Source organism: Panicum hallii, chromosome 7 (genome assembly GCF_002211085.1).
Source record: "Panicum hallii strain FIL2 chromosome 7, PHallii_v3.1, whole genome shotgun sequence".
Taxonomy (NCBI): Eukaryota; Viridiplantae; Streptophyta; class Magnoliopsida; order Poales; family Poaceae; genus Panicum; species Panicum hallii.
This window is the reverse complement of record NC_038048.1, coordinates 13,618,667-13,690,755: the sequence shown is the minus strand read 5'-3', so window position 1 is coordinate 13,690,755 and position 72,089 is coordinate 13,618,667. Positions and strand designations below refer to the sequence as shown.

Sequence of the window (72,089 nt, the reverse complement as noted above, 5' to 3'; positions counted from 1 at the left end):
AGCTGTTTTTGGAATATCACCGGGTCGGATCTTAATTTGGTGATAGCCGGAATGAAGATCAATCTTAGAGAATACCTTAGCTCCGGCTAGCTGATCGAAAAGAATGTCAATGCGGGGTAGGGGATACTTATTTTTGATAGTCACCGCATTGAGAGGACGGTAATCAACACACAGCCTTAAGCTATTGTCTTTCTTTTTCACAAACAAGGCTGGACAACCCTAGGGTGATGCACTTGGACGAATAAACCCTTTGTCTAAGAGATCCTGGAGTTGGATTTTCAATTCAGCCAACTCGTTAGGAGGCATGCGATAGGATTTCTTAGAGATAGGGGCTGTGCCAGGTTGGAGTTCTATGATGAACTCGATATCTCTATCCGGGGGCATTCCAGGTAAATACTCTGGAAAGACATCTGTATATTCACAGACAACTGGAATATCCTTTAGCTTGATCCCGGTAGCAGCATAGGTACAGGAATTGGTGCACCCCTGTTGTGGGAGATACAGGATAGTAGGTTCTTGTTCAGGAAAATTTATTTCCACTATTCGGGAGGGGATATCTAAACATACATGATTTTGGGTCATCCAATTCACACCTAAGAGAACATCCATTCCCTTTAGGTCTATTGCTAACAGATCTATTTTGATTAGGTGACTACCCAGCTGAATGGGTACCATTCTACAGATTTGATTGGATAAAACCTTACCACCAGGAGTTATAATTCTATAAGCTTCATTTATAGAATAGATATCCAAACCTATTTTAGTCCCACAATCCTTACTGATAAAACTATGGGTGGCACCAGAATCAAACAGAACAATAACTGGGTGATGGTTGATAGAAAATGTACCCATCATTATCGGTGTTCCTTCGGGAAGCTTGGAGAGTGTGGTGAGGTTCACCCTCCCTTGACGGACCTGGACCACTTGTCTCTTGCCCTTACCCTTGTTGATCGGATTAGATGTCTGCCCTTGGAACGATTTCCTAGGTTGGGGGCTGTCCTTGATGAAGTGGGACGGGCTTCCGCAATTGAAACAACGATAGTTGCTGTTTCCTGGAGTGGCTGGCGGAAAGTTCGGCCGTGGACCTTGTCGCAGTTGCTGTTGAATTTGTGGCGGCAGTGGTGGGTTGAATTGTGCCTGTTGGGGTGGTCGGGCTACCCATCTGCTAGGCAAATTGCCTCGGGGCGGGGCTCGAGGGGTGTTACTCGGGACCAACCGATATCTTGATGGTGGAGTTGCAGGCCCTGTAGGTGCTTTCTGTTTCTTTTCTACTCTGTGGGCTAAAATGCAGTCTTCCTGAGTAATGGCCATGTTGACCAACTCATTAAAATTGTCGGCCTTTACCAAATTCAGCCATTCTTTAAGTTTGGGGTTTAGGCCTCGGCGAAAGCGATCACGTTTGCGGGCATCAGTGTCCGCATGAGATCCCGCATACTGGCACAAGTGATTGAAGACTTGTGCATACTACGTAATGGTGCGGGTACCTTGGGTCAAATTTAAAAATTCATTGAGCTTTCGCTCAATGAGTCCTTCCGGTATGTGATGCGCTTGAAACGCAGTCTGAAACTCGTCCCAAGTGACAACATGTTCGGCAGGTTGCATAGCATGAAACTGATCCCACCATAGACGGGCAGTGCCTCGGAGTTGCTGGGCTGCAAAGAGCACCTTATTCTCTTCTGAATATGGAGCTGATAATAAGGTGAACTTGGACTCGATGGTTCGAAGCCAAGCATCTGCGTCCAAAGGTTCATCCGCCTTATGGAATAATGGAGGTTGAGTGCTGAGGAAGTTCTGGTAACTGGCTGACAGGGGTTCCTCTCGGCCTCGGGGTTGCTGATGGAAGTGGCCCATTTGAGCTTGCACAAGTTGGTTAAGAAGCTCTGTTTGCCGGGCCATAACCTCGGCCAAATTTGGAGGTGGCGGTGGCGGTTGCTGAGAAGCACCGGGCTGACCTGCCCAGAATCCTTCCGGGGTTCCGCGAGTAGCTCCAACCATCTGAAATAAAGGAGATATTCATTATTAACCATATTCTTGCTCCCATTTCAGATGATATGCAATTACCAAACGAAATGCAATTAATATGTTCCATTCGCTCCACTCAAAACAGATGCAAGAACATTGAGTACGATAACAAAACACAGGATTTAGATTGCTATGTAAACACTGATAATCCTTACATCTTATATCAACACACTCAAACCACTACAAACCTTTGTCTACAAGCACATGCCACATATACAACAAGTGGCTCTACCTCTAGATAAACTACACACTACCTATGTCACATCTTTTTACACTAGTTACAACTAGACTATCACTCACTCAACTATAACTAAAAGTCATCAAAGTTTCCCACTGATGACTGACTACCCGAGGAGGAATGATGGGGGCTGATGACAGGGTCTCCGTGCTCAGAGTCAATCTCGGAGACTCCCTCTATTTCCTCGGGATCTTCCTCTTCTTCTTCAGGCACCGGTACTGCAGGAGGTACAGGCTGCTATTGAAGCTCATTTATGTGTGCATTGGCATCATCCACTTTGAGGATAAGATCATGAATCTGCTCTTGAAGAAATTCAATGATTGTGTTGCGTTGGGTGATCGTCGCATCACTTTCATTGATTTGATCTTCCCTGAGATGAATAGTCTCATTTTGGGTAGCAATGATTCCATCTTTCTCAATCACCAAAGCTCGAAGTTGATCCACTTGGGTGATATGTCTGGTAGCTTCCCTATGGAGACTTCGCGCAGCATTAACCAATTGGCCCATCTCACGACGTAGCAACGATTGGTAATGATACTGCACATTCATGAAGCGCATCATCCCTCGAAGTGCTTCTTCCGGTGAACCTTCCAATCTGTGACTCTCAGGAATTACCCTGAGATTCCATTCTGACTCACTAGGATCTGTTGTAGCAAACAAACCAATGGGTTGTCCTGCGACTTCCCTGGGATGTTGACTACAGAAGACATAGATAGCTTCTAGTGCTGCCCCTTCAATGGTATCCACAATCCGGAAACCCATCACTTCAATTTCAATGGGTTGCCATTGCGAGCGAAAAGGATGCTGAGGAATGGTCATCCTGACTTGAGCTCTGTGAACTCCTTCTTCCAAATACTCAATAGCATCATATTGGGGAGGTTCCGTATAGTGGAAAAACTGTAAGGATTCCCAAAGTAAACGAGGGAAACCCTCCCAATGAAGGGCATTTGTTTGGAGATGCCCTTCCGGATCCCAAAAGACATTAGAAGGGGCTCCCATCTGCAACAAGAATGCAAATGGCGAGACTTTTTACCTTGCTAAGAAAGTACAAGATAAATAGAACGGGATAATCAATTCTGATAACAGTAGGGACTAAAAATCAGATGAAAACCTAAGATACTTTAAGATACTTAACTTAAAACTACCCTCAAAACTTTATCAGCCTATTCCAAAGACAAACAACACATCATTCATCTTTAGCAACGTCAAACATATATTACATTCGTTTGGTTAATAACAGATTATGCATGCACGTACTACTCGTCCTCACAACCAAAACAACTGCCGAATATGTTCGGACTTACGTAGTTAATTCCGGTGGCATACCCATACGGCTCTCACTATATAACTAATCGATAAATCCTACTTGTCCTAACCTCTTAATCGTGGTTAGTATACCTGCAGAAGAACACATATATATGTATATCATGAACCTTTCATGGCAGCACGACATGAAAGCGTCCTCAAATAGTACTGTTCACTATAGAAACAGCATCTGTACAATTACCGCCGTACAGACAACGTTAGCATACGTTATCGAAATAACGTATTCACGGGGGTACCGCAAAATGCAGGGGTATGAATAGCGATCGCCATACCCTGCGCCGAGCCATATACTCCCAATATGATCAACCTAAGTTGGTACATTGGCAGCATCTCAAGTAAGCCACTGCTTGAGAAACAGCGTTCGGTTCGCATCACCGACGGAAAGGCTAACTCCCCAGTTAGCTGAGGATCCTTACCTTCTTACCTCACGATCGTAGGTGTCATTATGAAAAGTAAGGTTGAATTGTGCAGGAATTTAAATTTTGACAGAAAGTAGTGCTGCAACTCAGAACTATCTATACATATATAGATACTAATAGCCACCTGATATTTCCCATATAAGTCTCTAGGGCTTTACATTCTAAGTATCAACCTTAACGGATCCAACGTACCTTGTAAACTCATTTGTTGGCAAATTTTTATCCCAAAAACACTTTTTACGAGCTTCTTCAGATGTAAAAGTAAACCTACAGCTCTGATACCAGCTGTGGTAGAACCGCCTGAATTATTCCGGCTCAAGTGCGCTAATGATTGCTATATAGCTGGCATTAACTCAACGCACTTCAAACGGAACAATTCATTGGTCTGTCGGGTCTCTGCCTGATACAACCATGGTTCAACAGGATCGAAGCAGGTTTACCTCGCACGAAGGCGAGTTTACAATCACAGAATAGCTCATCAACTTTTAATTTACAGTCATTCAAACATTATTACAAACCAGGTTCAAATATAAGTAAACTTATACAAACAGTGTTCAAACTGACAAGCAGAACGGCTTGTCCAAACTCACAGCGGAAAGAAAAGATTACGCGACTACACACATCGCGAAAGTGGACACCATGCTCAGCCCAAGGCCTGGTGTCATTCAGGAGGGTCACTGCCAGCCGGGGACGGGTCCCACTCCACGGACCAGCCAAAAGGAACGGACGTTGGCCATACAGGGTTGTCCGTGGGATTCTCGAAGGTTATACCTAAAACAGATACTAGCAAGGCTGAGTATTCTAATACTCAGCAAGGCTTACCCGAGTTTGGGTATACTTTAGCCCGTAACTAGACTCATGAAGGTATTGCGAGGGTTCTGGGTTATTTTTAGCTGAAAAGCAACTAAGAGTATAACTTACTTTCAAGTTTTAGCTTCCAGATTCTAGTTTGATTAGACATCTAGGTAAGCACTTATACTAAGCAAGCAAGGTAGATATTATCATCCATCAAAATCATTCCATAGATAATCACACTTTTTACTTGATGTGGCAGAAGGAATAAGCAGTCTCAATCCTCGTGAGAGGCGGACGATTCTGAATCGAATTTAACCTTGCAAGGTGAACCTAACACACACGCTTGGAACATCCACAAGTTGTTCCGAAGCAACCGTTTGCCTTTCATTCCGAATCGTGGGCAGGCCACCACAAGCAACTTGCAGGACCGTACGCACACCAATTGTGCAGGACATACGTCTATAGCGTGACTACAAAACACATATTCCTGTCTGCCACGCAGAACGTACTCCCACAGGTCGGTGCGTGAGAAAAACCAAATTAATCGAGTGGTGGGAGGTATGCCCACTTGCCGGGCCGATTGGTTACTAGGTTTACCGCTTACCATATTTCGCGGTATGTGGTTAGTACTTTCAAATGCTTAGCCACCGCTACCACACATTTCGACCTTAAAGCTTTTATCAAAATAGACAGGGTAATCTTCAGGTCATGATGCAGCACATGACCCTGTCCATCATCCTTATAGTGGTTGCAGAATTATAAACAAGCAACTCCTATATCGCGCGAGTGATAGAAAATCACCCGACTTTTACCGATCCTATTTAGCAGAGCATTTAAGCGATAAGGACTCGGGTACAATACATTGGTTTCCTGAGATATCATGCAACTAGGGTGTCATTGCAACTCCTAGACATAATGCAAGATATATAATACATAAGTGAAATGGCAATAATTTGAAATACTAGGATATGCATCGGGGCTTGCCTTCTTGAGTGGGATTGGGGACAGGAGTGTCAGAGATTTCCGAACTTTGGTTCAGAGCTTCAATTAGTTCCTCGACGGCTTGTGTTGGGTCTTCAGAAAACCCTTGGTCTTGTTCTAAGACCAATTCGTAATCTCCGTCGTCGAGCGTCGTTGATTCTATATGAGATGCAATAATTTAAGTAAGGTGAGATTCAAATTTAAGATCTTATATCGCAAAAGTTGCAATTCACCAAGTCAACACATAAGAGTTCATGAAATAAAAAGGGTTTAGGTTTGAATCACCATTTATAAAGGAGTCATGAGGATATCACTGAATCTATTGCAAGCAGGAACTAGAACATTTGAATTTGAATTTGAATTCCAAATTCAAACTCAAAACTTTAAGTTAAAAGGATCATAAAGTTTTGGAAATTTAATTATACACTAAACATTAATACATTAGAGAATGATAAAGGATTTTAACTAAATAGGTTTATAGAACATGCTTAGCTAACATTTCAAATTTGAAATGCCCAATTCAAAAGAGGTCAAGTTACCAAACAAAGCTAGGTTTGAAATTTTAATACAAGGTTACACATAGCTTATAGAAGTTACATGTTAAAATTTCATAAGCAACAAAGCAAAAATGTAGAAGTTATGTACCAATTACCCTTTAACCTTAGATTTAAAATAGATGCAAAAATATTTAGTTTCATATCAAACTTCATAAACAAAAGTTGTAGGGTTTGGAATCTAGTTTCCAACAAAACTAATTTTGCAATTTTTGGATTTTTCTGTGATTTTCTAAGAATTTTGCAAGACAGCAACATCAATCACATAAAATAACAACACATATAGGGGGGTCTCGGTAAGTTTGCGCTGGGGCCCTTGGAATAGAATTTCTATTTGCACAAAAGCCCCTACCAGGCCCCGACGATGGCCGGCCACTCGGCCCCGACGCGTTCTTGTCGATGGCGAGGTCGCCGGCGGGGGAGAGCTGGCCTTGGCATGATCTACGGAACCCAAGGGATAGTTTGGGAGGGGTGGTGCTCAACGGGCAACAGTGGGACATGGTCGGCGACGGAGAGGTGCGGCGGCCGTGGCGGCGCAACGCCGTTCCCGGTGAAGGCCCGGCGAACATGGGGGTCTAGCACGCGCATGAGCACCAGTGGGAGGTGGGGAGTCATGCTGAGCACCTGGATGAGCCGGAGATCAAGTGGAGGGAGCTGCCGACGGTGAGATCGAGCGCGGGCGGCTCCGGCGAGAGGCGGCTTGGGGTGGACGCGATTCCGGCGAAAGGCGGCTCGGGACTGGACCGGATCAGGCTGAGGAGCTAGAGGAGGAGGTGAGGAAGCAAAAGGCTAAAGGGATTTGATCGGGATGGGGGGATTGTGGTGGACGCCGGTGAGGAGTGCGGGCGGATTCCGGCGACGCAAGGAAGAAGAGAGGAGGGAGCGGGCCGAGGATAGGGGTTTAAGGTAGCCTTATGGCAGTGCATCACTTCAAGTAAGGAAGGAAGAAGGGAATTGGCTACGGATATGGACGCAAGATGGTGAGCGGCACCGGCGAACTTCCTTGGTCTCGTGGCAGACGCTCGGCTCCGGTGGCCCTACGTGGCAAAGTGTGGAGGGGACAGCAAGGTTAGCACGGGCAGCGGGGAAAGGGGTGGAGCGACGCGTGTATCGGGGCGCAGAGCTACAGATGCCCAGGGGCGGCCGGCGGCAGGGTCACGCACGCGCGGCAGGGAAAACAGAGGAGCTCGGGGACTCGAGGAGGAAGACAGAGGACCCAGTTGCGAAAAGCAAAAAACTCAGGGGCCTTTCTGTAAAGCATGGACAACTTTCACACCACTGCTCAAATGAAGATGGACCCAAAAGAAAAAGTGTGTAGTTTTTCATAATGCACAACTTTGCTTTAAGATTCATTCAGTAAAGAGCTAAGGTTTTGCAATCAAATTGAAATTTAACAAGATCTCTAAACTTTGCATAAATCCTATGTTAAAATTACACCACATTTACATCCAAAAGGTAGTTTCACCTATTTTTGCGTTTTAAACATAAGTTTTTAACTTTTACAAAACAACCCTCATACTTTCAAAATCTACCCTCCATGCTCACCCATTTAGCACAAAAGGACCCTGATTTAAATACAACTATACAAACAATCACCTTTGCTTATCATTAACATTTTTAAACACACTTTTGCTACATTTTGTACATAACCACACACTAAAGATCTAGGGTGTGACCATACTATTTACCTGAGTGTCACACCATGATAGAGGAAAAGAGAGACAATAAGCGTAAGTTCCTGGAAACCAAGGCTCGCCAGCAGGACCGTTTCTAGAAGCCGAGGCACTTCGGCCCTCTGGTGCCTAGGTCCCAAGCCCCTATGCAGTACAGGACCCAGTCACAAGCTACCGGCTCTCAGGCCCCCAACACCCAGTTCAGGCAGTTCAAGAGCCAGAACACCATGAAGGCCCGATAGAGCAATACAAGCTAAGTTACTGCCAGCAACAATGCCAGAGCATGCTTCAACTGCCGTGAGACAGGGCACTTCATTGCCAACTGTCCATATGCCAACAACAAGCCGGCAGCATCAGCCTTCTCCAACTCGGTGAATGGACCAAGGCCAGCTCTATCAGTAGCCAATCGTGTACCCATCCGCAGCAACAACACCGGCAACAACAACCAGCAGTCCTTCGGACGAGCCCGCGTCAACCACATCAACACGCAAGAGGCTCAGGATGCTCAGGGCGTAGTGCTCGATGAGTTTCTAGTCAGCTCAGTTTTGGCAACAATATTATTTAATTCTAGAGCATCACATTCATTCATATCCTCAAGTTTGTTGGAAAAGCACAATATACCTACAGTACTACTAAAAATACCCCTATTAAACCGAACGCCTAGAGGTGGCATTAAGTGTCAACTGGGTTGTTCTCGGGTAAGGATCATTTTAAATAGGGTAGAGTTCCTAGCAGACCTAGTAGTACTTAAGTCTAAAGGTATAGACGTGATCCTTGGAATGGATTGGCTAAGCCTACACAATGGCCTTATAAGTTGTGCTAACAAGGTGGTACACCTAACCAACCCAGAAGGAGTATAAGTAACCTGCCATACTCGGGGAAGTGGACCGGATCCAATGGTTTTTAGTATGAAAGCTAAATCCTTGGAAGAAGTTCCAGTAGTAAATGAATACCTAGATGTTTTCCCTGAAGAACTCCTGGGAATGCCGCCAGATAGGGATATAGAGTTTGTCATTGACCTTGTCCCTGAAATCTCCCCTATAGCTAAGAGACCCTATAGGATGGCAGCCTTTGAATTGGCAGAACTAAAGAAACAACTGGAGGAGTTACAACAAAGTGGTTTCATTAGACCGAGCTCAAAATCACGGGGAGCCCCAGTCTTGTTCGTCAAGAAGAAGGACGGAAGCATGAGGATGAGCGTGGATTACTGTGCACTAAATGAAGTCACCGTTAAGAACAAATACCCTCTTCCTAGAATTGATGACCTCTTTGATCAGCTGAAGGGAGCCAAGTACTTCTCCAAGATAGACTTAAGGTTAGGATATCATCAGCTCAAGATTAAGGCAAGTGACATTCTGAAGACGGCCTTCGTCACCCGCTATGGGCAATATGAGTTTACGGTGATGTCCTTTGGACTCACCAATGCACCTGCATATTTCATGAATCTCATGAATAAGGTGTTTATGGAAGAGTTAGATAAGTTTGTCGTAGTTTTCATTGACAATATACTTATTTACTCTAAGACTGTCGAAGAACATGAGCAGCACCTACGAGTGGTTTTGGAAAAGTTGAGAGCGCACAAGCTCTACGCCAAGTTCAGCAAGTGTGAATTTTGGCTTGAGAAAGTAGCATTCCTTGGTCATATCTTGACTGCAGAAGGAGTAGAAGTGGACCCTGAAAAAGTTGAAGCAGTCTCCAATTGGCAGCAACCAACCAATGTCAGTGAAATCAGGAGCTTTCTCGGTTTAGCCGGATATTACCGGAGATTTATTGAAGGATTCTCCAAGATAGCCCGACCCATGATAGAACTACTCAAGAAAGAGAAGAAGTTCACATAGATCGAGTCATGTGAGAAAAGCTTCCAGGAGTTAAAGAGAAGACTGACAACCGCCCCAGTATTAACCTTGCCGGATATTTAACGAGACTTTGTCATTTATTGTGATGCATCCCTTCAAGGATTAGGATGTGTCCTTATGCAAGATTGGAAAGTAGTGGCATATGCTTCCCAACAACTCAAGCCTCATGAACAGAATTACCCAACCCATGATTTGGAGTTTGCAGCCGTAGTGCATACCCTCAAGATTTGGCGATACTATCTGATTGGGTATAAGTATGAGATCTACACAGACCATAAGAGCTTGAAGTACATCTTCACCCAGCCAGATTTGAACTTAAGGCAAAGAAGGTGGTTAGAACTAGTTAAGGATTATAAAGTGGAAATTCATTACCACCCTGGTAAAGCAAACGTGGTAGCAGATGCCTTAAGCCGGAAACCTTATGGACCTAAGGATGCCCACCTGCAAGAAGAAATGGCACGATTAAATGTGCACATCACCCCCCATGGTTCCAGTCGCAAGTTGAGTGTTCAACCTACTCTGGAGGATAAGATCAGAAAGGCCCAAGGTTCAGACAAGGACCTGATGAAAATCCGCATGCATACTGGAGAAAACAAGGCATCGGATTTTAGAGTGGATGACAAAGGAACCTTATGGTACGAAGATAGAATTTGCGTACCCAAGGAAGGAGACCTCCGGCAGACTATTATGGATGAGGCCCACAACTCGGCATATTCCATCCACCTAGGATCCACCAAGATGTACGTGGATATAAGATAAAAGTATTGGTGGAGTGGAATGAAAGCGGACATTGCACGGTTCATCGCCCATTGTGATACTTGCCAAAGAATCAAGGCCGAACATCAGAAGCCAGCAGGATTACTGCAACCCTTACCAATCCTGGTTTGGAAATGGGATGAGGTAGGAATGGATTTTGTAGTGGGTTTACCCAAGACACCGAAAGGACATGACTCCATATGGGTGATAGTGGACCGGCTCACAAAAGTCGCTCACCTCCTACCCATACGGACCAATTATGGTGGAGAAAAGCTAGCCTGGCTCTATGTGGACAACATAGTGAAGCTGCATGGTGTGCCTAGCAGAATTGTTTCGGATAGAGGAACCCAATTCACCTCTAGGTTTTGGAAAAGTTTGCATAAGGCCATGGGCACCAAGTTGGATTTTAGTTCGGCTTATCACTCGCAAACCGATGGTCAATCAGAAAGGGTGAACCAGATTGTAGAAGATATGCTAAGAGCATATGTCCTTACTTATGGCAAGGATTGGGAACAAAGTTTACCCTATGCTGAGTTTTCGTACAACAACGGTTATCAAGCAAGCTTGGGCATGTCACCATTTGAAGCTCTCTATGGGAGAAAGTGCAGAACCCCTCTGATGTGGTCAGAAGTTGGTGAGCATGCCCTAGTTGGACCCACACTCATAAAGGAAGCGGAAGAAAGAGTGGCTGAAATTAGAGAAAAATTGAAGGCCGCCCAATCTCGACAGAAGAGTTACTCAGACAAGAAGAGATGAGAAATAAGCTTCAATCCAGGAGACTTCGTCTATCTCAAGGTTTCATCTATTCAAGGGACTCGAAGATTTCGGGTACATGGGAAACTAGCCCCTCGGTACATTGGACCGTACCGAGTACAGAAGAAAATTGGAGCTGTAGCATACCGTCTGGAGCTACCAGAAGGAATGGATGACATACACCCAGTATTCCATGTATCCCAACTGAGAAGATGTCTGAGGGTACCCGAGAAAGAGCGTGTGCCGGAAGAAGAAATAGATTTATAGACAGATCTTTGGTACCAGGAAGTACCTGTCAAGATTTTGGACACTGTCACAAAAAGGACAAGAAACTCCAAAGTACGGATTTGCAGAGTTCAGGGGAGCAGATACAGAGTGGAAGAAGCTACACGGGAACGTGAAGATGCCCTAAAGAAAGAGTTTCCCCATATATTTAGGAGCCAGCCAAATCTGGAGGACGAGATTCATTTTAAGTGGGGTAGGTTTGTAACGCCCGCATTTTTTTATCTTATTTAATTTGCATTACCAATCACTTGCTTAAAATTTTTTTTAAACCTTTTATGCCGCTCGAGCTCCCGAATCCCACCCCCCGATTTTCCACCATCCAGACATCGCGCAGTCCTCTTTTTCCGTGGAGCCGCTCGTCCCTCTTCCTTTTCCACCGGCCCCGCCGTCCCGTCGCATCACCATCGTGTCGCGGTCGGCCGCGTGCACCTGCCCGGCCGCGATCGTCAATGCCGCATGTGTGTCCCCTCTTTTCTTTTCTCATATTTTGTTCAAATCCATTTTATTTATCTCTTCTAATTTTTTCCCAAACTCTTTTTTTTGGCGCTGGCTTCCTCTTTCTTTTTCTCCCCTGTGCTACCTGCTGCCTGCTCGAGCTGTAGCCCACTCCTTGCACGCACGCGCAGGCCAGCGCATGACCTGCCGCTGCCCCCGTTGCTGGCTGTGCACGCGCGCTCGCATCACGCCGCCCGCGTCACGCCACGGCTGCCGCGGCCGCTGCTACTTGCTGTGCTGCTGCGTGCTTGCTGTCCATGCATGCCAAGCTAGCGTGCGACCCGCTGCTGCGCTGGCCCGTCTCCGTCCCGTCCCCTCGCCCTCGCAGCTTGCGCCTTGTCCCCGAGCATCTCGGCCGCCATTAATGACGAGGTTCCTATACTGCCCATGACCCTCCCATGCCGGCCATCTCCCCTCTCCCTCCTGGCCTATAAATCAGCCCCCGAGCCGCTCCTTACTCCGCCCACACTGCCCTAGCACCTCCCCTCCTCTACCTCATGCTGCAGCTCGCTGCCACCGCTCACCATTGCCGGCCACCACCCATCTCCGTGGATAGCCCTCCGTAGACCGTCTCCGCACAAGGTGAGGGCCGGAATCGGACCTCCTTGGCCTCCTTTCCGTTTTCCCCTCCTCCCCGGGCGTTGCCATGCACCAGGGGGGTGGTGCCCATGGCCTGGCCGCCCCCCCTCCTACCGTTCCCCTCCCCCTCCTGTTCTGTCTCGAGGAAGAAGAAAGGCAGACTTGTGCATAACCCCCTCCACTTTTCCTCCTTATGCAGTCCGCAGCCCTCCACCTCCCTCTCCCAAATATTTAACCAGAGCTCCTTCTATCTCTTTATTTCATTACAAATAGGTCCTCGCCCTTTTAAACTACTCCCTAAATGACCTTTAACTCATCAGTTCATGCGATATTTTGTTCCGAATCGATTCCAAACTCCACCACGCATCAAATATTCTCTCCAAGTCTTAGGATCCACATCTGACAAATATAATAGTCTTCTCTATTTTTTAAACGAAGCTCTCTATTTCCCTCTCTTTTTTTAAGTTCATCGGCGAACTTTGTTTTTATTGTGTGATTATTTGTGTGTCGTAGCCGACGGTATGACCGAGGAGGAGCAGGACCGCGAGCCGGAGCCCAAAGACCCGTACCTCGAGGAGGAGCTTCCGGAAGGCTTTGAGGACGGCAAGTCCAATCCCATCCTTTGATGCATATTTATCCCAGTTTTATAAACACAACCTATTAGCCTATTTTATAAAATGCATTGTTGCAAGACATGGTTGGATAGCCACCCCTTGATTGCTATGACGATTCCATGATGACCTAGATTAATGTCTATATAGGGTTTGCTCTGCTGGATGTTAACTACTGCTAGAGATGCTTAGGACCTTTTATTCCCTTTATTATATTTTAATCATGACCACAACGCGCTTTATCGAAAATAAAGGTGTGAGTGTTTTAAAAGATAAAATGGGATTTCAGGAAAATAAAAGAATGATATAATCTGATGAGATGGACGGTGTTTCCTGTGTGAAATGCCACTGGTGAGCTTGTACCTTTGTGGTTGAGCATGGTTGGGAGATGTCCATCTTATCAATATAAGGATGAACTGAGGTGTCATCTTGCCTAACCCACTTATCGTACAACCACTCGACCGTTGTGTGGGCAATGGCTTAGCATAAACCCCACTAGTTGTTCTGCTAGCCAAAAGGAGAGCTGGTGAGCAACGGGAGATCATGGAGAAGGAATACAATTTGTGTGAGTTATGTCCTGGTTATGACTTTGTTGATAGGTCATTAACCCCATGGTTGCTTTCGTGTTGGCTAGTTAGATTCAGCTAAGGTGGGTAATGGCTTTGTTAGAATCCGCAGCGACACTAAGGTGTTCGTAGTGCGGTACCCTACTTGTGGGTAAAGTGTGCAACCTCTGCAGAGTGTAAAATCTATTCGAATAGCCGTGTCCATGGTATTGGACGAGTTACGGCATGGTCACTTCAATAGATATTTTGGGATGGTTGGTTTTGTGGCGTGAGTTTTTTTGAAAGTATCCGGCAGTTGTGCCATGTGCTACTGTGGATGTGGAGTCCGGTAGCATTAAAACTTAGATCCTTTGTGTAGAATCAACCCCACTTATTATTCGAATACTACAGAAATGTTTTGAGAAAACTCTTTTATTAAATGAACCCTTGCATTTGTAAAACCTCGCTTTATCGCAAACGAACCCTAGCCTTACCCTTGATATATTCTATGCATGATCTTTATTATCCCCCTCCGTGGGTGTGGTTGGACGTGTTGAGTATGTATGTACTCACTCTTGCCTAGTTTTTACAGAGGAGGATCCGAACTTTGTTTCTGAAGACGTCGAGTAGGTCACCGTCCTGCACCCGACCTTGCGTGTGGTTTAGGGTTTCTACAGGAAGCTTACCATGGTGCAAGACTCTGATGTTATCTTAGATTTCATTAGCACTTTAGTTTGGCTTGTAGTCTTTATGTTGTCCCTCTTGGTAGTGGCGCTTCAGTGCCTGCTACCTTGACGGTTTGTACGGTAATAAACCATTTGATATAATAAATGTGTTATCAGCCTCCTGGGACTGATATTTGTATCACATTTAGTCACCTCGGATGAGGGGACGCTTCAAGTAGGAAGTCAACAGCCAAGCCCAATGTAGTCGAACCCCCAGTGGAAGACCAAGGCAACGGGGGGAGGGCAACCAAGGTCCACCACCCCCTCCAGACAGCCAGGGACCACCATGGCCATGCCCCATAGCTAGTCGCAGCCGCCAAGGATCGCATGAAAACGCCCCTTCGGGAGGCTGAGGCCACCAAAGGGACCTCTGCAACCTCACCTAAGGTGACCTGAGGGAGACTATCAACAAGGGGCTGACAGTGAGTGCTAGTCCTATCACCAAATAGATTCATTCCATTGGTACTCAACAAAAACCAAACAATCCTCGGGTACATTACAAATTCCAGATAATACAGCTCACCGATCCTCTTCCACTAGCGAGCATCAGCTGGATGTCGAAGCTTTCCATCGCCCTTCTTGTGCTTATCTGTATCCCACCATCGCATTAGTTTAGCATCCTTTGGTTTGGAGAAGAAATGGCTTAGGCGATCGGCAACTGGAAGGTACTACATAACCATGGCAGGAATTCTGATCGCTTCTAAGAAATGCCTAAAGTAGTGTCTGCTGGCTCAACAGAGGCAACACTATTCCTTGCATCCTTCCTCTTCCTTTTATTCCCATTGGCTGGACCTTGATTGTCGCCACCACAATAACCGGTATTGTTTTTTATCGACTTGCAGAACGAATAGGGCATTTCTCCAAGTCTTTGAAAGAATCCCGATGATACAAAATACAATGATTTGGATATGCATGAATTCTTTCCACACCCATCGCGAACAGACTGGCAAGCTTATTTGCTTGATAGGTGTTGGTGGGCACCTTATTTGGCTTTGGAAGCAACCAAGCCAACATATGTAGGAGATGATTGAAACTACTGTCTGACCAACTATGCTTAGCCTTTAGAGTCAACAGCTCAAGTATGAAATGAAGTACAGTCCTGTGTTCGAACATCCCTTTGCTCGCTCATATATATTTTCCTCCACTGGTTTTTTCACCGTCTCGAAGTTTGCTAACCCCTTTGCACTACCAACCAATAGCTCTGCTTCAGTGTGGCACAACAACTAGCTTAGGAAATCACCGTCATTAAGTTCGTCATCATTACTATCATCACTACCACCATCGATGGGCCCCTCGCCGACACCATCACCATAGCATCCATCAACAACACCATCATCGCCGCCACCCTCACAAAAATCATCATAAGCATCAAACAATCTATCAAACTCGGCATCTTCTATGATTTCATCGAGTGGATTCCCCATCGGAGGGGGTGCTTTCTTGCCATGATACGTCCAGATCATGTAATTGTCAAAAAAACCACCCACCAACACATGCAATCTGATAGTAATTGTGTCGCTGAATACTCTCATTTTCTTACTATTTTTACATGGGCAAGCTATCCTTTGTGTCTAATCATTTTTTGCGTGGTTTTCCACAGCTTGAATGAATTTATTAAGTTCTCCAATGAAAGGATCTAGATGTCAACTTGGGGGGGGGGGGTGGACAGTCAAAAATAAAAAATTACAACACTTAAAACAATTCTGTCACTAACTTTTGGAGTATCCGGATATTTATCCGCAATCTCCGTAACATGCAAAGATTCTTGAGAAATGTCAGAGACTCCAGAGAATTTGCTGAAAGCACAAACGACTACTCAAACATCAACCAAAGGTAGGTTGAATGAATTTCCAGTTTTATGGACTTGTTTTCACCTCTTTGCATCAATTACCTGCAGTGAAAACCTTTCCAACAAGTAGATCGAGAGCAAACCCTAGAATTCTAGCAAGCAACAAGAACTTCAACAAATCACAAAGTAAATGCACGTGAACACAAGAATTTGTTTTCCGAAGTTCAGTTCCTCAAGAGGAACCTACAACTCCATTAAGGCACCCAAGAAGACCACTTTCTTCTTGAGCTATGAAGCCTCCCCTTAATGACCCCGAGGTCTAGCTAAGGTCTCTTACTAGAATTGTCGAGGTCGTACAAACATCCCGGGGCACACCACAAGCTTGGGTGCCCAATGGGCAACGCCTAGCTAGCTAGGAGCTTGAAGCTCCAAGATTAACAAACACAAAATCCACCGGCTTGACGAAGAAGGAGGTGCACAAGAGATGGGAAATAAGCTCACTAGCCCTCTCACTTGCTCTCCCTTCAATTTCCGTTCAATCCCCTCACAAAATCCCACTTGGAAGTCAAAGGGAGAGTAGAGAAGGCTCTTGAATGCTTAGGAATAGAGGTAGGTGTGTTCTAGTCGGAGAGGGTAAATGTGAAGGGGGTGAGGGGGTATTTGCACCCTTTCACCCAAAACTAGCCGTTAACTGGTCAAGTTTTGGAGACTCCAAAAAATTCTTCAGAGACTCCAGACAACTCCTCTGAAGACTCCACACATGACCGGACTCCGGACAAAACTCCGTAGAATCCGCAATGTTCAGAGACTTTGGAGAAATCTCTGAAAACTCCGGACTTTCTGCAGAAAAACACTCCAAAGTTATCCCAAGTGTTGTGTGAGTGCAATGGTGTCTCACATAGGTTTGTTAGATCATCTTGAGCACCTTATTCTAAGCAAAGCTAGCAAATATCATGTCCCTCTTGATAGTGCAGCATTCCTAAACTCAAATTAGAAAGATAAAATATTTAAATCCTCATGAGTTTTCGCCTTGCAACGCTTTGCAACTTTCATTTCATTTTTTGTAGACATGTCCATGACTTTAGCTCATCTATCACCTGTGATACTTTCTCATCATACTCCATAATAGCATTAATCTCACAAGCGTGCGTCATTCCCCCTTTTTGGTGATTGAAGATAACACACTTGTGGCTCACAAGAGATGGATCATTTATGAATTAAACAAATGAAATGAAGCCTCCCCCTCAATGTGTGCCTCTTCCCTTGAATACAATCTCAAAGACTTTGACAAAAGTCAAATATCGCACACCTTAAGGAAAATTCATCTCAAAGCTAAAGTGGGGTGCCTATGTGTGTGCAACATGACAGTTCATGCACTAAAAAATTTCAAAAAAGGTGAAGTGGCAATATCTCTGGAGACTCCACAACTTGTTGAGATTCCGGACTTTTCAACAAACTGTACGTAGGTTTTGCTAGTACACAGAAATAACAAGTCATCAAACAACATTTTCATCACACTAGCATAGGTCATTGATAAGATAAAAGTTCAAACAAGGTCCTAGCACACATAAGCACATGTTACAAGTTCTCATGCCACATAGTCTTACACAAATGAGTCTCGGAATGGAAAGAAAGTGCGATACAAGATGAAAGATACATAAATGATCACTTCCACTCCCCCTTTGGCAACAAGTCACCAAAAGGAAATGAAAGCAGCTAAGTCTACTCATCATCATCATCATCATCGTCATCGTCATCGTCGTCCTCCTCCTCATCATCGTCGTCATCATCGTACTTGCGGTAGTTGATGAGCACGTCCTCCTTGGTCTCATCCTCCTCATCACGAGCACGACGAACATGGCGAGAGGTAGTCCTAGTCGATGGGGGTAGGTGCTTCATCCTCTTCTTCCTTTCTAGCAACCTGAGCATCTTGTGCACCCCACTCCGCAAAAGAGTCATCAAACTCTGGAAGCTCATGGTAAGGATCACAAGGCAGTCCCATAGCTCCATTCATCTCAATGATGTCCTGGTGGTTCTCGCTCACTTCTTTAACCATGGTCTTGCACACACAAAAGATGCTGCGAAGAACTCTCTTGACCATGGATCCACTCCCACGAAGGCGTGAAGATCTAGGACCAAATGATGGAGCATGTAGTGGGGGATCATCAACACGAGGAGCTAAGCTAGAGGACCCATGGTGTCTAGAAGCAGCGGCGGGAACCTCACTATGGGGCCGAAGATGAACTGGCTCATGAGCAACATCCTTGGGAAAGGTGATCTTGGTGACCCTCTCAATCATGTACATGATATATGGAGTGTAACGAAAATGTTTCCTTGAGTCATCGATGACATGCCTTAGCTCATTCCACATGAAATCAAATGCATTGAAGGGTCTTCCACCGGGTGCCATGCATTTCAAGAGATTTACCGCATAGAAGTTTAGGGATGTGTAGTCATTTTTCTTGGGGTCAATAGTCCAATGCATTATGAAGTTTGCATAGTTGTAGTACGGCTGCAAATGTATGGACTTTCCTTTGTGTGCCAAGATAGGATTGAAGAACATATATGTAGCATCAGCCATCTTAATCCTTTTCTCCACATGAATGGGATCATGCTTCTCTTGCTTAGAACTGAGTCCAAGGATCCAAGAAAATGTCATGTAATCCACCACATAATGTTCCCCCTTAGTGGTCCAATGCATAGTATTGTCCCTCTCATTGTAGTAAAGGGAGCAATAGAATTGACAGATGATCTCACTGTTCCAGTTATACTTGAAGGACATGAGCTCTCCAAGTCCAAACTCCTCAAATTTAGCAATCACTTCATTCACTGCGGGATCATTCATCTTTTCAAAGTACTCCCAGTCAACATACTTCATTGGCACAATGGGTTGAATCTTATTCCTCAAGATCATGGACACACAGAAGTCTCTATGGAAATCGCACCAAAAAATGCCGCTCAAGCCCTTCACTCTTGCCATAGTGGTAAGGATCATTGGCTCGTTGATTCTTAACTGTGATGGCTTGCTTAAAGTCATCATGAGGTGCTGAAACTGCAAAACCTTCAATAATTGTTAGCCTCTTTACTCTAGGACAAATAGGATTATTCACTTGGCACCCCCCAAACTCCACAACAAGATGGTCTGGAGTTCTTGGACAGATTTCATAAGCAGCACCCCTTGCCCTTGGGTTAGGTCTAGCTGGGTCTCTAGGAATGGGCATATATCTCATCATGTATGGAGCTTCCCTAGGAGCTTGTTGAGGATGTGGTGCATATTGGGGTTGAACAGGTTCTTTTCCACTTCCCCACCCCTCCTTGCCCTGGGCAGCTCAGGAATCTTCTCAATCTCTTCCTCTTCCTCACTCTCAAAGTAATAAGTTAGGTTAGGATCATGCCTAGCCTTGGTCCTCTGAGAGGACTCACCTCCGCAGCTAGGGCACCTCTCTTTGCCCATCCTGAACAGAATGTGAAAGATATGGGGTCAAAGGGATGAACAATGAATCAAAGGCATGACATTCACTTTAGGTTTTATGCACAAGCTTCGGAGTCTCCGGCCAATTTCTTCGGAGTCTCCGCACATTGTTCGGAGATTCTGGAGATTTGTGCGGAGATTCTAGAACTCGTAGCATAAACCCTAAAAGTTGTCAAGCACAACAATCCACCATGGGAATCTAATGAAACTTGAGATCCTAGTTCCAGAAGCCCTATAGATCATTTCTATCCAAAAGAATCTATCTAGAACAACCTACATTGAGAGATCAGGCGAAGACAAGATTAGGGTACCTTGGAATTCAAAAATAATGAATGTGAATCCAAATCCAAAGCCCCCATGTGGTTTCCATATGATGGAGGAGCCTTCCTTGAAGATCTTGATCAAATTTGATGTTGGAAGGCAAGAACCGGCCGGTGGGTGAGTTTCTAGAAAGAGGAACTAGAGAGAGAGAGGGCGTGGGTGAAATAAATTGAAGTAATCGTTCATTTTTACCCTAGGTAGGGTAAATACCCTGGAATCTTCAGAGTCTTTGGAAAAGTTCCGGAGTCTCCGCTTCCCCTGATACTTAGCTGGGTCTTGAAGTTTTGGAGCAGAATTTTGAGATCTTGTGAAAGGAAATACTTTCTCTGAGAATTCTATATGGCATGAGATAATCACTTACTTGAGACTAGTCAACAATCAATCAATGGGAACTGTAGTCTCAAGTTAGCAACTTGAAAGATTCGACATTTTCTTCAAATCACACTTCTAGTATCTAGAAAAAGACTTTTCAAAAGAAGTCTATCCTAATATGAAACAACCATGTGCATGATGTCAAACTAAGTTACGAGAATCCAAGATATTTAATTCACTCCTCAAAGTACAAAACCTTTGCTCATCAAGTGGTTTGGTGAAGATATCGGCTAATTGTTTATCAGTGCTCAATGACTTAGAGCGATATCTCCTTTGGCCTCGTGGTCTCTCAAGAAATTTTGGCTTATGTCAATGTGCTTGGTTCTAGAGTGGTTCACAGGATTGTTAGCTAGCTTTATAGCACTCTCATTATCACACAAGAGTGGAATCTTACTAAACTTAAAACATAAGTCACTTAAAGTGAACCTCATCCAAAGTAGTTGCGCACAACAAGCACTGAGAGCAACATACTCGGCCTCGGCGGTGGATAGGGCAATAAAATTTTGTTTCTTAGAACTCCAAGACATTAGAGACTGTCCAAGGAATTGATAAGTCCCCGAAGTGCTCTTTCGATCTTCCTTGCAATCGGCATAATCCGAATTGGAATAGCCAAGTAAATCAAAAGTGGAGCCCTTGGGATACTACAAGCCAAGGCATGGAGTGTAGGCCAAATATCTTAGAATTCTCTTAACAGCCATAAGACGACATTCCTCAGGATTAGCTTGAAATCTTGCACATATGCACACACTAAGCATGATATCAGACCTAGATGCACAAAGGTAAAGCAAAGAGCCAATTATGGAGCGATATACCTTTTGATCCACAACCTTAACATCTTCATTTAGCTAAGTGCCATGAGACTGCGCACATGGTGTACATATTCTAGAATAAGGTATGGGACATGGTCCACATCCTACACCAATTGTAACTACTCGTACAGGAGTAGAACTAGTCGGGACAGAAGGAAACTACCCGAGTAGTACTCGGGTAGGACTCCTAAGCTAGTATCAGGCTAGGACTTTCATGTAACCCTATCTCCCCAGACTATATAAAGGAGGGCAGGTGTCACACCTAGTTTTAGAAAGGAACCGAATGCATCTCATATGTGCGTTAGGATCAAGTTCACACACATATGATAGACAATACAAGTGTATATCCGAAATAATATCATAACGAGAGAGAGTATTAGAGTACTTTATTACGTGACTGAAAGTCTTAATCTTAAGCAAACAAATAAACGCTTTTAACTAGCGGCGAAATTCATCTTCACAGGTAGATGACTAGGAGACATACGCCTAGAACTCCTCAAAATCTTCAGGGAACTCCGGACAGTTATCTTGTTCTGAGCAGCATTGGTTTTAATAAAGCAAGCGTGAGTACACTTTATGGTTGGTACTCAGCAAGTGGAGTAAATTATATGATATGCAAGGCCAATTTCAAAGAGTAGCTAACATGGTTTGACTGCGATAAGCAATTTTAGTTGGTCAAATTCTATTTAGCAAGTATTAACTAAGTGTAAGTATATACACAAACCTCTTATATAAGTAAAAGAGATAGGTAACAACAACATAAATAAAGAACATCAATTTAGATTATCTTGAAGTTCAATTATCATATGAGGATCCAAGCCGCTCTTAACTATGAGCACGACCAATATATCAGTTTTCACTCTGCAGAGGTTGTACACTTTACCCACAACTCGTGTTTCTCTTGATGCCCAAGTTTGCAAGGCCCTTAAACACTTTCAAAGTGAGTGCAGGGATTCACTACAAGGCCTTTACAAAGATTCTCTAACTTGCAACGGTCCGCTAAGGTTTTAGGCCGTAGCGGTCATAACCCTCCCCAATGAGGAAGATGCCTTAACCAGGATCATATCTAAGCCTCAAGAGGACCGAGCTATACCCCATCAACACACTCCCCTCTTGCTCTTTCGGTAAGACCATTACTAAAGTTTCTAATTAATTAGCCAAGACCAGATCCATATAGTATTGTGGTTGTACTATTTTCCTAGGTGGTTCTCCATGTTCCAATTAATGCAGTGATCTTAAAGTTATCACCATAAAGGTATTTCAGAACATGAAGTAAAACAAGTGTAGTATAGTTTCCAAGTTAACCAACCATAGTCTAAGTGGATGAGCAACTAGCATAGCTACAACATAAAGTAAACAATTCAGGTTTAATCAAGGAAGTTCAAAAGAAAACTAGGCATATCCTTAGTTTAGGATCCATCATATTATAGACACATGCATGCATATAAAGTATGATCAAGGACCAAAGTATCATCAAGGACCACTTGCCTTCCTCAAAGCACTGCTGTTACTCAGGGCGTCTTCAAAGCCTTGCTATTGTGGACCCTCGAATTGCGCACCGTCTATCACATCACACAAGTACATACATGCAAGCAAGTGCAATAAATAAGAAATAGTATACCAAACAATATAAACAGAGCAAAACGATGTTATAAAGCTACCGTACCCATCACAAGGATCGCGTGAGCGCAAGAATCGATGAAAATGGAATTTAAACGGCTAAAACATGGTTCTAGGGTTTTATTTGTAAAAGATTTGAAAATAAAAGGATGGCGGGTTCTATTTTAGGAAAGATCAAGGGCTAAAACAGAAGAAAAAGGGTCTATTTGTAAATATTTTTAAACTGCGGTGGAGCGCGGGTTGATTCCGGTAAAACTTAGGGGCTCTTTTGCAAAACATACTAGGGTTGGCCGATATGGGTCTGGGGTTTTGCTTAGAATCAATCTGTCATCGAACAGTGTCGCCGTTCATTGGTTTGTGAGACTCCACCTCGTAATCAAGTCTGTTTGATTGCAGCTCCTGTTCTTGCTTGTGTTCTTGATTGCGCTTGCAGGGATTAGCCTTCATGGTGAGGTCATTCGTGTGACACGGGTAATTACCAATGGAGCAGTGGTGTAGTGATTGCGGGGTTCTGTTTGTTCGGAGCCTTGGATCATCAACGTCGAGTTCTCCACCAATCAAGTTTACCGTACCTCTCGGAAGATCGGGACTCAACCTTCTATCAAGTGGTATCAGTTATTGTGGTAGAACCGCCTGAATTATTCCGGCTCAAGTGTGCTAATGATCGTATACAGCCGACACTAACTCCACGCACTTCAAATGGAACAATCCTTTGGTCTGTCGGGTCTCCGCCCGATACAACCACGGTTCAACAGGATCGAAGCAGGTTTACCTCGCATGAAGGCGAGTTTACAATCACAGTACAGCTCATCAACTTTTAATTTATAGATATTCAAATATTATTACAAACCTTGTTCAAACTCAAAGTAAAACTTATACAAACAGTATTTATACCGACAAGCTAAACAGCTTGTCCATACTCACAGTGGAAGGAAAATAAACACGCGACTACATACGTCGCAAAGGTTGACACCATGCTCAGCCCAAGGCCTGGTGTCATTCAGGAGGGTCACTGCCAGCCGGGGACGGATCCCACTCCACGGACCAGCTACGTTGAACAGAAGTTGGCCACGCAGAACTCTCCGTGGGGCTCTCGAAAGTTATACCTGAAAATGATACTAGCAAGATTGAGTATTCTAATACTCAGCAAGGCTTACCCGGGATTGGGTATACTTTAGCCCGTAACTAGACTCATGAAGGCATTGTAAAGGTTCTGGGTTTATTTTTAGCTGAAAAGCAACAAAGAGTATGGTCTACTTTCAAAATTTTAGCTTTCATATTCTAGTTGATTATCCATTCTAGATTAGCACCTACACTAAGCAAGCAAGGTAGAGATAATCATTTATCATGATTAATCCATTAATGGTTACGCTTCTTACTCTATGTGGCAGAAGGAATAAGCAGTCTCAATCTTCATGAGAAACGGACGATTCTGAATCGAATTCAACCTTGCAAGGGTAAACCTAACTCACACGCTTGGAACACCAACAAGTCGTTCTGAAGCAACCGTTTGCCTTTCATTCCGAGTCGTGGAACAGGGCCACCACAAGCGACTATAGGACCATACGCACACCAATTGTGCAGGACATACGTCTGTAGCGCGACTACAAGACCGTACTCCTGTCCGCAGTGCGGAACGTACTCCCGCACATCGGTGCGTGAGAAAAATCAAATTATGAGTGGTGGGAGGTATGTCCACTTGCCGGGCCGATTGGTTACTAGGCTTACCGCTTTACCATATTTCGCGGCATGTGGCTAGTACTTTCAAACGCTTAGCCACCACTACCATACGCTGCGACCCTAACAACTTTTATCAAAATAGATAGGGTAAATCTCCAGGTCATGATACCATACATGACCCTGTCCATCATCCTTATAGTGATTGCAGAATAGTAAACATGCAACTCCTGTATCGCGCGAGTGATAGGAAATCACTCGACTTTTACCGGTCCTACTAAGCAGAGCGTCTACGCGATAAGGACTCGGGTACAATACATCGGATCCCTAAGATTTTATGTAACTAGGGTTTCATTTCAACTCGTAGACGTAATGCAAGATATATAATATAATAATGAAATTGTAATAAATTAAAATACTGGGGTATGCATCGGGGCTTGCCTTCTTGAGTGGGGTTGGGGGCAGGAGTGTCAGAGACTTCCGAACTTTGGTTTGGGGCTTCAGTTAGATCCTCGACGACATTGATCGGGTCTTCAGAAAACCCTTGGTCTTGTCCCAAGACCAACTCGTAGTCTCCATCGTCGAGCGTCGTCAATTCTACATGATATGCAATGATTTAATCAAGATGGTGTTTGAATTTAAGAATTTTATTTCACAATAAAGTTGCAATCCAATAACTTAATCAAAACACACTCATGAAGCAAGGGGTTTAAGTTACTACTTATATTTAAGTTAGGGTCATAATACTGGAATTATTGAAAATAGAAATTACAACCCTGAATTTGAATTCAAATCTCAAGTTTAAATTTAAACCTTAGGTAAATAAAAGTATAAAGCCTTGAAAATTTAATTATAAACAAATTATCAACATATTAGATGGTGATAAAAAGATCTAATTAAATAAACCTAAGGAACATGCTTAATTAATTTCAAATCATTTCAAACTTGAATTGCCCAATTTCAAAAGAACTTAAACTACAAAACAAAACTAAGTTTAAAACTTTTACACAAGGTCACACATGACCTATAGAAGCTATTTACCAAAAATTACAAGAAACAAAGTTAGTATGTAAAAGTTATGTATCCTATACCTTTTTATTTTGAATTTAAAATAGATTCAAAAATATTTAGTTTCAAACCAGACTTCATTAATAAAAGTTGTAGGGTTTGAAATCTAGTTTCCAACAAAACTAGTTTGACAATTTTTGGAATTTCCTACAATTTCCTATTGATTTTACAAGCCAGCAGCTGTACACACATAAAATAACAAAGGGTTTGCACTGGGGTCCCTAGGTTTTAGCACTTAGGCCCCTAGAACCGACAAAACCATCACAGATATGCCCTTGCCGGCTCTCGACGGCGCCCGGCGTTCCTGTCTCTAGCGTTCTCGCCGGCGGCGAGGTTCGGGGTGGGGAGGGATCGGTGCCACATGACCTACAGAGGCTACTGAACATGATGCGGGGTGATGTGCTAGAAGGGCAGTAGCGGAGCACGGCCGGCGACGAGCAATGGCGGCGGCCGCGTCGGGGCGTCGTCGTTCCCGGCGAGGGGCCGGCGAACATGGGAGAACGAGGCGCGCGTAAGCACCAGGGGAGTGCAGGGATGCTTTCCCCCAACTCGATTTGGACAGAGACAGGTCGGAGAGGGGTGATCGACGGCGGGATGGAGCTCTGGTTCTCACCGGCGGTAATGGCGGCCGGCGTTCTGCAGGCTAGAGCGATGGAGGGCGGTGAAGGAGGGGCGGGATCGCTTCAGGGGGTTGATGTGGTGCTGATGGTGCTATTGATCGGGGTGGAGAGGCCCTGTATCGATGGGTCGACGGGAGGCCGAGCGGCTGCGGAGGAAGAAGGCTCGCCGGCGCTGCGGTCTGGCGATTCGGGTGGAGGAAATTGGGATTGGATCACATGGTGAGCTGCGGTGGGTCGTGGGGGTGCTGATCGCACTTCGGATCGAGGATGGGGAGCGGTGATGGGGGCTGCCGAAGGTGAGCCGGGGTCGCGGCGGATGTCCGGTGAGCAATGGCGATTGGGGCAGAGAAAATTGAGGGGAAAAACAATGTGCAACAGCTAGGGCGTGTACTAGGGAAGCTAAAGGAAGAGCTCAGGGTCCAGAAGAGGAGGTGCCCGTGCGCAAACAGGAGCTGACGTCGGCGGCGCGCGTGGCAGCCGCGGTGGAGCTCAGGCAGGAGCAATGCGACGTGGAGGACGCGGAGCAAGACAGCACAAGGTCGGTAGGGTGGCGGCGAGGTAGTGAGTGGCACGTGGGCTCGTCGGGAGGCAGGAGGTTGTGGCAGAACCAACCTGAATTATACCGGCTCAAGTACGCGAGTCCACTTCCGAGGGCTCCAACGTGCTTCAAACGGTATAATCCCTTGGCCTGTCGGGTAACGTCCCGATAAACCACCGATACACAGGATCAAATAAGGTTACCTCACACGAAGGTGAGTCCAGAGATACAATCACCAGCACATTTTTACATCACAGGGATTTACACGAATATGAATGTTGGAGAGCTGGCTGGCGTGGTCTGTTACTGTTGGGGAATTTATACCCCTCTGGTTCCAACGGTACATTAAGTGCACCACTGCCGCATCAAGGTGCGGCACTGCCGCACCCATCAAAACAACTCTGCTGGATGTGAAATTTTGCTGGCTGTTTTGGTTGAGTATGAGGATGTGGTTTTCAGGATTTGAGCATTTGGTTCAACAGTTGGACAGTTGTTCTTGGATCCCTCTTTATAGTACGGCTTTTCTTAAACTCAATATTCAAAATATAAAATAAATTAAGCCTTCATGAGTCAAGATAGCCATCATATCGATTTGGGGGATCCTCCAACCGGTACATCCTCCTCCTTTTTAAATTCCCTGCATATCATCTTGATAAATCTCATTAGTTCCCTAATTAGGTGGTCATCAACGCCAAAACCCACAAAGAGCTTGATTGCACTTACAACTTCGGCCGTCGCTGCAAGATAAAGAAACAGAGTCTCACCTAGGTCTGGTGCGACCAGGACCGGCAAGGAGGTGAGATACTGCTTCATCTCCTGGAAGGCACGCTCTGCCTCTTCAGTCCATGCAAATGGACCGGACCCCCTCATCAACTTGAAAAAGGGAAGTGCCCTCTCCGCCAGCCTCGAGATGAAGCGGCTGAGGGTTGCAAGGGACCCCGTCAACCTGTGGACATCCTTGAGGTGCGCAGGGGGTCTCATTGCCTCGATCGCCCGGACCTTATCCGGGTTACCCTCGATCCCCCGGTGGGAGACCAGGAAACCAAGGAGCTTTCCCGCCGACACGCCGAAGATGCATTTTTCGGGGTTAAGCTTGGTGGAGATTGCTCGCAGCTTGTCGAAGACTTGAGCTAAATTTTCTAGGAGGGAATTTGATTCTTTAGTCTTGACAACGATGTCATCAACATACACCTCAACTATTTCTCTAACCAAATCACCTAAAGTGATGTTCATTGCACGAGCAAAGGTGGGTAGAGCATTAAGCAATCCGTAAGGCATTACTATATAACAATAAAGACCATCCACTGTTACAAAAGATGTATGCTTCCTATCATCCTCTGCCATTTTGATCTGATGAAAACTAGAATAGGCATCTATGAAGGACAGCAAATCACACCCGGAGGTGGAGTCTACAATTTGGTCTATACGTGGGAGTGGATAAGGGTCTTTTGGACATGCCTTATTAAGATTGGTGTAGTCGATGCACATCCGAAGCTTCCCGTTTGCCTTCGGGACCACGACTGGGTTGGCCAACCACACTGGGTGGTAGACCTCCTCAATGAAGCCAGCCTGTAGCAGCTTGCAGACCTCTTCACGGATGAAGTTTTGCCGCTCGATGGACTGCTTGCGTGGCTTCTGCCGGACCGGCCTGGCGTCTGGGTGGATCTTCAGATGGTGCTCAATCACCTCCCTAGGGATCCCGGGCATCTGTGACGGTTCCAAGGCGAACACGTCGACATTTGCCCGGAGGAAGGCGATGAGCGCGCTTTTCTATTTCTCTCCCAGATTCCCACCAATGCGGGTGGTCTGGGAGCTCTCCGCTCCGACCTGGACGGTCTTTACGGGTACATCGTCCGTGTCAGATGGACGGACCTTGGGTGCCTTGGCCAGGGCCTTGGCGCGCGAGGTGGAGGGGTCGGACCCCTGGGCGCCAGCTGCAGGGGCGAGCCCTGTTGCCAGCGCATGGAACTTCTCGACCGCTATGACGGCAGCGGCCCGGTCGCTCTGAACGGTGAGGGCGCCTACCGAAGAAGGCATCTTCAGGACCAAATACCCGTAATAGGCAATGGCCATGAACCGGTACAGGGCCGGTCTGCCAATGATGGCGTTGAATGGGAGGTTAACCTCCGCAACCTCGAACTGTACGTTCTTGGTGTGGAAGTTGTCCTCCGTCCCAAATGTAACCGGTAGGGTGATGGTCCCTACCGGGTACACCGGGTCCGGGCCAACTCCGGAGAATGGGCGCGAGGGAGTCAGCTTGGACTCCGGGATCTGCAGGTGCTTGAACGCTGCATAGCTGATGACACTGAGGCCTGCGCCTCCGTCAATCAGCACGTGGTGGAGGCGGACGTTGGAGATGGTGGGTGCCGTGACAAGCGGCAGCACACCAGCGCCCGCCATATTCTCGGGGCAGTCCGACGGCCTGAAGAAGATGGTGGTATTCTTCCATCGTTGGTGCGACGCCGCCTTCGGCGTCGCCGGCTTCACCGAGAGGACCTCTCGGCGGAGGGTCTTGACGTCCCGCCGAGAGACGAGCTCCGAGCTGCCGCCGTACATCACGTACAGCTTCTTGCAGCGCTCGTCTCCACCAGACTCGGAGTCAGACTGGTGGAAGAGACCCTTGAGGTATTTGTTGAGGGTTTGGTACCCCAACTCCCTCTCTGCGGCGGCCGCATCAGCGTCGGAGACCTTCTCCTTGCCGGACCGCCACGGAGGGGAGGTGCCTTCCCTTGAGGCTTGGTCATGCCTCTTACTGAGGCGCTCCGTGAGCTTCTGGATCTCGTGGCACTCGGTGGCGCTGTGGCGAGCCCCAGGGTGAACAGGGCAAGACCCGGGGTCAGTGCGCTGTTGCCGCGGGCGCTTGCCACGGGGGTTTTGGCCCCCGGTCGTTGCCGCAGCAACGGCCGGTCCCCCGATCCGTGACTTGTCAAAGCCACGGGTCTTCTTGTTCTTTTTCTTGCCGCTGCCAGGGGCAGCGACACTGGACCCACTTGTCTGAGCGGGACCTGACAGGGTTGCGGAGTGCCATGCACGGCCCTCCGCTGCCCTGGCGCATTTGTCCGCCAAGGCGAACAAGGTGGTGATGGTTTCCACCTGGTGGGTCGCCAGCTTCTCCAGCATCTTCTCATCACGGACCCCCTATCGGAAAGCCGTGATAATGGACGCGTCGGAGATACGCGGAATCATTCCACGTACCTTGGTGAAACGGGAGATGAAGGCCTGGAGGGTTTCTCCGGGTTGCTGCCTCACTGCATGGAGGTGGGCCTCCATGCCGTGCTGCTGGTACGCACTGGCAAAGTTTGCCGTGAACTATGCGCACAGCTCCCCCCAGGATCGGATAGATCCCGGAGTAAGGTTCATGAGCCAGGTTCGGGCTGGCCTGGTCAAGGCTACGTGGAAGTAACTCGCCATGACGGCGTCGTTACCTCCAGCCGCTGTGATGGCGGTGATGTAGACCTGCAAGAATTCCGACGGGTTGGAAGACCCGTCGTACTTCTCCGGCAGGTGTGGCCAAAACTTAGACGGCCAGGCAACCGCATGAAGGTGGTCTGCGAGCGCGGCGCAGCCCACCCCGGACACCGGTGCCTGGACAGGTCCCTGCGGGGCCAGAACCACCGCAGCGAGTTCGGCATCGAGGTTGCGACCCTCGATACTGAGCCGGCGACCACGCGCCCGCTCGATGGAGACACGGGCATCCTCTCCCGCACGTCTGCGGTTGAGCTCCATCCGGAGGTCTTCGGTTCGTGCACTCCTCACTGACGGCGAGTGCACAGATCCGTTTGCGCCGCCCTGACGACGGCGTTGCCTAGAGGCAGACCCCCCCGCTGAACATGGGGAAGCCTGTGCCAGGTTGAGGAGGCGGTCGACGTCGTCACGCCATTCGCTCTGGGCGTCGGGCGAGGCCGCCTCACTAGGGGGATTGCGGAGCAACTCCCTGGCTGCCATGAGCGGCCCATTCGATGCGGGCACCGATTGGGCCACTGAGGCCCGCGCCGCAGCGTGTTGCGGACCTGCTCGCGCCACCCTGGATGTTGGACGATGGGAAACATGAGGCGTCGTGGACGCCACCTCCTCGCCCAACAGGAGGTCGTTGTGACCATCTTCCTGCGCAATTGAGGTCGTGAAGGTCGACCGAGCGCAAACCAAACCTAAGTCCCCTACCTGGCGTGCCAAATGTCGGAGGAATTCTCCAGCCGGGTGGCGGAAAGCACCCGCCTAATCCTAGTTAAGGATGGGTTTGGAGGAGACTTAGGAGCGCTCGATCGGTGGATAGATGAACGCAGGAAGAACACGAAGATTTAGAGTGGTTCGGGCCGCCGGAGCGTAATACCCTACGTCCACTTTGGTGTTGTATTGGGTGCGTGAGCCTGAATGGAAAGCAGCATAAGCTTGTGTGTGTGCAACCTGGAACTTCTCTGAATCTTTCTAACGAGTACACTCTCCCTTTTATAGTTCAAGGGAGGTGCTCACACTATGCGGGACCCCGACAGGTGGGTCCGGCGAACAGGGACCTACTCTATGTGATATGGAGATCTCCTTCTCCAGCCCCTTGTCGCAGCCTTCTCAGTTGGGAAGATTTCGTGCGTATCCACAACCCGGATACTGTCGTGTGCCGCCCTGCAGACACAGTGACCACTGTTAGTGTTACCCAACAGTGGTGCTGTGCTGCCACTGTTGGGTGAGAACCTATCAGGCGAAGGAGTAGCGCTGACCCGCCGCGCCGTTGCCTCCGCACGCACTGTTGCAGCGCACGCCTCGGCTCTCCTATCACAGCCCATCATTATACCGCGCGCGGCGCTGTGACGGGACTGCACGCCGCTGGTGCACTGTAACGGTGATACGACGCGCCGCCTTGGAAACGGGCGGGCTTACCGTGGTGTCAGCCTACCTGCCCGCGTGTCAGGGGCAGGCCACACTTTTTGACTTGGGCGCGCCCGGCCCAGCTACTGCATTAAATGCTGGTAGGTGGGCTAGAGACCCGGGAAGGGCCTCCTGCCACACGCACGTGGCAGGGCCAGCCCCGCTAGAGACCCGGGAAGGGCCTCCTGCCACACGCACGTGGCAGGGCCAGCCCCGCTCCCTCCGCAGGGGCGGCACGTGGCGGCACCGGACCCTTCCTTGGAGGGAGGGGGGTCCGGGCCCCCAAGGCCGGTTGGAGCGGTCAGGCCCGTGATGGTCCGGCCATCACACGTGGCGGCCCCGGACCTCTCTGGGGAGTCCGGGTCCGCGGGGGCTACCCGAGAGCTCCCTTGCCTTCCATGGCACGCGGAGGTCCTGGTCCTCAGAGAGCTCAGGGAGGGTCCGGGGACCATGGTCCCAGCTGTCAGGCCTGAGACGTATGCCACGTCACCCAGGAGACGTGGGAGAGGTCACGCATGGTGATACGCTAAGAGTCTGGACACCCTAGCAGGAAGTACCCCTGTCTGTATGTACCGACAGTTGGGTTCTTGCAAAACCAATTACATCGTTGGATACACTAAAAAAATATGTTAATCCATGATGGTTAAATTTCATCATAGATCATTGAAAAACAGTCATAAAACAGTATTTATGACGATCTCAAATTTCGTTATGTATTGAGCGTCACAAATTCCACCATTTTTAATAAAATCATCACAGATTAGCTTAATCCATGACGTTTTGAAACCATCATAAAATATTCAAAAGCCCCCGCAGCCCAGCCCAAGCCCAACAAAAGCCCAGTTTTAGTGAAGAAAATAAACATCATGGATCGCTACCTAGTGGATAATGACATGGTTGCTTATGTGGATGATGATGTGGCTGCTTACGTGGATGATGACATGACTACCTACATGGACGACAGTGTGGCTTTGTGGCTGCCTACATGGACGACAACGTGGCTGCCTACGTGGACGACAACATGGCTGCCTATGTGGATGACGATGTCACCACATTTCCAGCCCACTAGATGTACAGACCATAAAAAATTCTGGCCCACCAAGTTTAATAAGTTTTTCAGCCCATTTCATGATTACAATTCCAGCCCATGGATCTCATTTGATGTGTGACATCAAATACAATAACTTTTCATCTAGTATTACATCAAATACAAAGTCTTTCTTCCAACACATCACGTACAAGTTTTCATCCAGCAAGAGCTTTAGTTCAGATCTAATTCTCCAGTTTTTTCTGAAATTAAGAGAACAAATGTAATATCAGTATTTATCACAGGAGCTTGAATCTAGTAAGAATATGCAACTTGTTGCCGTGCAGAACAATAAGGAACGGAGAAATCTTTAAGATGGCGGGTACGAGCAATCTCTTAAGGAATTAAATACTAGTAACAGGGAGCACAAGGCAAGCTATACTAATAACAGGGAACAGAAGAACATTGCATGAACAGAATTGCAACTCCTGCTTTAAATGAATTGCAGTGCTCCTGCTTTAACTTAAAAAAAACTTAGGCTAGTGGTATTAGTCAATCATTTCTCTTTTTGCCTCTGTGGATTTTGAACAAGTAATAAAGGAAGCCAAGTTCAAACTTAGCATAAGGCAGACTAGTAAATTGTATGAAATCAATAGACAAACTTGTGGTTTCATGTCATCGAGCACTCAACAATTTGCAAAAATGTTGCACATACACTCATACTGAAACTCTTACATTGTATCCTAGTCTGAAAAGGCAAAGGTACTCCCATGGAACCTTACCAATGCATATCCATGAGACAACTGAATATGCAGATAATAAAACAAAGAAGCTGCAGATAAATGTAACATGTAACATTTGTGTTTGACAAAGGCCTAGACAAGCATCTAGCACTGTGTACAAAACACAATGCTGCAATAAAAGAAGAATAAAAAGCTACCTATTCTTCAAATACTACTTCAGTGCGGAAACATGTTATCATTCTGGAAGCTCGCAAGTCACAAGGATGCACACCGAGATTAAGCTACTACAATGACAGCTTCTCAAGGAATCATGCTTTCATGCAATAGACATTTAGAGTTGACATACAAGGATAAAAAACAATCAGATCTGGAATATAGCATGGAAACTCAAGCTCTTGCCCGGGAATAACAACTGGGAGGCACAGAGTACCTGAAAGAATATAAATCCATATGATAAATCATTCTTTCAGTGCAGATCACAAGTTCATTTTTCTTGAATGAATCTTAAAAAATAATGTACATTACTCTTTAGTTAGTGTACTGATCTGCAAAATAATATCCTTTCTATCCTAGCAAGGCATTTCAGCAAACAGTTGGGGCACAGAAAGGAGGAGGATAGGACCTGAAGGAGTTCCCGTTGGCAAGGGAGAACCCCAGCATTTCCGGCCTGATGGCATAGTCTCCAGGAACGACTCACGCAGGCTCGATGGCGTAGTCTCCGGCGACGTGGACGAAGGAGGGAGACGAGCAGGTGGCACCACTCCCGCGTAGGCACCGGCGTGCCCGACGGAGGCGGCATCTGGCCATAGAAAACCCAGCGCCCCCGAGACCCGACGCCCTGGGAGGAGCACCACGGCAGGGATGCAGAAGGTCAGGGCATTGGTGTAGAGAGAGAGAGAGAGAGAGAGAGAGAGAGAGAGACACACACACACACACAGAGGAATGGGGTCACCGCAAGCAGCAGGCCTGGAGCCCCTGGATCACTTCCCGCCGCTGGATTGGAGAAGGAGCAGCGGGCGGCGTTGGTGGCGGAAATGCGGCCGGCCGCTCGATGTGAGGAGGATGAGGACGCAACCTCCAGCGCCGCGCCCAGCCTGCAGGCGGAGCTCGCCCAAGGCGCGGCCGCCCTCACCTGGCGCCGCCGCGGCACCAGACCCTCATGGCCTGGTGCTGGCCGCCACGCGTGGCTGGGAGTCGGAGGAGCAGAGCGCGTGGCGCGGGCACAGGAAGGCTGAGGAGCAGGGGGCGGGCCGCGAGGAGCAGGGCGCGGAGGAGCTTGCGAGTCGGAGTAGCAGGCACGGGAAGCGGGCAACCGGGTGTCTCTGGAGAAGGACGACGGGGAGAGGAGGAGCTAGGGTGTTGGCGGATCTGAGGAGACGGGAGAATCGCCGCGGACCTAGGGTTTCATTTGGCTGGCTATTTATGCGTCTACGGATCATCAAAATTTGGATCCGAATGGACTGTCGGGAGAAGTAGGGCCCTGGCGGAAAACGGCTCTATCTAATTTTCCGGTCCGTTTAGCGTCTTTTTTTTATTGCACCATTATAAATTAACATATAAAAATAACTATTTTATGTACACCAACTAATTTTTTATATGTATAATACTGCATATAGGTGGCACCGTAGAAGTTTCAATAATTTTCTAACTCACTTACTGGTTTAAATAAATTTATGTGAGTTTATTGAAAGTAATTGTCAGATCCGGGGCTACGGGGCTCTGTACATAACGTAGTTTAAACATGGTTAAGAGATAAAGCCCGTCTTATCTCTTATTTATATTGTTTTCTACTCGTTTGAGTAGGAGATAAAGCTAGTCGGTATAGAAGGAAACTACCAGAGTTATATCCGGGTACGATTCCTTGGCTAGTATTGACTAGATCCATGTAACCCTGACCTCTCGAATATATAGGGGGGCAGGGACCCATTCAAAACACAACATCAATACCCAAGAGAATAAAACCACCATACAGGACGTAGGGTATTACGCACCTCGCGGCCCGAACCTATCTAAATCTTGTGTTCCTTGCACCTTCGAGTTCCTGATCTTGGTGTCTCCTCACCTAAATTTACCACCTTGGGTATACCCTTCGGTGGGCAGCCAGTAAAACACCGACAGCTGGCGTGCTAGGTAGGGGAGCGCATCGAAGATCCACCGGCGAACTCGATGGTATCTTTCCGGTTCACCAGGTCAGTACCTTCCTAGGGTACAACATTTGTTTTTGGTTCGTGGGTCTGCGTCGCAGATGGTGCGGGCAGTTTTCGTTGATTCCTCGTCGACATGAAGCCAAAAACCCCCGCGGCGGGTTCTCAAAGCGACCTCGACAAGTTCGTTCATGATCTTGACGATTTGTCAATTCATGGGTCCGCTACGAGGATCGAGGAGGAGTTTGCTTCCGGCGCGACTTCATCCGGCGCTGCAACAACTTTCCTTGGGTTGGACTTGTTTCAATCTAAGGACTCGCGTAGCTGATCACGACTCGGTCTGCGTGATTTGGCCACTGATCTTCAGGAGGCCAACATCTCCGAGTCCTCTCCACATTGGAGAAGGACTTGGACTCTCTACTCCAACACGGAAAGCCCGAAGCCACCGCTCATCGGGGGGCTTCGGGTTGTTTTGGTGCCAACGGTCTGATGATCACCTCCACTCCGGAGGGGCGTTTCGTACATTGGAAGGGCATGAAACTTTCTGATCTACACGAGGCCGAAGACCGACTTGTGGCACACCTCGAGCCTTTGCCTTTTCAAAAGGGCAGGCCGTTAGCCACCGTAGTGGAGGAGTCGATCGAGCTAGTCGACGCGAGCTCTGACGAGCTCATCTCACGCTAGGTGCTGATGACGGAAGAAGGTGAGGATGATGGCAACTTGCCCATCATTGAATTTTATGCGATATCTAAAGATGAGGCCACAGCCAACACCGGCGACGAGAATGACGCCGATCATGAGGCACGGAGGACCCAGAACAGAGCTCGCGTAGCTCGCCGAAGGAGGGTCAATGAGCACATGCGATCCATGCATCGCGAGCTTGACGCCGAATTCGCTGCCATAAGCGAGCGGGGCTTCAGGACTCCGGTGGCCAACATCGCTAGGGTTACGGCCATACTCGAGCGCAGTAACGATCCGAACATGCGTCAAGCACTTCGTTACATGCAGAGGGCCTTGATTCAGCTTGATCAGCAAAACCCGGCATCTACCCTCAGGGAGGAGCGCGTGGGCGAGAGCCGAAGCCAGGCTCACAGCCGAACGGCAGGCGGCCATCCTCGACCTCAGCGCAGCAACAACGATAACGCTCATGGGAGTCAGGCCCCTGGCGGGAGGCAGCAGCTACCTCCAGGAGGTAACCCGCGACAGGCCAATCATCGGCCTCCTCCATAAGATCTGCGCCAGCGCATCAATGAAGGCCGCGATGCACGGTCCATGATCGATTCCAGGCGTAAAGTGCGCGAAGAAGTCGAGACAGAAGGTACTGACTGCAGCGACCGTTTCCCAGCTTTCTCCGCACGGTTCAGCAGTTACAAGTACCCTGAGGGCTTCAAGCCGATCGGCATCACCAAGTATGATAGCAAGCAAGCTCCTCAGCAATGGCTACGTTGCTACTCCACCACCATTGAAGTCGCAGGGGGCTCCAACATCACCAAGGTCATCTACTTCCCGATGGCTTTGGACCCTGCGCCGCTCACGTGGTTGGAGAGCCTCATCAACAACTCGATCGACTCCTGAGAGCGGTTCAAGAAGGTCTTCATCGACAACTTCCATGGGGCGATCGCTCGTGCAGATACTCGTCACGATCTTGCCCAATGTAAACAGGAACGTAATGAGCTTTTACGGTCCTATACATGCTGTTTCTTCGATGTCTGCACCATTATTGCGAATATCCTAGAGGAGGACATCATCGACTGCTTCTACAAAGGCATCACTAACCCAGGCATCTATAGAGACTTCGGGCGGAACAGACCGAAAACTGTTGCGGGGCTTCATGACATGATGCACGACTGGTCCGAGCAGGAAGAGAAGATGTGGGAGCGGTTCCCGAGGCGCAATGATAGTAATCTGAGGTGTCCTCATGACAACTTCAACAACAAGAGCCAGCAGGACTATTCGGGTCCATCCCGAAAACACAAACCAGATGATCTCATCGCGGCTGTGGATTGTTCCTCGCGAGGCAAGAAGTCGACGACGCAGGAGGAGTTCGAGAAAATCCTGCAGAAGAAATGCCCATGGCATCCAGGTGCCAATCACGCGGTAATCGATTGCTACCATCTCCGGAGGACATTCAGCAATGTCGGTGGTGGCAAGAAGAACAAGAAGCCAGTGGACAAAGAACCCGAAGATGATGACCAAGAGGACCAAGGGCGCAATATGAAGTTCCAGGATGCTTCAAAGACCGTCAACGTCATCTTCGGGGGAGATGGAGACTTCGGTTCCAGGCGGGAACAAAAACTGCTTCTTCGGGAGATCATGACCGTCGAGCCGGCGGCACCACGACCACTCCGCTGGTCAGAGGTGCCCATCTCATTCTCCCGCGATGATCAGTGGACAAGCTTTTCGGAGCCCGGTAAGTTCCCCCTGGTCCTGGATCCGATGGTGGCAGAAGTCAGGCTCACCAAGGTGCTCATCGACGGTAGGAGTGGTCTCAACCTCATCTTCACCAGCACTTTGAGAAAGATGGATCTAGACTTCACAGATATGCTGGTTCCAAGCAAATCTCCTTTCTACGGCATTGTCCCAGGTAATGTGGCGCACCCACTTGGCATGGTGGTTCTTCCAGTCACCTTCGGCATGAGGGAGAACTACCGCACCGAGTTCATTAAATTCGAAGTTGCTAACTTCGAATCTTCTTATCATGCCATACTGGGCCGTCCGGCACTCGCCAAATTCATGGCGGTGCCGCATTATATTTATCTGCTTCTTAAGATGACAGGATAAAGTGGAGTACTCACTCTCCGAGGCAACTTGAAGAAGTCATATGATTGCAACCTGGAGGTGATCCAATATGCTTCGACTACATGTGTGCCAGATGCTACAGGGGAAGTACTCGCGGCCGCGCAACCGCTCTCCCAAGCTGGGCTGGAGATCCCTCCAAGAAAGGCTAGCAAGTCTAGCATCCAGTTGACTGGTGACGTGGCCCTCAAGTCGATCCAGCTCCAGAAGGGTGACTCATCTAAGGCCGCCGTCATCGGCGCGGGCTTAGATGAGAAATAGGAACTCGCGCTCGTCAGTTTCCTTCGGGCTACCCGAGACATTTTCGCGTGGAAACCAGCAGATATGCCAGGGGTGCCCAGGGAACTGATCGAGCATAGTCTGAATGTACACCCACAGGCTGTGCCCAAGAAGCAACGCCTTCAAAGATTTGCTCACAACAAGTGTGAAGCAATTAAACGAGAAATAGTTAAACTTCTCGCGGCTGGCTTCATTAAAGAAGTAATTCATCTAGAGTGGGTAGCTAATCCCATCCTTGTAAAGAAAAAAGAATAATGAATGGAGAATGTGTGTTGACTACACCGATCTCAACAAGGATTGCCCAAGGGATCACTTCGGGCTACCGCGCATTGATCAAGTCGTCGACTCGACGGCGGGTTGTGTACTCCTCTGCTTCCTTGATTGTTATTCAGGGTATCACCAGATTGCACTCAAGGAGGAAGATCAAATCAAAACTGCGTTCATCACTCCGTTTGGGACGTACGCCTACAAAACTATGTCTTTCGGGTTGAAGAATGCAGAAGCAACCTATCAACACGCGATTCAGATGTGCTTTGCCGATCAGCTACATCGGAACGTTGAGGCCTACGTGGATGACGTGGTCATCAAGACCAGGAATCCCAACGGCCTAATTACAGACTTGGAAGAGACGTTCAGCAGGCTATGCAGGTTTTGGTGGAAACTCAACCCAACTAAATGCGTTTTCGGAGTACCATCAGGGAAATTGCTCGGGTTCATCATCAGCAACTGGGGAATTGAAGCCAACCCTGTGAAGATTTTGGCCATCACTGATATGGGTGCTTCGGCCACAATCAAAGATGTGCAGAAGCTAACAGGCTGTATGGCAGCCCTGAACAGGTTCATATCTCGGCTCGGGGAGAGAGCACTACCCTTGTTCAAACTCCTGAAGCGCCAAGACAAGTTCCAGTGGACGGAGGAGGCCGAGCGAACCTTGCATGACCTGAAGCATCACCTTCAGTCTCCTCCAGTCCTTACAGCACCATTGCCGGGACAAGATCTACTACTCTACATTGCGGCAACAACTTATGTTGTCAGCAGTTCTATCATAGTCGAGTGCAGCGAGGAAGGCCATGCATTTGGGGTGCAAAGGCCTGTGTACTTCATCAGCGAGGTACTCTCCGAATCCAACGTACGATACCCGGCAGTTCAGAAACTTTTATATGCAATTCTGATTACATCAAGAAAGTTGCGCCATTACTTCGACGAATACAAGATCACTGTGATTACGGATTTTTCGTTGGCGGATATTCTCTATAATCAAGATGCCACGGGGCGTATGTCAAAGTGGGCAGTGGAACTGGGGGCTTTGTCTATCGACTTCAAGCCACACACTGCAATCAAGTCTCAAGCTTTAGTCGATTTTATGGCTGAGTGGAGGGAGAATCAAATTCCAACTCCAGTCGACAAGCCAGAGTACTGGACCATGTACTTCGATGGGTCTCTTAAGCTCGATGGCAGCGATGCTGGAGTTCTATTTATTTCTCCAAGAGGTGAACAATAGAAGTATGTCCTCCAGATCCTTTGGGAGGTATCCAATAATGAAGCCGAGTATGAAGCACTCCTTCACGGGCTATGTTTGGCGATATCACTAGGCATCAAGCGACTTCTTATATATGGTGATTCACTTCTAGTCGTTCAGCAAGTCAACAAAGAGTGGGACTGCAACAAGGAGACGATGGACGCTTATGTACAAGAAGTGCGCAAGCTAGAAAATAAATTTTCTGGCCCGGATGTTCATCATGTGGTACGGGAGCATAATGTTGGCGCAGACATACTGTCCAAGTTAGGGTCTACTCGTGCACAGTTCTAGCGGGAGTCTTCGTCCAGGAGTTAAAGCAGCCATCCATCAAGTCATCACCTCATGTAACCACCGATGCGGGCCTTCAACAGCCTGATCGGGAGGTCATGATGCTGGGAGAGGACTGGAGAGAGGCTTATATCGATTTCATCCGGGATCACAGACTACCAGTAGGGATAGACACAAGAAGCGCAGGGGCAGCTCGTGTCATGCGCAGAAGTAAGGGGTTCGTCCTAGTTGACAACAAGCTTTACCGGCGTGGCGCTCGATCAGGTGCCCTCATGAAGTGCATCACGAAAGAAGATGGCTACGACATATTGCGGGAAATACATGAGGGCGTTTGCGGCAACCATGCAGCTTCACGAACGCTGGTGGGGAAAGCATACAGAGCTGGTTTCTGGTGGCCCACCGCAGTGTCCGATGCTGAGAATCTTGTGCGGAGATGCCAAAACTGCCAATTCTTTGGCAAGCAATCTCACATCCCAGCTCACAGTCTCATCACCATACCGCCATCCTGGCTGTTTGCTTGCTAGAGCCTTGATATGATTAGGCCCTTCACAACGGCGCCAGACGGTTTCACCCATGTATTGTGGCTATCGATAAGTTTACCCAGTGGATCGAGTACAAGCCGATAGCCAAGCTCACACCAGATCGAGTTGTTGATTTCATCTCTGATATCTTGCATCACTTCCGCTTCCCGAATACCATCATCACGGACCTGGGATCAAACTTCACGGCCAACCAGTTCTGGGAGTTCTGTGAAAATACGTGCATCGAGGTTAAATATGTCTCTGTCGCACACCCAAGGGACAATGGTCAAGTCGAGAGGGCGAACGACATGATAATTGATGGCCTCAAGAAAAGACTCTATGATGAAAACAGCAAGAAAGGAGGAAAGTGGATACACGAGTTGCCACATGTTATCTGCGGGCTCCGGACTCAGCCGTCCAAAGCCACAAGACAAACACCATTCTTCCTCATCTACGGCTCTGAATCTATCTTGCCGGCCGACATCATGTGGAAATCCCCAAGGGTTGAAATGTACAATGAAGGCGAGGCAGATGAAGCAAGGCAGTTAGAGCTCGATTCTGTCAAAGAGGCTCGCTGCACCGCTCTTGTTCAGTCAGCTCAATACCTGCAGGGGATCCGGCGATATCATGATCACAATGTGAGGGAACGGTCGTTCAATATAGGTGATCTAGTCCTACGCCGCATCCAAGACGAGTCTGACTTACACAAGCTCAACTAAAGGTGGGAAGGCCCGTTTGTTGTCAAGCAGTTTACAAGACCGGAGTCGTATCGACTACAATACCCCGAGGGCCAAGATGTCCCGAATTCTTGGAATATTCAAAACCTGCATAAGTTCTACCCATGAGGAAGCGTGCGGGGATAGCTGTTCTCCGGATGCCTAGGCGGCCTTTTTCTTCCGAATCAATTTGGAGGCTACATGTCACAAAATTCGGAATGTAAATTTTTTTGTTAACAGACGAAGGCTCCGGCCACGTTCATGTTTTATCGACTTCATGTTATAAGTTTTGGCAGAGGCTACGGCCATATTCATGCTTTATATGAATCGACTTTCGTCGTGACCTTTGATGGTCGCTTGCGACGATGATCGCATTTTTCCCAACAAGTTCGATCCGTTCGATTGGTTTATGCCTAACTTGTTGGATGGGCTCGCATAAGGAGCTATGTCGACTACACCCAGAGTCGTTGCACTCGGGGTAATTTTGATTTCTTGCCAAAAGCACGGCAGTCATGCGATGATGCTCGCGTTCTTTTCTAACAGGTTAGACCTGCTCGCTCGGGTTACACCTAACTTGTTGGACGGGCTCACACGAGGAGCTATGTCGACTACGCCCAGAGTCGTTGCACTCAGGGTAATTTCGATTTCTTGCCAAAAGCACGGCAGTCACACGATGATGCTCGCGTTCTTTCCTAACAGGTTAGACCTGCTCGCTCAGGTTACACCTAACTTGTTGGACGGGCTCACACGAGGAGCTATTTCGGCTACGCCTAGAGTCGTTGCACTCGGGGTAGTTTCATTTTTCTTGCCATAAGCACGGCAGTCTCGCGACGATGCTCGCATTCTTTCCTAACTGGTTAGACCTGCTCGATCGGATTATATCTAACTTGTTGCATGGGTTCCTACCCGGAGCTCCTACGACTACTTCCAGGGTCGCTGCACCCGGGGTAGTGTCTACTACTTAGCCTTTAAATCTGGATGACAATTCGATAAAGGCACATGCAAGTAGAGACATCAAATACGAATATATATACAAGGAAATGAGTACTTGTTTTTACATCAATCCTGCAGTACACTTTTTACTATTTGTTTTGCTACAGGTTGGGTTTCATGGAGGTACAGTTGAATTGTTCTTCGGAACACTCCGCAGCCACACCCTGCGCAAATGCATCTAGTCGAGCCTCCGGCCAAAAGGATTTTACAAAAGAAAGAGCGTGGCTAACACACGCGACCGGAGCTTCGGTGATGAACTTGACGACCTTCTGCGGCGCTCCGAGAAGTTGCTCCAGCAAGGGCCGCTCGCCTGCTTTGCCATCTTCTTGCAGGTCCACGATGTCCACCAGCTTCTTGGCGGCTCCCCTGAGGTCCTCCACCTCTTTTAGCCGCTGCTCCTTCTCCTCGCCTAGTGTCTTGATCTGCCGAAGGCAATCGGCGAACTGTTGTTCAGTGTCGGCGATTACCTTCTGCAGCTTCTCGACGTCATTTGTACGGCGATATAGCATATTCTGCGGTGAAGATATTTTCAGAATCTAAGATAAATTGTTAAGTGGAAGTACTCAAGGGAAGTAAGGGCTTGCCTTGGTATGCCTTCTTTTGTTCCTTGAGTTGTTCCTCGAGATTGCGCAGATTGTTCTTGAGGAGCCACGTCTCTCGAGTCCGCTCTTGCTTCAGCTTGTCAAGTTCTCTCCGAAGATAGATGTTCTTCGTCAGCTCTTCGGATATGCGTTTGTCCTTGGCAGCTAGCTCCTGGTGGCCACTCACGACCGCTTTCAGCTTTTCAGTCTTCTTTTGTGAGTGCTTGATCCAATTTTGCATAAGGGGGGAGATTAAGACAAGCAACTCGGCAACGTATACTGGCAGAAGAGTAATCATGTCTTACCAGGATAAAATCGTACAACTCTTTGGAGGCCTTCTTGAAGGTTTTTATGTTGTCGTCCATCAGCATTGGATCATCCACCAGATCTGTGGTGATGATGTTCTGGTATCCGCGTCCGGCCATTAGGAGTTCTCCAGGGCTCCTTGAGGTCCCTGCGGCTTCTTCAGTGGATGGCTGTTGGGCACCTGCAAGTCAAGATGCATTCAGTACATAATGTCTATGGTCTAAGCCGCTAGCCGTGGGTGGTCAGTCACTTACTTGTGCCATCCATAGGAGCGGCTTCAGTGGCCTCGACTTGTTCCTCACCACCAGCCCTGGCTTCGGCTTGTTGGGGCTTGGGGGGTGGCAGGTCGGGTAGCGTTGTGTCCGCCTCGGGGCTGGCTTCTTGGGCGTGGGCTCCTCTGAGGCTGGTGGCTCAGGGGCTGGGGCAGCTACGGCAGGTTTCGACTTGCGCCTTATCTCACTTGCAGACCTAAGGAAGCGCTGTGATGTTATTGCACAAGTTGAGATGAACAGGATGTTTATTGTGCAAGCAAATATCTATACTTACAGCGAAGACTTCTTCATGATAGCCTTCTTCACTCTCAGAGCCTCCGGCGTCTCAACCACGGTACTCGTTGCTGGCGGTGGGGTCACATCAGCTGGTGGCACGGTCCCCGCCACGGCAATGGTAACCGATCCTGTCGCAGAAGCTGATCGATCCATTCCCACCTCTTGGCGTTCGGGCTCGGGAGGAGAAGCAGGTGGACTGCAAAAGGATAATGTCAGCGTGCAATAATACCGATATATGACAAGGCAGGAAATTCATACCTGGAGGACTCGACTACTTGTGCTTTCCATTTGCGCACAACTCGACGACCCTGCAGGACCAAAGGCAGAGTTTCGGTCAACTCCACGGATGGTCCGGGGGAGTTGTCCCTTCTCGCCTCCCCTTCGGCCTCCCTTTCTGCTAGGGGGCTCCCGCTTTCCATGATCTCACTGCCCGGCAGTGCCTCGGCTGCTCGAGCTCTCTTCACTTCAGCTGCGGCACTGGGGAGAAGGTGCTCCGGTTGAGGGATGTCGGTTTGCGGAGGGTAGCTCCGGTACAACTCTGTGTGTCCCTACAGAAGATTTTCAGTTAGCAGTGGCAGAACAGAACTAGTTTTCAACACAAAGTAGTCGAATACTTACCGGTTTTGGAGGATTTTGTGCCGAAAATAGCTGCGGGATGTAGGGAACCGCGTCCACATCCAGCAGCACTCGCCTGACCCGGATGAGTGCGGCGTCATCAGACAGTTCTTCTGCGCACATCCGAGAGGAATCTTTAGCGCCTATGTACTCAAAGCCTAAGGTATGGCGTTGTTGGGGTGGCTGGATCCGGCACTTGAAGAAAGAGAACATTACGGATGCTCCGGTCACCCCTATTTCTTTGTGAGCTGCTATGATGGCTAGCAACTCATCAACTTGGTCCAGGTCTACTCTGGGGAGCTCGGTGTTCCACTCTGGCCTCGCGACTGGTGGTTTGCCGAATTTTTCAGGAATTTTTCAGGAATTTTTCAGGAGCATGTTTTCCGATGTAGAACTAGTGGTTCTTCCATCCAGGAATGTTGGAGGGGAATTTACAGGAGAGGTACCTATCGCCAGCTTGCTGTCTAAGCTGGATGCCGGCGCCTCCTACAATGGATAGATTTTTGGATGTGGGTTGTGGTTTTACCCGAAAAAGGAAGCGGAAAAGATCCCAATGGCATTTGATTCCGAGGAAGGCTTCACAGAAATGGATGTAGATTGCGATATGGCAAATAGAATTCAGCTTGAGTTGATGGAGTTCAAGCCCGTAGAAATAAAGAAGCCCACGGAAAAAAGAGCAAGAGGGGAGGGCCAGACCCCGTTTGGCAAAATGGTAAAATATGACGATTTCATCTATATTTTCCATGGGGAAAGGTTCGCGAAAAGAGGGACGCCAGTTGACAAGACTCTTGTCTTGGAGCAATCCCTCGGAAACAAGTTTATTGAGATCGTTGATGGAGAACTTACTGTGAGTCCACTCCCTGGCTGGCGGCTGCGCCTCCTTCTTCTTCCCATCCTTCTCAGATCTCTTGGGCGCAATTTCCAGATCTGCTCGCCACGAGTTGCTCGGGGGCTGCAGGGAAAGGGGTGGGAAGATTTGGTTGGATTGGGGCTCTCCAAGAGGGAGAGGGCAGAATGCGGCTCTATTTGAGGGATTTGGAAAGTTCTTGGTGGATTGCAGATTGGAAGCACAGTTTTTACTTGGTGTTACCGTGGGGTTAAATAATCAGCGGCTGGATACAGTTTTACTGTTTCGAAGTTGAAGAGTCATTTCAGGGAATATTCGGAAGCTGAGGGGTCATTTGGTGGATTGTTTAGATAAAATATTTGTTTAATCATTTTTTAGGGTTAATTGTCCTGAAAAAAGGGGTTTTTCGAATTCCAGATCTAACTTCCATGATTTGTACCATCACACCAGTTATTTTTCATGGGGACATTATTTCACTGCATGCCACGACTTTGGGATCCTTATTTCCAAACCTGAGAGATTTGGACTCAAGGCTCGGGGGCTGCAGGATATGTGGCATCGACTACTTATTTTTTTGAATTTATTTGAAAAGTAAGTAAGGAAGATTCAAGATTAATGCAACCCTCAGTTTGATTCTCCGATTCAACCTGAGGCTCGGGGGCTACTCCATATGGAGTGCGATTTTTCAATCGCACACCATACTAAAGAAGTAATTCGGGGCATAGCACCTCATAGCTTCGATGCAGCCAAGAAAGTACTCGAAGAAGAACTTCAAGATAGAGCTTCAAGAGAAGCCGAAGACTGCTTCGAGGGTACTCGAGAAGCCTGCAGTACTCAGCTACGAAGAGCTCGGGGGCTTATCATACCCGAGGCTACGGGGCTGTGTACATAACGTAGTTTAAATAGGGTTAAGAGATAAAGCCCGTCTTATCTCTTATTTACGTTGTTTTCTACTCGTTTGAGTAGGAGATAAAGCTAGTCGGTACAGAAGGAAACTACCCGAATTATATCCGGGTATGATTCTTTGGCTAGTATTGACTAGATCCATGTAACCCTGACCTCCTGGATATATAAGGGGGGCAGGGACCCATTCAAAACATAACATCAACACCCAAGGGAATACAAACCACCATACAGGATGTAGGTATTACGCACCGCGCAGCCCGAACCTGTCTAAATCTTGTGTTCCTTGCACCTTCAAGTTCCTGATCTCGGTGTCTCCTCACCTAAATTTTCCACCTTGGGTATACCCTTCGGTGGGCAGCCAGTAAAACACCGACAGTAATGTATCTCAAATAATACTTAAAAAAATTTAAAATATATTTTTGTTGTCGGTCAAAACCCACCGGCGAGCAGCGACAGGCAACACGAGGAGCCGGGAGGCTTCCGGGACTGCTGGTGGGCCCCGGTCCCTCGGTCAACGGCCTAGAAGTCCGGCACACGCCCTGGCTTGGTGAAGTGCTAGGCGTGCCACCTGACCTATACCTGATCAGGAAGGTGTAGAAACCATTCGTCAGCTATTTTCCTACGTACACAGCCGAATTAAACATTAGTCCGAGCCGTGATCGGCTCTGACAACGACCCAGATCAGCCAAAGAAGCCGATGGAATCATTGTACTAGATTGGACCTTCAGGTGCCTTTCAGAATCGGCTGAAAGAAGCCGATTGCTACATTTAATAGATCGGATCTACTAAACGTATGAACACTTAATATGAATCCGATAGGAGAATAAAAGCATGTTCTGTAATTGCCAAGCCAATCCAATCTGCAACGGTAAGAGCTCTCACTATATGACCGGAACATCCTATGCATGGTTAAGCCTAACGAACATGAAAGATAACAACATGCTAACCCAAAAAGAGGCTTAAAAACCAACTTAACAAGTCAATTCCCGGAACAATCCCTTGTGAGGTTACCATGAGGCACCAAACATGCAGCCGGAACATTCAACCCGTTTGAAGGGCCTAATCATACAGATATTAAACCAATTCCTTGTAACACAAAGAACTACCATAACAGATTAGATCTACTAAACGATAACAGAACAAGGCGCTGCCCTTGCACCCGAGATCGCGTACAAGAGGAGCTAAACGATTACGAGCAGCAAGCAAAACATGGATTTACTATTCAAAACCAATACAGCGTTATAATCGTTTAAGATAACTAGTGTTGCTCGCCATCAAAAAACGCTTCAGTACGAGAAACACAATGATAAACAGATAAAAGCAACACTGCTCCGACCATGTGGAACATGATCGGAGCAGCATGACGATTACCTGGAAAAGCCCTTGAGGAAGGGGTGGCGAAGCGCCGAGAGTTTGTTGTCAATGATTGATTCTTCCTTTATTGAATCTCACGATACATATTTATAGTCCGGAGACTTGATCTTTTCTAACTAACCCTAGCTGATTACAACACAATCTTTAACTTACTATTTTTAAACTATCCTTAGATACACGGCCACCCTGACCCTTGACACGTTCGCACAGAGGCCGATTGGCAGACCATTACGATGATTTCTTTCAGCCCATGTTGCTTTCGGCCCATCCCTTGGCCCAGTCAAATTATGGCGATAACACATGCCCCCCTAGTTTTGGCAATGATAATTCTGAAACCATTGCCTCCTCGACTTCTTGGACTTGTGCATGCTCATACCGCTTCCATGCCATTAGATGCGGCCCTTCGACTTCCAAGGCCTATACGCGCGCGCCGCCTTCCAATGCTGTCGGACGCGACCTTTCAACTTCTTCCTCAGGAATCGCGATAACACCACTTCACCTTCCATCTCTGCCTTTATAAACTGTTATCGGCGGATTTGTTTCTACCCATCTTCTTCCCCCGTGCATTAGTCGCATCAGCACACTCTGCATCCCTTGACAATGGTTTCTCTTTCCTCTGTTTCCTCCAATTCGCCTTCGTCTTCTTCCATAATCTCCATCACTTCTCCTGACTCCAACACCTCCAGAGAGGCGACACCGGAGTTCAATCCAATAGCTTCGTATGAAGCTCATGCTCCTCTGTATTGGGACGCAGAGGAGTGGGACTACAACACTTGATCAGAGGATGATGAGCCCTTGACCGACGATGAAGACCTCCAGATTCTCCTTCATGGGAACCTGGACGAAGACGACGATGAAGATTCCTAGGATGATGACCTCCTCTCTTTCTCAGAAGAAGATGCCAAGGAGACTTCCACCGACGACGACTCAGTAGCAGGAGGATTCTTGCGTGGCAGATCGTCGACTTCAGAAGACACCGGGGATGCCAGCGATGATGGCGGCGACGGCAACAGCACCGGCAGCAATGATGGCAGCAGTGGTGATGACACCAGTGCGTCCCCCCGTACAAACGCCGCAAGATCTTAGGGACTTACTGGTGGTAGTTCATAGGGTCTTCCTCCATCGTGCGCATAGCCGGTAGATCGGCTTCTTTTGCCATAATTTCTTGTAAATGAATCCTTTTGTTTCAGTGATCCAGTGTCTAGAAATCCATTTTTTTAAAGTCCGATGGCATCGCATCGGCCTCTTTTCTTGAATTGCTATATCCAATCTCAAACTTTCTTTATTCTGGATAAGGAAATCCCAAGAACTCGAGTACCCTTCAAATGATCTTGTTAATAACAAGAGTACTCCGCAGTCGACTTCTTTGCCAGCTGTTAAATCTCGATCCCCAATCAGGCCAAAAAATATGAGAACCCCGAAGATCCTGCAAAGAAGTCGAACCTGTTCTTTTAAGATCAAGAGACATCTGCAATCATCCTCTCTGCTTCTATCGAGACCTAGGATTTGCAAGGCCCGATTATTGCTCCTAAAGTCGATGGTTTAACATCGGCTGTTCAAACTTCAGCCCTATGCACAGACTGGCGCTGCTTCTTTCTTTACGGATCTGACTTGCTTATCTCATCCCATCTTACAGCCTGATGTACTGCACCGGCTTCCAAAGTACTCGATAGATGCTAACCTGCAGTCTAGTATACCACGAGATACCGATTAGGCAAACTTGAGGTGTCACAAAGTACTCGACTATATCCACTTGTAGCCCGATGTATCACATCGGCTTCCCTCATAAATACCCTAATTGGGTTAATCCACAGCCTGATGCCTTACATTGGCTTCATTACTCATCTTCCCACATGCTCGGGAAATATTTCTTGAGATGCTGACCATTGACAGCCACCGGAAATTTCATGCCATCCAATTCTTCGAGCATGTATGCATTCCCTGGCAGAGCTTGATCAACTCTATAAGGCCCATGCCAATTCGGAGAACATTTACCATATGCCGCATCCTTAGTCCCCAATGGTAGCACCGCTTTCCACTCTAAATCCCCAACTTGAAATTCCTTCGGTTTAACCTTCTTGTTGTACGCGCGGGCTACCTTGGCCTTATTTTCTTTGATCTTTTCCAGCGACCAAAGCCTAAGTTCTGTAATGTCTTCCACATTGTCGCTCATTAGTGCTGCATATTCTTCAGCAGTTAACTCATTCTGAAACTCGATCCATCTTGAATCGGCCGTAATTTCCCATGGCAATATGGCCTCCTGCCCATATACTAAATGATATGGTGAAGTTTTTATTGCACCATGGCATGAAATGCGATAAGCCCATAACGCTTCCGATAATACTTCATGCCAACGCCGTGGATATTCATCAATCTTCCTTTTGATCAGCTTGATCAAGCTCTGATTGGACGCTTCGGCTTGTCCATTTGCTTGGGCATAGTATGGAGACGACCTGATCAATTTAATCCCCATGTCGGCAGCGAACTTTTTGAATTCATCAGATATAAACACCGACCCTCCATCCGTTGTAATGATCTGAGGAATCCCAAACCTATGAATAACGTGTTCTTTGACGAAATTGATGACGTCCCTCGATGTTACTGACTTCATAGGAACAGCCTCTACCCATTTGGTAAAATAATCTGTGATGGCCAAAATAAATTGATGGCCCTTACTCGATGGAGGATTAATCTTACCGATCATGTCCATGCCCCAGCCCCTGAATGGCCAAGGTTTGATGATAGGGTTCATTGCTGATGCTGGTACTATTTGTATTTTTCCAAACCTCTGACAGGCCTGGCATCCTTTATAATACTTGAAGCAATCTTCCAGCATATCAGTCCAATAATATCCCGAGCGCCTGATCAACCACTTCATCTTGTGGGCTGATTGATGAGTACCACACGTTCCTTCATGGACTTCATGTAGAAACCGATTGGATTCAATCGGCCCTAAGCACTTAAGCAGTAATCCTTCCAGAGTCCTGTAGAACAAGTCGTGCCCTATCAGGACGTACTTCATGGCTCTGTAGCGTATCTTCTTAGGTGCCCCCCGAGCCGGATCCTTCAAGTAATTGAAGATATTGGCTCTCCAATCCCCCTGATCCAGTAGGTTTATTGGAAAATTAGCTCCATCCGCCGTGTCCTTGTAACCGGAAGCCATCCGGGCAAGATCATTGGCCTCAGAATTTTGCACCCTTGGTATCCAGTAGAAGTTTATATATCTGAACTGGGTCATTAGCTCCCGGCATTGTCTCCACAAGGGAAACAACAACTCGCTCTCACATCGGTATGTCTCCATGAGCTGAGAGATGACCAGCTTTGAATCCCCAAAAACTTCTACTGCTTCTGCTCCAGCTTCAAGAAGTAACTCCATACCTTTGTGCACTGCTTCATACTCGGCTATATTATTGGTACAAGGTGTTGGCAATCTGATTGAAAAGGAATATGTTGCCCCCCGAGGCGAGACGAGCAAGATACCTATGCCAGAACGATCTCCACAGACCGACCCATCAAAAAACATTGCCCATGCGCGGATGGAAAGCGCCGATATGTCTGAGCTAGTCCTTTCTGCAACGAGGTCAGCCAGTGCCTGCCCTTTGACTGCTTGCTGATAAATGTTGGCCGTGGCTTATCCCCAGGACCAATATCGACTTCTTCCAGCTCGTTAGCAGATGTAAACCCGTATCCTAGCTTCCCTTCATCCATCAAGTCGATACTGCAAATAAACAAAGAATATGAAGCAGAATGATTTGGCCGATCGCAGGGATCGGCCGACTTGTTCGTTGCATTAATACATATTTTCTTACAATCACATGGCCGGCTGCTCGAGCAGGCCTCTTTGCGATCATTATAACAATATAACAGGGACAACAAAAACAACTCGATTTTATTTCTTGGAGGCCGATCGCAGGGATCGGCCTTTCCAGTTACTTTCCAATCTACTCCGTAAGGCCAGTGGATAAGACCAGCCTCACCCCATTTTTTGTAGCTTCCACGGGGTCGCAGCCCTCCAAGCTGATCCCTGAGATCGGTTCCTGGTCCTCTGTGTCCCAGACACTCATGGCAGCATGTGAAACTTCAACAGAGTCATCCACGTGGACCACTTCTACTTCATTTCCGTCCCATTGAATCAGACACTGGTGCATTGTGGATGGGATACAACAATTGGCATGGATCCAATCTCTCCCAAGCAGAATGGTGTATGATCCCTTGCTGTTGACCACAAAAAATGACGTAGGGACGGTTTTACCTCCTACCGTCAAATCCACGCTGAGGACTCCTTGTGCCTCTGAAGTTTGTCCGTTGAAGTCACTTAGCGTGATATTGGTTTTGATCAAGTCCCCAACAGAATGCCCCAACTTGCACAGCACTGAATACGGCATTATATTAACCGCTGCTCCTGTATCGACTAGCATCCTGCTGACAGGCTGGCCGTTTATATACCCCTTGAGATATAACGCCTTCAGGTGCCTGTAATTCTTTTCTCGGGGCTTCTCGAAAATGACTGGTCATGGCCCCAAGTCAAGTTGAGCCACTGGCACCTCCTCATGTCTTGGTGCATGAAACTCTGCAGGACGAACGAACACCATGTGTGCATCAGCCGATGTCTTCACATCGGCTTTCGACTTCTTGGGTCGCCATACCTTCTTGGAAGAACTCTCTGCTTTTTGAGGGTTGTGAACCTTTTCCGCCAAATCTGGCCACGCCTTCCTTAATGTCTCTAAGTATTGGGCCTCGGCTTCTTCCAGGCTGCGCAGCCGCTGTACCCTCCGCTTCTGGGACCGGTTGAGCCCATCAGGACACCAGTATGGTCGGTGATACTTGTCCTCCTCACCTTCTGAATCTCCCGCTGTATGTGTCAGCTTGTTTTGTTCATGGTGAGGTTGCCCTGGTCCCAAACGCTGAAAAACCGAGGCGCTTATTATATCTTGCTTCTGAGAATTGCATTCTGGACAATCCTCAAGGGTAGGTAGTGTTTTCATACCGGAATCCCAACAATATTTGAAGAACGGGCAATGCCAATGATCTCATGTATCCTCTCGCTTCCTGAGGCGTTTCTGTAGGATCGAGATGGCGGACTAGAGGAGGGGTGAATAGTCCTTTCTAAAACTAATTGCGCCAGCTAACCGAAACTTATGCGGAATTGAAACTATTCGCTTAGCCAAGACTTCACCCCTCTAACTATGACTCTAAGGCACTTCCAAAAAGATCCTACACAAAGCAAATGGAGTGCCAAGCTAGTAAGAGCTCTCCTAACAATTCTAATGGGCAAAAGCACAAAGCCAAACCTAAGCTCACTAGATGCTCAAGAATAAGGATACACAATACAAACTCAAGAGCTCAACTTGCTTAGCTACACAATCTAAGCAAGAGCAACTAATTAAACTACACAAGCTAACTAGTTACACTATGATCTCTACTTCTAGCTACACAAGCAAGAAGATGATTAGCAAGCTACACAAACTAACTAAACACTAGAGAGCAACTACACAAGCACAAGATATATATGAATGTAAATACAAGGCTTGTGATTTGGAGAATGCAAACCCCCGAGAAGAGTAGACAAGATTGACACGGTGATTTTTATCCCGAGGTTCACTTGGTTGCCACCAAGCTAATCCCCGTTGAGACAAGCTCCAAGGTTGCCGCCGATCCTCTTGCTAGTGGTGACTCCCAAGTCACACTCTCCCACGTGGAGTGCTCACACCGAGCTCTAGCACATGATCCGGATGAACCACTTGTTGCTCTTCACGTCTCGCTCAACTAGAGTTGCTCTTCGTGGCTCCCGCGGGGTGAGCACAATACCCCTCACAATCTCTTCTCCGGAGCACCACACAATCTTCTTGCGGGCTTCAACGGAGCCTCTTCCCACCAAGCCGTCTAGGAGGTGGCAACCTCCAAGAGTAACAAGCACACCGGCTTGCAACACGATCACCTAGTGCCACTTAATGCAATCTCTCAAAGCAATCGCACCAGAATCGCTCTCTCACTCAATCGGATGATCACTATCAAGTTAGAGTGAGTAGAGGGCTCTTAAGCACTCTCACACATGGACACCAAGTCCCCAAGGTGCTCAGCACCCTCAAATGGCAGGCCACACTCTCTATTTATAGAGGGAGGCCCCAAACTACCCGTTACACTCAAATCCCGTGAAAATAGAGATTTCGCGGACTGTCCACCTCACAGAAACCGGACTGTCCGCCATTCAAAACCAACGGCTAGAACTGCAATTATTATGTGTCAGAGTCGACCGTTAGAGCCCCGGGCGGACTGTCCGTGCCCCTGGGGCGGACTGTCCGCGGTTCAAAACTTCGAACCAACCGATTTGCAAATGTCTCTGACTAAATCTGGAAGTGACCGGTGGACTGTCCGCTCCCCATGGGTGGACTGTCCGCAGTTTAAAAAGTGAGCACACACAGAAACTGTAGTGTTTCTATCCCAGAATTTTCAGTAGGAGGCGGACCGTCCGCCCCCAAGGACCGGATGGTCCGCAGTTTATTTTGGACCACCAACAGAGCTAAAAACGGCTCTGTTAGAGCTCATCCGGGATAACAGCGGACCGTCCGCCCCCCATAGGCGGACCGTCCGCAGGTCTATTTCCAGCAGAAATGTACCTCGGTAAAATGGCCATAACTCTTAGCTCCGATGTCCAAATTAGGTGATCTTGGACTCTATGGAAAGCTAATTCAGAGGGCTACACAACCCAACTGAATACTTGGTCCAAAACACAATGGATCAAAGCAGTATTCTACTCCAAGAGACAACCTAATTTCCGAAGAAAACCGAAAAACCTTTCTTGCTTCCCAAAGTTGATCAACATCAACTCCAACTCTTTCTCCTTTGCAAATGTACCAACACCACCACGTGAACAACACCATGTGCATATGTGTTAGCATTTCACAATCATTTTCAAAGGATTTTCACTTGATCTCACCACGCCACTCGATCCTAGCAACATCACAATGTTAGATCGCTCAAGTGGCACTAGATGACCGATATGCAAACAAGTTTGCCCCTCTTGATAGTACGGCCATCTATCCTAAATCTGGTCATGCACTTCTCTACACAACCTTTGACCGGTGAAATGAAATGCCCTACAAGTCATACCCTTGCCTTGCGTATTTCATTTCATTTTCCCAAATGTTGATGCCACACAAGCACCAAATTCCATCAAGCCTTTTGATCATCTTCATAAGTCAACACTTGGCTTGATCTTTCTTGAATGATATGATCCACTCCATATCATCACATGACCTCTTTGGTCCATCGATCTTGACCTTGCTCGCTCTTCACCGTTGCCTCGGTCCATCGGCGCTAAATCTTGCCCAAGCTTCACCGCCTCGCGGTCCCTCGCTTCAAAGCCTTGACTTGCCCTTCTCCATTGCAACCGGTCCATCAAGCCAAGCCTTGTCTTGATCTTCTCCATTTTGGTCACATAACTCCATGTTATGTCTCATATGCAATGAGCTCCTCGATCACACTATATGAGCATAGCATCAACCCTTAGCCATTTCTCCTCCATGGCACATGTTGCTCATACTAGTATCTTTGTGTGGACTAATCTCCTGTGTATCTCAACATAAACACTTATTAGTCCACCTAAGTTGTCACTCAATTACCAAAACCAAACAAGGGCCTTTCAGTTTCCCAGTGCGTCGCTCATACTCTTCTTCTTCAGTCTCGTGTTGGAGATGCTGTTGATACTGATACTGGTATTTCCTCAGGAGATGAGAAGAAACTGGCCGTTGATTTCTGACATGCCTGACCTGTTCTTCGGTGATGTAGCCTCTTTCTTCTTTTTGGGGCCGATCGCGGGAATTGGCCTCTTGCCTCGTATGCTGACGTGATGCATGCCCTGCCATGTTGATACCGAACGTGAAATCCAGCTGACGACGCGTTGATCGGTCGTACCCTTCCACCATATTTACATTTGGGAACGGTTGAGTATTGACCTTCATGGCATACTGTCCTAAAATTAATCGGCCTTGTTCAATGGCCAATTGTATCTGTCGTCGGAGCTCCTTGCAGTCATTGGTGCCATGGGTGAAAGAGTTATACCACTTACATTATGACCTCCCCTGGAGCTCCTGGGCTGTTGGGATCTTGAAACCTTCAGGGAACTTCAGCTGCTTTTCCTTCAAAAGCAAGTCGAATATCTGCTCGACTTTACTTACATCAAAATCAAAGCCTTTTAGAGGGCCCTGTTGTTTCACCCACTTGCAGGGCACAGGCTTTGCCCCCCGTGCCCACTCTACAACTGCAATCTCCGGGTCATCCTCGGAGTCTTCAGAATCTTCAGCGTCAACCATTATTACTTGACGTTTGAACTTGTCTTGGTACAATTCTGGGTGACGTTGCTCATATATTGTCATTTTCTGCACCAGATGAGCCAAAGAGTTGAACTCTAGCTGGAAAACTAGATCTCTGGTCGGTTTTACCAATCCCAAAGTCGCTAATTTGACTGCCTCCTTCTCTGAAATTTGAATCGAGTAGCATCGATTCTTGACTTTCCTGAAACGCTGGATATAATCCGCCACTGTTTCTCCTTGCTTCTGGCGGACCTGTGCCAAATCAGCAATCCCAGCTTCTGTAGCTTCTGAACGATATTTTACATGGAATTGTTCTTCTAGCTGCTTCCAGGTGCGGATAGAATCAGGGCCCAATGACGTGTACCATCCAAAAGCTGGTCCTGTGAGAGACTGCGAGAAGAACCTTACTCGCAATGGATCCGCCACCGAAATCATCCCCAATTGCGCTAGATATGGCTTACATAGATCCTTCTGCTCCACTGAATTTGGTGAATTCAGGTAGCCGATACTTGGGCGGCAGAGGAATCAAGTCGTAGTCACTTGGATACGGCTTGGTGTAGCCGATCGCTCACCTTCTTGGGAGAATGCCAAATTGATCTCTCAAAATGGCACTAATTTGATCCACCGTATGAACTCCTGGGGCCGAGTGCGTAACTTCATGGCTCGGCCCTGTTACGTAGGTAGCCAGCCATGCCTGTTTGTCGGCATCGACTGCAGATGTTCCTCCAGTTGCTCTATGCGTGGGTTGCGCCGGGTTACCACCATCTGGTATATACGTACAAACATATCCATGTGGTACCTCCTTGGGTGGTTCACTGAAGAATTGGTGATCAGCAGGGTCACCTCCCACCTTGTATATGACATAAGCTGGAGAATTATGTTGCTCTGGGGCTGCGAATGCATACGGCACTGGTGGTCTGGATTGAGAAGGCAATTCCCCTTTGTGACTCCCTAAAGCAGGTCCTGTTGGAGAGTACTGGTATTTCACAATTTCTTGTACCACGCGCACCGCGACACGCTCGAGAGTGTTCACCAGACTCTCAGAATACTGATGTAATGAGTGAGCCACCATGTAATTGACCTCTTGACGGAGAGCCCGCGTACGTTCTTCCGTAGGGGTAGACAGATCCACTTCGTCGAGTGCCCCTTCAGATGAAAACCCCTTCCACCTGATGCCGTGGTGACGGGTTCTCTCAAATGAGCTGAGGAGATTGGCCTCAAAAGCAGCTTTTATTTCATCATACCTCTGCTTATGCTCTTCAGATAACTCTTCATAAGTAATCGGGTTCAAGCTCGGCATCTTGACAATGGAAGTCGATGAAGCCAAAGAAGATGATCTAGCCGATTGCAGTCGATGTAGTCGAAGTAGTCACTGAAGTAGTCGATGTAGTCGACACAGTAGTCGATGTAATCAGTGAAGTCGATGAAGTAGTTGATGTGGTCCCACCGGGCGTGCCAGAATGTGTTGTCGATCAAAACCCACCGGCGAGCAGCGACAGGCAACACGAGGAGCCGGGAGGCTTCCGGGACTGCTGGTGGGCCCCGGTCCCTCGGTCAACGGTCCAGAAGTCCGGCACACGCCCTGGCTTGGTGAAGTGCTAGGCGTGCCACCTGACCTATACCTGATCAGGAAGGTGTAGAAACCGTTCGTTAGCTATTTTCCTGCGTACACAGCCAAATTAAACATTAGTCCGAGCCATGATTGGCTCTGACAACGACCCCCAGATTAGCCAAAGAAGCTGATGGAATCATTGTACTAGATTGGACCTTCAGGTGCCTTTCAGAATTGGCTGAAAGAAGCCGGTTGCTACATTTAATAGATCGGATCTACTAAACGTATGAACACTTAATATAAATCCGATAGGAGAATAAAAGCATGTTCTGTAATTGCCAAGCCAATCCAATCTGCGATGGTAAGAGCTTTCACTATATGACCGGAACATCCTATGCGTGGTTAAGCCTAACAAACATGAAAGATAACAACATGCTAACCCGAAAAGAGGCCTAAAAACCAACTTAACAAGTCAATTCCCGGAACAATCCCTCGTCAGGTTACCATGAGGCACCAAACATGCAGCCGGAACATTCAACCCGTTTGAAAGGCCTAATTATACAGATATTAAACCAGTTCCTTGTAACACAAAGAACTACCATAATAGATTAGATCTACTAAGCGATAATAGAACAAGGCGCTGCCCTTGCACCCGAGATCGCGTACAAGAGCAGCTAAACGATTACGAGCAACAAGCAAAACATGGATTTACTATTCAAAACCAATGCAGCATCATAATCGTTTAAGATAACTAGTGTTGCTCGCCATCAAAAATGCTTCAGTACGAGAAACACAATGATAAACAGATAAAAGCAACACTGCTCCGACCATGTGGAACATGATCGGAGCAGCATGAAGATTACCTGGAAAAAGCCCTTGAGGAAGGGGTGGCGATGCGCCGAGAGTTTGTTGTCAATGATTGATTCTTCCTTTATTGAATCTCACGATACATATTTATAGTCCGGAGACTTGATCTTTTCTAACTAACCCTAACTGATTACAACACAATCTTTAACTTACTATTTTTAAACTATCCTTAGATACACGGCCACCCTGGCCCTTGACACGTTCGCACAGAGGCCGATTGGCAGACCATTACGATGATTTCTTTCAGCCCATGTTGCTTTCGGCCCATCCCTTGGCCCAGTCAAATTATGGCGATAACAATTTTTAAGTATATATTATATTATAGCTCGTATTCTGAAAATAGATGAAAATTTTAAATATTTGCTACGTATAATTCAAACTCCTACTTGCAATCTTGTTATAAAATAATGATAATAATAACTAAAACTTCAACGAAATTCTGTAAATTGTCATAAAATTACTTTATGGATGTATGAACTTTACATAAAAGTTTCATAAGATTTTACAAAAATTAAAGTATATATTGTTCATAAAATGGATAGACCTCTCACATTGTTTGATACAACTTAAGTCCAACTTTAAAGTTTACACACCTTAAAATCTTTTCTTACTCATATGCACTTGAAATTTTGACATAGACTTACCTTTACCCTCGTATTAGCTTTTGTGGATTTACATTGAAAGTTGTGGTGCAAAAAAATTATTTTTTTATTTCTCAATTAGAAAGTAAGGTACCATAGTGAAGTAATTTGAAAGTAAATTACTTTAATATACAAATACATTTTTTCCATGTAACAGACATTATATAAGTTGTAATGTAGAAGTTCCATGAATTTTCTGAATCATTTACTATTTTTAATAGTTTAAATAAATTTCTGCAGGTTTATTGAAAATAATTACAATTTGACCTATATGTATCTCAAATAATATTTAAAAAGTTCCACAATAATATATTTTAAATATTTCTGTTTTAATATAGTTCATATCCTGAAAATTGATGAAAATTTTAAATGTTCGCTAGTCATAATTCAAAATTCTACTTGCAATGTTATTATGAAATAATGATAATAATATATAAGTCTGATCTGGAAATTTTGTAACTTGTCATAGAATCATTTTACGAATGTATAATCTTGTCATAAAAATTTTATAAGATTTTACGAAAAGTGGAGTATACATTATTCACAAATAGAACACATCTCTTATATAGTTTCATATATTTCAACTCAAACATTTCAGTTTTGATATCTCGGAACATTTTCAAACTCGTATGCTGCTCAAATTTGGACATAACCTTGTGTTTACCTTAGTATTAGAAAATATGAAATTTACATTAGGAATTATTATACAAAAAATAATTATCTATTTTGTAATTAGTTGGAAGAAAATAAGCTATATAAATCGTTCGCTGATTCGAAGTTCTTGAGTAAGGTTAAATAACAAAGCTTAGCGCAAAAGAGTAGGTGGTCTGGTGGTAGCTGGATTCTCTTCTAACCCGCAGGTGCAAGGTTCAATTCCATGTGCCACACGTACCAATTAGACTAAACATATAAGTCCTGTGTCACGTACCAAATAGAATCATTTTAGTGTGCTTATAATAAGTCCTGTCACGTACCAATTAGAATCACGTACTGTCGGTATTTTTACCGTCGGCCTACCTAGGGATACCTTAAGATAGGTGATTATTTGGTGAGGGATCGCTGGATCTGAAACTTGAAGGTGAACGCAAGGACACAAGACACAAATTTAGACAGGTTCGGGCCACTAGAGTAGCGTAATACCCTACGTCCTATTTTGGGGTGTTGTATATTGCGCCTTGCGCTTAGGTGTTGAGTTGCCTATTGGCTGCTCGCTGTTGGTTCTCTGTTGGTTCTCTCTGACTATCTAGATATCCCTGCCCTCCTTTATATATCCTAGGGGACGGGGTTCCTAGTAGGATTACAAAGTATGAGTCCTAATAGGATTACAGTGGAATGCTAGTAGGAATCAGACTTCTTTTTCCTCACGGGTAGCTTCCTTGCGGTACACAGGGATCTATCTGTAACAAGCCCCCGAGCTATTCATAGCCGAGTACTGCAGGCATTTCAACTACTTCTGAAGTAGTCTTCGGCTTCTTCTGAAACTCCATCTTGAAGGTCTTCTTCAAGTACTTCCTTGGTTGCATCGAGGCTATGAGGTGCTCATGCCCCGAATAGCTTCAAGTCTTCTTTTGTATGGGGTGCGATGGAAAATCGCACTCCATATGGAGTAGCCCCCGAGCCTTAGGTTGAATCGAAGAATCAGACTGAGGGTCACATTAGTCTTGAATCTTCCTTACTTACTCTTCGAATATATTCGAAAAATAAGTAGTCAATGATACGTATCCTGCAGCCCCCGAGCCTTGAATCCAAAACCCTTAGGTTCGGAAAAAGGATCCAAGAATCGTGGCATTGGTGTTACTCTGAAATCCTGAGAAAACTCTTCGCCTTCTGCATAGTGAAATTGAGCCTCCTGCTGGTTTATTTAACCGTGCGGTGACTTAGTGTTCCTTCTGCACTCTCAGTCTTCATATGAGTCGTCTTCGAGTAGTTTTGCAGTGTCCAGCCCCTGAGCTTACGAGCCTGGAGAGCCGAAGGAGCCATGTCGAGTAGTGTGCATCGCCCAGCCCCCGAGCCTGGGAACTAGTAGAACTGTGATGGCACGCCGTGCTGCCTGGAGGGTTGTTGCCGAAGCTTGATCTGAATAAAGACAATGCATATATTATATAGCATAATACGAAGATACCGAGTAGTACTCAGTAATAATGTGAAGACACCAAAATTTATTCAGTGTAAAAATTATTGTGTCGAGCTCTTTTTTAGGCCATTTAAATCTCCCAAGTAGTCCACCCTTTATGTTCACCCGATCCCAGTTTAGCCTTCGCCCATAGCATGTACAAGTCGCTTAGGTCTCTTGCCTTTGCTCATATAGGAAGGGTCGCTTAGGTCATGACTGGAGACTCGAGGTTTCACGGATTAAGGCATTTGCTACTCGAGTAGATTAGCGACCGTTAAGAGGAGATAACGAGCAGAAACTAGTCGTCATGCGACAAAGAGGATGCGCAGTGCGCAAAAGGTAGTCGACAAAGTGTAGCTCTGGAGGGTTTCAATGCCCATCGAGAGTCGTACACGGATAAGTAGTCGGTGAAGTGTAGCTCTGGAGGGTTTCATGCCCATCGAGAGATGTACACGAATAAGTAGTCGGTGAAGTGTAGCTCTGGAGGGTTTCAATGCCCGTCGAGAGATGTACACAGATAAGTAGTCGATCATGGTGTAGCCCCTGAGGGTTTCATGCCCGTCAAGAGGCGTACCCAAAAAGGTAGCCGATCTTGTGAAGAACAAGTCGGAAAATGTATAAGTCACTTAGCTTGATTCGTGGACGAATGTCGATGAAGCCGTGGAGCTCGTTGATGGAGTGCGACGGTTTGTTGATGCAACTCGACTAGTCGGAGTCGATTCCGATTAGTTTTCAAGTCGAGATGAGTAGTTGATGTAGTTGTTGCTGTGAGGCTCGCCCTCGACTAGTTTCAAGTCGAGATGAGTAATCGAAGTAGTCGTCGGCGGGCCGCCGATCATCCTCGCGAAGTCGAAGTGATCGCCGGTGGGCTGCCGAGCCTTCTCGCGAAGTCGAAGTAGTCGCTGGCGGGCCGCTAAGCCTCCTCGCGAAGTCGAAGTAGTTGAACTCGTCGCTGCTGCGTGCGGACATTGCGGCACAAGCTAAAGTTGAACCAGGTCATCGAGGTCGGCGGCCGCGGTGCATTGACGTTGCAGCGCATGGTGCAGTCGAGCCGAGTAGTCGAGGTCAATGTAGCCGTTCGCTGAAGGATCCGATCTCGAACTCGATGAATCGATCCGCCGATGCATATGTACGAAGTACCAATCCGCCACCTTGAGTGGATTGATGTTGATGAAGAGGTCCTTCAAATTCGCCCAATGATCGCAACGATCAGCCCCATGGTAGAGCGCAAGGCTCTTAACCTTGTGGTCGTGGGTTCGAGCCCCACGGTGGGCGCCAACTGTCGGTGTTTTTACCGTCGGCCTACCTAAGGATACCCTAAGATAGGTGATTATTTGGTGAGGGATCGCCGGATCTGGAATTTGAAGGTGAACGCAAGGACACAAGACACAAATTTAGACAGGTTCGGGCCACTAGAGTAGCATAATACCCTACGTCCTGTTTTGGGGTGTTGTATATTGCGCCCTGCGCTTGAGTGTTGAGTTGCCTGTTGGCTGCTCTCTGTTAGTTCTCTGTTGGTTCTCTCTGCCTATCTAGGTATCCCTGCCCTCCTTTATATATCCCAGGGGACGAGATTCTTAGTAGGATTACAAGGTAGGAGTCCTAGTAGGATTACAAGGTATGAGTCCTAATAGTATTACAGTGGAATCCTAGTAGGAATCAGACTTCTTTTTCCTCACGGATAGCTTCCTTACGGTACCCAGAAGATCTATCCCTAACACGTACCAATTAGAAAAAATTAAACATGATTCATCTCGAAAAAAGCTTACGGGTTATGAAATTATTTTCTCATTAACCTATATTTAATACTTCTAATTAGCATTAAATATCCAATATGACGGGGTTTATAATAAATCTACAGTAACCAAACACAGCCTAAGTCCGCAACCTAGCGGTCAGATCGACTCCAAACAGAGGCAGTTGTTCTGCACTTTTTCTTATTTTATCCGCAAATTATTTTATACAATCTTTCGTAACTCGAGTTACCGCCAATCGCAGCAGTAGCGCAGTGGCTGGACCTGCCACACTTTTTTGGATCATTTTAGTGCTTATAACAAGTCCTATCACGTATCAATTAGAAAAATTAAACATGATTCATCTCGAAAAAAGCTTACCAGGTTATGAAATTTATTTTCTCATTAATCTATATTTAATATTTCTAATTAACATTAAATATCCAATGTGACGGGATTTATAATAAATCTATAGTAACCAAACACAGCCTAAGTCCGCAGTCTAGCGGTCAGATCGACTCCAAACAGAGGCAGATGTTCTGCACTTTTTCTTATTTTATCCGCAGATTATTTTATACAATCTTTCCTAGCTCCAGTTACCACCGATCGCAGCACTAGCGCAGTGGCTGGACCTGAGCTTCTGTTGCAATAGAATCGTGGGTTCAATTTTCTGCCTGAGCTTTGTTTGCACCATCTTTTTTCCATTTTAGATCTGCCACTTGTCGCTGCCTGAGCTTTTTTGCACCATCTTTTTCCCATTTTAGATCTGCCACTTGTCGCTGTGCCGGTGTGGGCCGAGCCAGAGCCATCCGATCGGCATGGACCGGTGTGTATGCATATAACAATGCCCCATTAATAAATACTGTGACAGACGGTTAACTAAAACTAAATAACAAAGATTGCCACAAACGAGGGCATGGCCGGATGACGTGGCTTGGCGCGGCCGGGTGACCTGGCGATGGCGGCTGGTGACTTCACAACAACATATACGAACTGATCATATATAAATGAAAGTTGTTACCATCAATTACCACACACAAATACTTGGTGTAATGGGAGTGCATCTGATGTTCGAATCCATGGCCGCGCGGGTTTTTTCTCTTGAACATTTCTCCGTCCAGATTATTTTGTCTTCAAAGTCCAGATTCTTTTTTTATCTTCAACATTCCTGCATCCAGATTTTTTTTGTCTAAACATTTCAGTGTCCAATTTATGGGCCGACTCCTCTCTTACCTTAACCCTCTTATTAGCTTTTATGGATTTACATTGACAGTTGTTGTGAATTTTTTTTATTTTTTCCATATTATTCTATTTTCACGTATGGAACATGACTACTTTTAGTTGTTATTCGTGACGAATTTGCTTAAACGTCACAGTGTTCTGGGCCGGACTGTGATGAAATTGATAAAACGTCACGATTTTTTGGGCTTGCTATCTATAACTGCGAGTCCATGACGGAAACCAGAGAATCGTCACATATGGTGCGTCATTGTGACTTTTTTAAAACATCACGGAAAATTCATCATAGATCAACAGATTTCTTGTAGTGATAGATTATATAATAAGGGATCTAACAAAATTAAGTTTGGTATTTTTAGATCACTAGAGAAATTAACAAGCAATTAAATCACTTTAACATAGATAAAGCATAACTAAATTACTGTAATAGAAATAAGGTATCCAACCATTTTACAAGGTATAACTCAGTGCAAGGAATCCAACTAAACAAGAATCAACATATTTCAAGCACTACAAGATCTCAGCCGATGAAAATAATATTTAAAAACCTTGGGAAACCCTAGATCTACACGTCTCCACCTGGCAGCAGAGGCTGACACGTGGGACCCCCAGGTCAGGGACCCACAAGGAGTCAACTACAGCCAGCCGGTGGTTTGACCAACCGTTTCCTCGCTGGCAGTGAGGTTCCGGCGTGGGGAAGGGAGCTGGAGAGCATCCCCAAGGCGAGAGGCACCCATTCAGTACCTCAGCTCTGAATGGTCGACCGGAGGCGGCTGGCAGCGAGCCGCGGTGGAGGGCAGCTCGGGCAGCGGCAGCATTGCGCGAGGAGGCGAGGGGGTAGCGCTGGAATGGCTGGAAAGGTTGGCCGAGTGGAGGAAGGCAGTCGCGTGGTGGGGAAATGGTCGGAGGTGAGCTGCAGCGGCGGCTCTCCAATCGGTAATGAGCTTCGGCCGAGAGCAATGGTGGAGGTGGCAGTGGAGGAAAAGAGAGTGGCTATGGTTTGGGGGAAGGGGGCCGGCCGGGGTCAAGAAAAGGGGCTAGGGCGAGGGATAGAAGCAGTTTTTTTGTACCCCTCACCACGGTGGCCAACGGGTGGCCGCCAGCATGGAGGCGCCATCCATGGCGGAGAAGAAGTGGAGGACGCCGCTGACAGGTGGGCCCAGGGAGAGTAAAAAGGGAAAACACTGGTTCAATTTTAAAATTCAGAAACGAACGCTTCCTGGGCACCAAAAATCACCAAAATTTAATGGCAGCAAGATATAATCATCAAGAACACATTGCAGAAACAAACACTAAAAAAGCTGTTCTATATTGCTCACAGAAAAATAAACAATATGATAGTGTTTTAAACCATCCATGAATTTTAGGCTTCTGTTTGATTGACAAAAGATTGAACAAAAATATTTTAAATTTATCATTTGATGTCTAGTATTTGAATAAATTATTTTGAGGCACATTTGCAAAGCAAAAAAATTAGACTTGCTTCACAAACAATCACACAAACAAGGCAAGAAAGAGCGACAACTCGTAGCGCGGAGGTTCCGGATGGAGGAGAGAAAGGAGCGCATTGTAGGAGTTGGTCGCTGGGCTGTGCGCGGAGGTTCCGGATGGAGGGGAGAAAGGAGCGCATTGTAGGAGTTGGTCGGCTGGGCTGTGGACGAGGCGAGGTGGAATGTCCGTGGAGAGGCAGCCAAGGACTGCATCGATGCCGCTGGAAGAAGAAGACGACCACGTTGTTTGGGCGGAGAGGACGCAAAGGATCAGGAGGAGAAGGTGTAAGATCCTTGGTGGTGTTCCCATGATCAACGAGTGGCAACTGACAACTATGTTGGACGGCCGTAGATGTACTCATGTATATATACGCGCAAAAAGTTGTCTTGTACTAGTATCAAAGCTTCATTTGCTGCTCTGTCCATTTCAAATTAAAAAGTCACTATGTAAGAAACTGTCAAAAGAGATACGCTTATAAGAGACGCAGAATTAAACCGCGTCTTCGATAATATATAGGAGACGCGGCCTAGGCCCAGACCGGACACACTGACTGGGCTTCGCCAGACACGTGCCTGCCTCCCCAACCAGCAGCACAGTCGGGAGGATAGGCCGGCTCACTAGGGAGCCCCAAGACTGGATGTGGGGATAAGGATGAGCCTCGGGGTTAACTTGTCGTACACGACCAACCACTCCCTCCACGGGGGTTACAGTCCCCTCTGCGATGGCAGCAGGGCGCCACTATTCTACCTATCCGTCCTCGTGAGCGGACGGGACGTAACGTCATCATGATACGGCCGGCGCGCCCCCGTCAAGACAGACTGATTGGGCGAGGCACTAGGGATGGGGCGTGGTAGCCGTACCGTACTTATCAACGCCCCCACGATCTCTTATCAACGGAGCATGACGCACAGGGACGAGACAAGACAACCGCCCTGTCGATGTTTAACCGGCTGCCCACCGAGGGATATACCCAAGGTGGTAAGTTTTGGGTGAGGAGACGCCGAGATCAGGAACTCGAAGGTGCAATGAACACAAGATTTAGACAGGTTCAGGCCGCAAGGTGCGTAATACCATACGTCCTGTATGGCGGTTTGTATTCCTTTGGTGTAGAATGATCTGGAGATCTTATCTTGAGAGGGTCCCTGTCCTCCCTTATATATCCGAGAGGCCAGGGTTACAAGGATACTAACCAACACTAGCCAAGGAATCATACCAGAACATATCTCGAGTAGATTCCCCCTGTATCGGTTAGCCTTATCTCCTATTTAAACGGAATAAATACGAGATAAACAAGATGAATAAGAGATAAGACGGACTTAATCTCTTAGCCCTCTTTAAACTACGTTATGTACCCAGTCCCGTGGCTCTGGGTCTGACAAGCCCTCGAGCTCTTCGTAGCTGAGTACTGCAGGCTTATCGAGTACTTTCGAAGCAGTCTTCGACTTCTTCTGAAGCTTCATCTTGAAGTCCTTCTTTGAGTACTTGCTTGGCTGCATCGAAGCTATAAGGTGCTCATGCCTCGAATTATATTTTTAATATGGTGTGCGATTGAAAAATCGCACTCTATATGGAGTAGCCCCCGAGCCTTAGGTTGAATCGGAGAGTCAGGCTGAGGGTAATATTAGTGTGTAATCCTCCTTACTTTTCAAATAAATCTGAAAAATAAGTAGTCGATGCCACGTATCCCGCAGCCCCCGAGCCTTGAATCCAAATCTCTCAAATTTGGGAAAAAGGATCCAAGAATCGTGGCATTGGTGTTACTCTGAAATCCCGAGAAAAACTCTTCGTCTTCTGCATAGTGAAATTAAGCCTCCCGCTGGTTTATTTAACCGCGCAGTGACTTAGGGTTTCTTCTGCACTCTCAGTCTTCATATGAATCATCTTCGAGTAGTTTTGCGGCGTCCAGCCCCTGAGCTTACGAGCCAGGAGAGCCAAAGGAGCCATGTCGAGTAGTGCGCATCACCCAGCCCCCGAGCCTGGGAACTAGCGGAACTGCGATGGCACGCCGCGCTGCCTGGAGGGTTGTTGCCGAAGCTTGACCTGAAAAAAGACAATGCACACATTATGTAGCATAATGTGAAGATACTGAGTAGTACTCAGTAATAATGTGAAGACACCAAAATTTATTCGGTGTAAAAATTGCTGTGTCGAGCTCTTTTTTAGGCCATTTAAATCTCTCGAGCAGTCGACCTGTTACGTTTAAGCACCTGGTCCTGTTTTAGCCGTTGCTCATAGTGTGTATGAGATCTTTGTCTCGTGTACGCGTAGAGGCGTTAGGCGTGACAGAAGAGCCGAGGTTTCACGGATTAAGGCATGTGCTACCCGAGTAGATTAGCGACCGTTAAGAGGAGTCACGCGCAGAAAGTAGTCATCATGCAACAAAGAGGATGCGCAGTGCGCCAAGATAGTCGGCGAAGTGTAGCTCTGGAGGGTTTCATGCCCATCGAGAGTCGTACATGGATAAGTAGTCGGCGATGTGTAGCTCTGGAGGGTTTCATGCCCACCGAGAGACGTACACGGACAAGTAATCAATCATGGTGTAGCCCCCGAGGGTTTCATATCCGTCGAGAGGCGTACCCAAAAAGGTAGCCGATCTTGTGAAGAACAAGTTGGAAAAGGTATAAATCACTTAGCTTGATTCGTGGATGAATGTCGACGAAGCCGTGGAGCTCGTTGATGAAGCTGCGATGATTTGTTGATGAAGCTCGACTAGTCGGAACCGATTCCGACTAGTTTTCAAGTCGAGACGAGTAGTTGATGTGGTCGTCGGCGAGCTGCTGATCGTCCTCACGAAGTCGAAGTAGTTGAACTCATTGCTGCCGCGCGCGGATATTGCAGCACAAGCCGAAGTTGAGCCGGGTCGTCGAGATCGGCGGTCGCGGTGCATCAACATTGCAGCATGAGGTGAAGTCGAGCTGAGTAGTCGAGGTCAGCGGCAGCGTGTCGACATTGCAGCGCGAGCTGAAGTCGAGCCAAGTAGTCGATGCATGCTTGTAGATGAGCGAAGAGATTCTGATCTTATTCGTGCATCATGCCTCAGCAGCTTGCTAGCATCTCATTAGCATGTGTTCACTCACGCCTCTGGCAGCGCATGCATGGGCTTGCATGCGAGCGCATGCCCAGGCGCCTGGTTGCATATCGATCCCCGGGCACCGCGCGGCTTGTCGGGTCGTCGGCGCGTTCGCCGCCTCCCGGCTCCTTGTTGATGGTGAACTCGAAGACGATGAGGACGGAGGCTGCCGCCAGCATGGTGCAGACTTGGAAGATGCAGATCGGCAGATGAAGGTGCAGGCGTGAGTTCGGCTCCTCCTTTTCCTCTACTCCCCTTGTGCCCACGCCGATATAAGCCGGCCGATCGTAACAGACAAAGTGTGTCGCCGCCGCTTGATTGGAGGGGATCCACGTTATATGGATCCGGTTAAAGATTACTGCTATCGAGTTCACCGGTGGATCTTCGATGCGCTCCCCTACCTGGCACGCCAACTGTCGATGTTTAACCGGCTGCCCACCGAGGGATATACCCAAGGTGGTAAGTTTTGGGTGAGGAGACGCCGAGATCAGGAACTCGAAGGTGCAAGGAACACAAGATTTAGACAGGTTCGGGCCGCAAGGTGCGTAATACCCTACGTCCTGTATGGCGGTTTGTATTTCTTTGGTGTAGAATGATCTGGAGATCTTGTTTTGAGAGGGCCCCTGTCCTCCCTTATATATCCGAGAGGCCAGGGTTACAAGGATACTAACCAACACTAGCCAAGGAATCGTACCAGAACATATCTTGAGTAGATTCCCCCTGTATCGGTTAGCCTTATCTCCTATTTAAACGGAATAAATAAGAGATAAACAAGATGAATAAGAGATAAGGCGAACTTAATCTCTTAGATCTCTTTAAACTACGTTATGTACCCAGTCCCGTGGCTCCGGGTCTAACACGCCCCACGACGCAGGACTTGGATGGTGGTCGACGGATGGCTCCGACTAGCGAGTTAGGCGGACCCGATTGACTCGGCTGATGATCCTGACTAGCAGAGTTAGGATTTCTCTCTTTCTATCTCTACACCCTTAGTTCCTCTATAACGATGCCCCCTTGGGACTATAAAAGGGAGGGTCATCCACCTAGGAAAACAAGACACCACATCTGGACCATAGACTTTCAAACCTCATAGCTTCCACTCGAGAGCTCGTAACTCCCCAACTCTCACGAGCACCTGGGCTACATCCGACTGACCCCCAACTGGATGTAGGGCACAATTTCCTGAACCAGTATAAATCTTAAGTCATTGTGTGCTAGACCACATCTGATCATGATGCGTGATATACACTTCAAGTAGGTTTAGCTGCCGTCCATTTTTGGAACTGATAGTTTGGCACCGTCCGTGGGGAGGACATTGTGCGTCCGCCATCCCAACCATTAGATGGCTTCTGCTTCTAGCATCTCGGACCTTGTGAGCCTGGGCGGTACAGGTTTTGCCAATCCACGAACTGCTTTGGCTCGCAGGAGTTTCCTACGGCCCCACACGTTGGGCTGTGGGAGCCCCATGCCTTTGCGCCCTTCCAGGCTTTCCACTTCGGAAGCATGGACTACATTGCCAGTCATCTCGGCACACTCCACCTCTGCGAGGGCCTCGCTCCTTTGATATCGCTTGAGGGAGACTCCCTCGAACGGCCTGTTGGCAGACCTCGACACCGAGGCGCTGGCGCGATGCATCGAGCTTATGCTCGGCGCCTACCCCTCAGCGAGCAACGTGGACCTGGTCCTGTTCTCGTTGCACAACTTCTTCTGCCAACTCTCAAGAGGGACCCCGCTGTCCCCGCCATGCTCACCGCGCGGCCAGTTCTCCTGCGGCCTCACAAACACCGTAGGCGTATACGCCATGGAGCTCCTGAGGGCCATGCCATGACCCTCCCTCGCGGCCAAACTCGTGGGTGTGACGGGATACGATCCCACCTCGTTCCACGATCTCCTCTCCAACGATGACCTCCTTATGGAGGGCTCTAGCGTCGGGGATGCGATGTCCCTCAGCTACCCCACGCTACGGGAATGCACCATGGCGGATGTGCAAGGGCCGCAGGCGGTCCCTATGGAAATCGGGGACATGCACACCCCACCAGATCTGCGCACACAGGCCCTGGCTAATGCCCAGACGCACGGCGAGGACCTACGCCAACAGCGGCAGCACCAGCTACCACCCGCGTCGATTTACCCCTGACGCAGCTCCGAGCCTAATGCTCTTCAGCTGCGGGCGGCACGTGGGCATGCGCCCGTCACGTCCAGCGGGACATTATCGTGGACACCCACGACCCTCCACACTTCGCACGGGCCAACCAAAACATTGTCGTCGCCTCGATGCTCTTGTGCAACCTGCCAGAACTTGCGGACCCCCAGCAGCAGGAACTCCACTGCAACATGCGGACATTGGTGGACCGTGCCGCCGTCCAGTAGGCGGAAAGTTCTGCATCACGTCACCGACACGCGGCCTTCTGCCCAGTCACTGGGGTAGGCTCACAGCAGCTAAACCCCTCAATCCACCAGCAGCAAGGGTTTCCACCCCGGGCGGGTCGCAATGCCATAGCTGCACTGCGCCTCGCCCTAGCACTCGCCGCGCTGCGCCCCCTGGCGCGCGGCCGGCTCTGACCCAACTACGATGCATGTAGCATGATCCACTCATAGCAATTGGCCCCCCGCGGTGCCAATGTTAGCCAAGCCGCCATGGGCATGGCAGAGGCCCACCAACCTGAGGAGGAGCATGAGCAGGTGCCCCCAGGTGTGGTGGCCGACCGTGCGATCGGGATGGTGATCGAAGCCCTAGTTCGGACAGTCCGAGCCTACGGGCCTTCAGACGCCACATCCAGAAAGCACCATTCCCGCCACGCTTCCAACCACCCACCAATATCACGAAGTACACTGGGGAGATGAACCCTGCTGTATGGTTGGAAGACTTCCAACTCGCCTGCTGAGCCGGAGGGGCGGATGCTGACTACATCATCATCCAATACCTCCCTATCTGCATCAGGGAGCATGTTCGAGCGTGGCTCAAATTTCTGCCACCCAACAGATCCGTAGTTGGGTGGAGCTCAAGCAGGTTTTTGTCAGGAACTTCCAGGGAATGTACGTATGCCCCGGAAACTCATGGGACCTCAAGAGCTATAGGTAAGAGCCTGGCGAGTCCCTGCGGGACTAC

At 47.5% G+C, this 72,089-nt stretch overlaps 1 protein-coding gene across 1 annotated transcript; it reads right to left on the bottom strand.

Annotated features, from left to right (window-relative positions):
- Positions 1-32,829: 32,829 nt before the first annotated feature.
- On the bottom strand, positions 32,830-69,159 carry LOC112900496 (homeobox protein unc-4 homolog). Its single transcript, XM_025969356.1, has 5 exons — positions 69,016-69,159; positions 34,466-34,880; positions 34,152-34,367; positions 33,876-33,959; positions 32,830-33,049 (listed from the first exon to the last, which is right to left on the bottom strand). Coding segments are annotated over exons 1-5 (861 nt in total). The 3' UTR covers positions 32,830-33,047.
- Positions 69,160-72,089: the final 2,930 nt, after the last annotated feature.

What these genes read in the sequence shown, in the direction of transcription:
- LOC112900496 (XM_025969356.1), bottom strand. Translation starts at nt 69,159, where the DNA reads ATGCTGGCGGCAGCCTCCGTCCTCATCGTCTTCGAGTTCACCATCAAC. An exon ending in GCCTGGGCATGCGCTCGCAT is followed by an intron (nt 34,881 to 69,015) that starts GCAAGCCCATGC and finishes CCAACACCCTAG; the next exon opens with CTCCTCCTCTCCCCGTCGTC. An exon ending in GCCAACGGGAACTCCTTCAG is followed by an intron (nt 33,960 to 34,151) that starts GTCCTATCCTCC and finishes ATATTCTTTCAG; the next exon opens with GTACTCTGTGCCTCCCAGTT.